We start from the raw sequence: 72,089 nt of genomic DNA, 5'->3' as shown, positions 1-72,089 counted from the left end.
GTCCTGTGCTTTCCAAAATTCCAGAAGGTGTCCGTCTTCCCTTTTTCATATGACACTAGTGAATCATATAAAATAAATGTGCATATAGAGGCAACTGCCAAAATAAAGGAAACACTTGTGTGAATGAGGGAGACAAAGTATATTGAAAGCAGGTGCTTCCACACAGGTGTTGTTCCTGAGAAATTCCTAAGCGAGTAACATTCCATGATGCTTAGGGTCATGTATAAAAATGCTGGGCAGGTCCAGTTGCCCATTATTTTGGCCACACTGTCTATACCCCCATAGGATGACAATACCCCCATCCACTGGGCACGAGTGGTCACGGAATAGTTTGATGAGCATAGAAACAATGTAAACCATAAGCCATGGCGGTCTCGGTCACGACATCTCAACCCAATTGAACACTTATAGGACATTCTGGAGCAGTGCCTGATACGTTTTCCACGCCATCAACAAAATTATTACATTTCTCGTGGAAGAATTTTGGAAGGATGCAACACCAGAGTTCCAGATACTAATGTGAAGGTACATTGAAGCTTTTCTGGCTCATGATGGCAGAATGCCCTATTAAGACTGTGGGGCGGCAGGTAGCCTAGTGGTTAGAGCGTTGGGCCAGTAACTGAAACGTTTCTAGATCGAATCCCCGAGCTGACAAGGTAAAAATCTGTTGTTCTGCCCCTGAACAAGGTAGTTAACCCACTGTTCCAAGGCTGTCATTGTAAATAAGAATTTGTTCTTAACTGACTTGCCTAGTTAAATAATACAAATATTGGTGTAGGTTTATTTTGAGAGTTACCTGTATGTGGAAAGTGTTTATGGATGGAGATTATTAGGAATTGTTTTGTTTATTATATATACAGTACCATTCAACATTTTGGACACCTACTTATTCAAGTTTTCTTTATTTGTACTATTTTCTACATTGTAGCATAATAGTGAAGATATCAAAACTATGAAATAACACATATGGAATCATGTAGTCACCAAAAAAGTGTTAAACATATCAAAATATGTTTTTTTCTTTTAGATTTTTCAAAGTAGCCACCCTTTGCCTTGATTACATCTTTGCACACACTTGACATTCTCTCAACCAGCTTCACCTGGAATGGCTTTCCAACAGTCTTGAAGGAGTACACACATGCTGAGCACTTGTTGGCTGCTTTTCCTTCACTCTGTGGTCCAACTCATCCCAAACCATCTCAATTGGATTGAGGTCGGGTGATTACAGAGGCCAAGTCATCTGATGCAGCACTCAAAAACTCTCCTTCTTGGTGAAATAGCCCTTACACCGCCTGGTGGGGTGTTGGGTCATTGTCCTGTTGAAAAACAAATGATAGTCCCACTAAGCGCAAACCAGATGGGATGGCGTATTGCTGTGGTAGCCATGCTGGTTAAGTGTGCTTTGAATTCTAAATACATCACAGAAAGTGTCACCAGCAAAGCACCCCCACACCTCCTCCTCCATGCTTCACGGTGGGAACTACACATGCGGAGATCATCTGTTCACCTACTTTGCGTCTCACAAAGACACAGCGGTTGGAACAATCTCAAATTTGGACTCATCAGACCAAAGGACAGATTTCCACCGGTCTAATGTCCTTTGCACGTGTTTCTTGGCCCAAGCAAGTCTCTTCTTCTCATTGGTGTCCTTTAGTAGTGGTTTCTTTGCAGCAATTCAACCATGGAGGTCTGATTCAAGCAGTCTCCTCTGAACAATTGATGTTGAGATGTGTCTGTTACTTGAACTCTGTGAAGCATTTATCTTGGCTGCAATTTCTGAGGCTCGTTACTCTAATGAACTTATCCTTTGCAGCAGAGGTAACTCTGGGTCTTCCTTTCCTGTGGTGGTCCTCATGAGAGCCAGTTTCATTATAGCGCTTGATGGTTTTTGCGACTGCACTTGAAGAAACTTTAAAAGTTCTTGAAATGTTCTGCATTGACTGACCTTCATGTCTTAAAGTAATGATGGACTGTTGTTTCTCTTTGCTTATTTGAGCTGTTCTTGCCATAATATTGACTTTTACCAAAGGCTATCTTCTGTATACTAACCCTACCTTGTCCCAAAACATCTGATTGGCTCAAACTCAATAAGAAGGAAAGAAATTCCACAAATGAACTTTTAAGAAGGCACACCTGTTAATTGAAATGCATTCCAGGTGACTACCTCATGAAGCTGGTTGAGAGACTGCCAAGAGTTTGCAAAGCTGTCATCACGTCAAAGGGTAGCTACTTTGAAGAATCTCAAACATAAAATATATTTTGATTTAACACTTTTTTTGGTTACTAATTCCATATGTGTTATTTCATAGTTTTGATGTCTTTACTATAATTCTACTATGTAGAAAATAGTCAAAGTAAAGAAAAACCCTTGAATGAGTAGGTGTGTCCAAACTTTTGACTGGTAGGATATGTCATCCCAGAGTGCAGTGTATTCAGTAGCTTGGAAGACCATGAGAAGGTTATCGGCCATATTTTTAGGTTGACCTTTACTTCACCTATGTGACTTAACTACTGCAAGGGTTCAAATGTGGGGTGCTGGAGAGCTACTCTAGGCCTATGTGTTGTCATTTCAACTCATCTCCATTCAGTGATTCAGTGACCATACAGTTGAAGTCGGAAGTTTACATACAGTTAGGTTGGAGTCATTAAGAATCGTTTTTCATCCATTCCACAAATTTCTTGTTAACAAACTATAGTTTTGGCAAGTCAGTTAGGACATCTACTTTGTGCATGACACAAGTAATTTTCCCAACAATTGTTTACAGACAGATTATTTCACTTATAATTCACTGTATCACAAATTCCAGTGGGTCAGAAGTTTACATACACTAAGTTGACTGCCTTTAAACAGCTTGGAAAATTCCAGAAAATTATGTCATGGCTTTAGAAGCTTCTGATAGGCTAATTGACATAATTGGGAGTCAATTGGAGGTGTACCTGTGGATGTATTTCAAGGCCTACCTTCAAACTCAGTGCCTCTTTGCTTGACATCATGGGGAAATCAAAAGAAATCGGACAAGACCTCAGAAAGAAAATTGTAGACCTCCACAAGTCTGGTTCATCCTTGGAAGCAATTTCCAAACGCCTGAAGGTACCACGTTCATCTGTACAAACAATAGTACGCAAGTATAAACACCATGGGACCACACAGCCGTCATACCACTCAGGAAGTAGACGCGTTCTGTCGCCTAGAGATGAACGTACTTTGGTGCGAAAAGTGCAAATCAATCCCAGAACAACAGCAAAGCACCTTGTGAAGATGCTGGAGGAAACAGGTACAAAAGTATATATATCCACAGTAAAACGAGTCCTATATCGACATAACCTGAAAGGCCGCTCAACAAGGAAGAAGCCACTGCTCCAAAACCGCCATAAAAAAGCCACACTACGGTTTGCAACTGCACATGGAGACAAAGATCGTACTTATTTGAGAAATGTCCTCTGGTTTGATTAAACAAAAATAGAACTGTTTGGTCATAATGACCATTGTTTTGTGTGGAGGAAAAAGGGGGAGGCTTGCAAGCCGAAGACACCATCCCAACCGTGAAGCACGGGGTAGCAGCATCATGTTGTGGGGGTGCTTTGCTACAGGAGGGACTGGTGCACTTCACAAACTAGATGGCATCATGAGGGAGGAAAATGATGTGCATCTCAAGACATCATTAAAGCTTGATCACAAATTGGTCTTCCAAATGGACAATGACCCCAAGCATACTTCCAAAGTTGTGGCAAAATGGCTTAAGGACAACAAAGTCAAGGTATTGGAGTGGCCATCACAAAGCCCTGACCTCAATCCTATAGAAAACTTGTGGGCAGAACTGAAAGCGTGTGCGAGCAAGGAGGCCTACAAACCTGACTCGGTTACACCAGCTCTGTCAGGAGGAATGGGCCAAAATTCACCCAACTTATTGTGGGAAGCTTGTGGAAGGCTACCCAAAACGTTTGACCCAAGTTAAACAATTTAAAGGCAATGCTACCAAATACTAATTGAGTGTATGTAAACTTCTGACCCACTGGGAATGTGACGAAATAAATAAAATCTGAAATAAATACATCTTTCTACTAATTATTCTGACATTTCTCATTCTTAAAATAAAGTGGTGATCCTAACTGACCTAAGACAGGGGATTTTTTTACTAGGATGAAATGTCAGGATTTGTGAAAAGCTGAGTTTAAATGTATTTGGCAAAGGAGTATGTAAACTTCCCGACTTCAACTGTATCTGCAGAGACATTGATTTGTATTGATCCTGCAGCCATTTACGTTTTGTTACTCATCAATTTGTCAGCTGTAACACTCCACATTCTCCAAAGTTCAGTCTAGTCAAGACATGTTGAAAGCCCAAATAACAGCCCTAAAAATGTAATGTATTGGGAACCGGAAAGGACGGTGCCAATTTTAGTTGGCATATGGGTTTATCGAACTTATATGACATGAATGATGATATCTTGACAGAGTGGTGCTGGAGCAAAGACCAGCATTTGACTCTAAAGGAATGGAGTTGGAAGGCTTTGGTGTACAAGATACGTGCCTTAGGGTGTCAAACTCAATCGCTACACTATCCCCCGAATCCCCCGAATTCGCAAAACTACATCTGCCGAGTGTAATCAAGAGGGACTTGGTATAGAAAAATGTGGGGAGGAAGGGGGTAATGTAGTGACAGTTGACAAATTTATGTCAGATGTAGTTTTGTGAGCTGGAAGTCTATGCAGATATGCAGAGCAATTGACTACTCTGACTGAATTAAATTAGCTTTTTGGTGACTTTGGGTTGACATCCAAACTGTGCACGCAGATACTGCAGATGCCAAACAGCTGGCAAATCTGACTCCCCTTTTCAAAGGCACACTGGCGGTACCTTTGCCATTGGCCATGCTCTGGGCTGTGCACTCACAGATCTCCTCACTATTCAGACATCATGAGAGTGGGGCAGAGAGTCTTGTAAAATGTCAACCACCAGTGGAAACAAATGTCTTTCTCTCTCACCCACTTGTTTCCCCTCTGCAGGTCTCTTTATGATTGGTCACAAGAAGTTCACATTAATCAACTGTGAGCCTCATTAACTGTGGTATTTATTATTTAGTTCATTTGATTCAGACTGCAGTAAATTATCCCAGAGAATGCTCAACTCATACAGCATATGGGCAAGGATATTCAGGTAATAATACTGTAACGACCCTGGGTTTATAAGAGCAGAAATCGATTCTGCCGCATGAGCATGCGGACCTCGGGCTCGAAGCCCGGACCTCGGGCTCGAAGGTCGAGAGTTCGAGACCTGCTCCCTGCCGTTTCATTACAATATATTGCGCTGACTATAAGCCTACAAGTATTGTCAAATTAGGTATATGAAAAGTCAACACATCCTAGAGGATGACTGTTGGATGTGTCAATGTTGAGAAAGGATATGATCAAAAATCATATAGGCCCATGCAATGTTGTTTCTGAAAACATTCCTCAATGGTGTGCCTAGTCTACACTGTACATATGCAAGATGTACACTAGCAACGTGCACCACATAGTCACATGCCCCAAGTCTCAAAGCATCATATTTGAGAAGAGACCCCTTGACTCTAAACAAGTAGCCTAGTACAACAGAATTCGAGTCTTACCTTGGCAGGGTGCCAATTTAAAGGTAGAGCGATATGACGTAGATGCAGAAATTAAACAGCATAGTCGGTCAAATCCCGCAACAACTAAGAGCGTTGAAGCGCGAGGCTCAACTTCTCCGCTGTTTAATGTCCCATGGCTACCACGCTGCGATAGCGTAAGTGCACAAGCACAGACACTCCGTGTGAGAGCGGACTGAGTCATCGACAGAGTCATCGACTGACAGATTGCTATAACGTATGATGTGGTAAGCTGATATGAACATTTTTATTTATTTATTTTATTTCACCTTTATTTAACCAGGTAGGCCCGTTGAGAACAAGTTCTCATTTACAACTGTGACCTGGTCAAGCTAAAGCAAAGCAGTGCAACAAAAAACAACAACACAGAGTTACACATGGGATAAACACAAGTACAGTCAATAACACAATTGAATAGAAAAATATATATACAGTGTGTGCAAATGGAGTAAGGAAGTAAGGCAATAAATAGGCCATAGTAGCGAAGTAATTACAATTTAGCAAATTAACGCTGGAGTGATCGATGTGCAGATGATGATGTGCAAGTAGAAATACTGGTGTGCAAACGAGCAAAAAAGTAAATTAAAAAAATATGTGGATGAGGTAGGTAGATTGGATGAGCTATTTACAGATGGGCTATGTACAGCTGCAGCGATCAGTAAGCTGCTCAGATAGCTGATGCTTAAAGTTAGTGAGGGAGATATGTCTCCAACTTCAGCGATTTTTGCAATTCGTTCCAGTCATTGGCAGCAGAGAACTGGAAGGAAAGGCGGCCAAAGGAGATGTTGGCTTTGGGGATGACCAGTGAGATATACCTGCTGGAGCGCGTGCTACGGGTGGGTGTTGTTATGGTGACCAGTGAGCTGAGATAAGGCTGAGCTTTACCTAGCAAAGACTTATAGATGACCTGGAGTCAGTGGGTCTGGCACAAATATGTAGCGAGGGCCAGTTGACGAGAGCACACAGGTCGCAGTGGTGGGTGGTATATGGGGTTTTGGTGACAAAACGGATGGCACTGTGACAGACTGCATCCAGTTTGCTGAGTAGAGTGTTGGAGGCTATTTTGTAAATGACATCGCCGAAGTCAAGGATCGGTAGGATAGTCAGTTTTACTAGGGTATGCTTAGCAGCATGGCTGAAGGATGCTTTGTTGTGAAATAGGAAGACGATTTTGGATTGGAGATGCTTAATATGAGTCTGGAAGGAGTTTACAGTCTAGCCAGACACCTAGGTATTTGTAGTTGTCCACATATTCTAAGTCAGAACCGTCTTCAAAGCACCACAAATGCCAGACTTTGATGACAAAGTTTGATGACAAAATTCTTCCATGAAGAACCGCCGCGCCACCTTCCTGTTCAAGTGAGCACAGCACAACAAGGTGAGTCCAAAAAGGTATTGTATGCTGCTGCATAAATTATGCAATATTCCAGGGAGATATGTATACTGTAGCCAATAAAGTAATACTAAGTGTATGTTGTGTAGTAAGCTGTTAGTAGCCCATGTGCTACACCCTAATAATTTGGTCCCTTTTCCCCTCATAATTCAGCTTACTGTTCTGACTTGGTGGTGCACATGTAGCCTTTAGCATGTTTTTGAGAAATGTAATCATTGGATATTGTAAGAGCTTCCTTTGTCTGCTTATATGTTCCCTTTATTTATTATACGGTTCTGACTTGGTGTACAGGGAGGATACTGTAAGAATGGCCCATGTTCTGAATTATGTCGCTGTACATTTCAAAAGTGCTGAACAAATTGTTATATTGACCACGTCATTTGATGTAATTTTTATAAAAGTAGCGTTGTCCGAGAGAGATTTACATGGTTATCAAAATGTTATGCCAGGGCAAGCCTACACGAAACACAGCCCTTATTTTAAGCGTTTATAATATTCCCAATGGGAAAAATGAATGGTGGGAAAACAATTGGAACCATTTCCCTGTTTGAATGCTAGGTTTTATGGGTATTATGACACCTCCACCTCTATTGTGTTACACCCTCTAGAAATGTATTGCAAGATCAATAATAAATTGGCTTTTAGTCCATGTGTATAAAAAATTGACAAATTAGTTAATCAATCCATCCAAACCCATCATTTTAATTGATTAGTATATGAACGAAATATAAAATTAGACTGAAAATGATTTAAAACATGATTTTGCCAAGATGCACCCACCGTCCAAATTAATGGTGTAGGTTTTTAGTTCTGTACTTCCTTGTCGATTGATAAGCGACAACGACCTTGACATTCTGACAGGGCGTGCGGGCGCGGAGGCGTGTCCAAGGACTCAATGGGAAGATAAAATGCGAGCGCACCTTTGCTCGTCCACGCTTCCCCTTGCAAACAAGTGGACAGACAGAGGCTATACAAGAACGGTACTTTAACATTTTGTTTGTTATGCCTTCAAAACGAATTTTAATTCAGTTTCATGTATGTGATCTACGCACTACTCATTGTAGGCATACGCTTATCTGGCGTTTTTAATTGTTTTCTTTTATGACTTTTCGGATTGTGTTTTTAAATGTTTTCTTTGGCATGCATATTTAGTCGCTTCATTTTTCTTTCAACGTTTTCCAAGACTGTTCAACTGTGTACATTAATAAATGACTCATTGCCACAGACTAGATTCTCATGGCTATTTTAACATTTTCTTTCTATGACTTGATTGACGAACATCGTCTCTCAAACTCAGTCCTGGGGACCCCAATTAGTGGGCTTTTTTAGTTGCTTTCACGACACAGCTAATCCAAATAGCCTAATCAACTCCAGTTGATTAGGCTATTTGATCATTTGAATCAGCTGTCTACTGCTAGGGTGAAAGACAAAACTAGTTTAAGTAACACTGACATTCAAATGTTGCATTATGCTCATTACTTGTGATACAAAGTTAACTACTTTTTACTTTCAGAGGACTAGACCATATCAGGCGAAATGGTGAAGATTGGGATCAATGGGTAAGTTGCTTTTGCTTAAATACTCTTGAATATTTTAACACTGTTTAACACAATTTTGACTTTTGTATTAAAGCTAGAGAATACGTTTTTAAAAGGTTTTAAAAAACCTTGGCTTGCATTGCATAAATCCCATGATACAGTTTGTGTACTTAGGAACGAAGGTGGTGGACAGCCATACTGTAGCTACTAGTTCATAGGCCAAGTCTGGACACTTCCCCTGTCCATTCTCTACTTATTTATAGTTTTGGGTGTCACACTGCCTCTGCAACACTCACGTAGAAATCCTCTCAGCTGTCATGTCTTTATTCTATCTAATAATACCCTGTTAAAGTTCAGAGCTCAGATTGTCTAAGAGCTCCTCCAAACAGTTCTATCCTTTTAACCTTTATTTGGCCAATATATGGCTGTAAGTTGATAGTTTTAAATGTAACTTTTTATTTAACTAGGCAAGTCAGTTGAGAACAAATGATTTAGAATGACGGCCAAACCCGGGCCAATTGAGCGCCGCCCTATGGGACTCCCGATCACGTCCGGATGTGATACAGCCTGGATTTGAACCCGGGACTGAAGTGACGCCTCTTGCACAGAGTGCCTTAAATGGCTGCGCCACTTGGGAGTCCAATGACTGAATAATTGAGCAGCACAAAGATGAAAGCTGGATATGATAGGCCCTTTCTCAAATAAACATGAAGTCCAAGACAACCTGTAACATTGCCCATTTTAAACCGGAAACAATGACATGTCATTGTTCTGATTGACCTTTATACAGTGTGGAAGCTAAATGTTGTTCACTGAGTGCAATAAATCCTTCTGACTGTTCAGTTCCCTCAACCGATGTCATGGACGTGTTGAGTGACAACTTAATTGACTAGAACAGGACTTGTTAATGGGATTGGATAACAAGGGTTTTGCTTCAGAACACCAACTGTTTACCTCCTAATGTTACCAAATGGGCTACTTGTTCTTCACTTTGTTTATACTCTGTTCTGATGCACTGAGTCCTTTTCTTGGTCAATACATTGACCCTTGTGAACAGGACACCCTTGTAGTTGGGGGTGTGTCGGCTTGCGTCACTGGACAAAGTTCAAATGAGTTTAAACATAACCATAATCACAATTCATGACAGTGAATCCTCAGTTGTAGTATCTACTCTGAACTTGATTGTGATAGATATACACTCCAAGACAGCTCTGCACTAATTGACTGCTGACAGTATCTACAAGGACGTTAATACTTCAGCTGCCCAGAACTGACTTTTTAAATTCAGACTGAAAACAAGTCTAGACTACAATCCAGTGTACTTTCAGTGTCATCTAGATTCATATGCCTTATTATTGACAAACATTTCTCAACTACTGAAACTGAAGTCTCCTGCATTCAGCATTTGACTGTGGTCCTGTCAGTAATCTGCTTGAGTTACAGTAACCATCAGACTGAATTTATTTCACCTATGTGGATTGCGCTAAACACTTCACTGACATTATGCTTAAACTAGACCTACCCAACTGATGGCAATGTGGCTTAATCTAGTTTAAACACTACGAAAAAATGTATTTGCTTTTGGTGGGTAATGTCACTAACTGCACAGGCCAACCAAGCTTACATATCTGTCTTCTCTAACCTGATTATCCAATTTGTCCTAACCTTCACTTTCTCGTCACTTCTGGTCACGCTACACCAACCCAACCATATTAGGCATGAGCAAAGGCTCTGGGCTGCAAATGTCAAGTATTGTTATCAGTCAAGGTTGGCAGGCCTTGTAGGGCTGCTGCCACCTGCTGGTATGGTCATATGGATACATGGGGATTAATCGTAAAATGATCTGATTTCGCTTCTCAGATTTGGGCGTATTGGGCGCCTGGTGACCCGTGCTGCCGCCAAGAGTGGAAAAGTTGAGGTTGTCGCCATAAATGACCCCTTCATCGACCTAGACTACATGGTGAGAACTTTATACTACATTAAGTGCAGTACACTTAAAAAATGTAAACTAAACCTTCTCAGGTTTTTACTGTACCCTGACTGTACTTGCCCCTGTTTCCATAGGTCTACATGTTCAAGTATGACTCCACCCACGGTGTTTGGAAGCACAGTGAAGTGAAGCAGGAGGGTGGAAAGCTGATCATTGGGAACCTCCACATCACAGTTTTCCATGAGTGGGTTTTCCTTATTCTTTAAGTATATTGGTTCAAATTACACATTTGGATACTTTCCTCCACCCATATTAAGCTTAAAAGTTGACTAAAAAGCACTTTCAATGGTAATTTCTCCCTGGTTCTGCAAAACTGCCCCATTGACTCTTGGGCGTGCCAAGGCTGACGCTTGGGAGTGCTTGATCAGTCTAGACCACTTATGTTAGGGTGCCTATGGGTTTCACACCATTTGGAACCATTCAATATCTGTAATTGAATGCTAGGTTTGTGGCTCTTAATCCCAACTTGTATCTTCAGGAGGGACCCCACTGCCATCAAATGGGGTGAGGCTGGCGCTGACTATGTTGTGGAGTCCACCGGTGTGTTCACCACCATCGACAAAGCTTCTGTAAGTACGTCCGTTCACTAGCCGTAGGAAGGCTATCGTCACATTTTTATGTAGTTTGGGATATTGGCGAGCAGTCAGTATAATTTTAGTAGGCATGTGCCGTGGCCCCGCTTTACAGTAACTTTTTTTACTTCTAAACTACTGCTTTTTAACATAGTTGGGGGTTTTTAAACTCTGTGCGTAAATGTTGTCTGGCTTGGTTAATCCACTGGCTTTGCTATTCCACAATGTCATTTTCCCTCTAACCCCAACTGCCACAACAGGCTCACCTGCAGGGAGGTGCCAAGAGGGTCATCATCTCCGCCCCCAGTGCAGATGCCCCCATGTTTGTGATGGGCGTCAACCACGAGAAGTACGACAACTCCCTGAAGGTCGTCAGGTAAGTTCCCCCCCCCTCCTTCGTTGCATCTTAAAAAGAGCAGTGTTAATTCCCTGTGGCCAAAAGATAATGTGTACGTAGTTTCAGCCATTCTATCTCTGTGCTCTATTTAGACTTCTACCCCTCAGTCCTGAGGTAATACTATTTAAATAAATAGGCCATTTAAGCTGAGTCTGCAATGCATTTGTTGAACAATGTTTATTTATTTAACATTTGCGCTGGTATGATAGTAATTATGTAATGTCCTCACAGCAATGCCTCCTGCACAACTAACTGCCTGGCTCCCATCGCCAAGGTTATCAACGACAACTTTGGCATTGTGGAGGGTCTCATGGTAAGAACAGACTTTCCTTCAGTGTTTGACTTTGTTGAAGTGCAGTACTTACTGGAATGTAAACTCAGCAAAAAAAGAAACATCTTCTCACTAACTGCGTTTACTTTCAGGAAACTTAACATGTGTAAATATTTGTATGAACATAACAAGATTTAACAACTGACATAAACTGAACAAGTTCCAGACATGTGACTAAAAGAAATTGAATGTGTCCCTGAACAAAGGGAGGGTCAAAAGTAATTCAGTATCTGGTGTGGCCACCAGCTGCATTAAGTGCTGCATGTCATGGACTGCACCAGATTTGCCAGTTTGTGCAGTGAGATGTTACCCCACTCTTCCTCCAAGGCACCTCTAAGTTCCCGGACATTTCTGCAGGGGAATAGCCCTAGCCCTCACCCTCCGACCCAACAGGTCGCAGGCGTGTTCAATGGGATTGAGATCCAGGCTCTTCGCTGGCCATGGCAGAACATTGACATTTCTGTCTTGCTGGAAATCACGCACAGAATGTGCAGTAGGGCTGGTGGCATTGTCATGCTGGAGGGTCATGTCAGGATGAGCCTGCAGGAAGGGTACCACATGAGGGAGGAGGATGTCGTCCTTGTAATGCACAGCGTTGAGATTGCTTGCAATGACGGCAAGCTCAGTCTGATGCTGTGACACACCGCCCCAGACCATGACGGACCCTCCAACAAATCGATCCCGCTCCAGAGTACAGGCCTCGGTGTAATGCTCATTCCTTCGATGATAAACTCAAATCCGACCATCACCCCACGTGAGACAAGATTGGGACTTGTCAGTGAAGAGCACTTTTTGCCAGTCCTGTCTGGTCCAGCGACGGTGGGTTTGTGCCCATAGGTGTCGTTGTTGCTGGTAATGTGTGGTGAGGACCTGCCTTACAACAGGTCTACAAGCCCTCAGTCCAGCCTCTCAGCCTATTGTGGACAGTCTGAGCACTGATGGAGGGATTGTGCATTCCTGGTGTAACTCATGCAGTTGTTGCCATCCTATACCTGTCCCGCAGGTGTGCTGTTCAGCTGTACTGATCCTGTGCAGGTGTTACACGTGGTCTGCCACTTGCGAGGACGATCAGCTGTTTGTCCTGGCTCCCTGTAGTGCGTCTTAGGCATCTCACAGTACGGACGTTGCAATTTATTGCCCTGGCCACATCTGCAGTCCTCATACTGCCTTGCAGCATGCCTAAGGCACGTTTGCACAGATGAGCAGGGACCCTGGGCATCTTGAGCTTTTTTTGTCAATAGAAAGTTATCTTTAGTGTCCTGAGTTTTCATAACTGAACTTAATTGCCTACCGTCTGTAAGCTGTTGTCTTAATGACCGTTCCAAAGGTGCATGTTTAATTGTTCATGGTTCATTGAACAAGCATGGGAAACAGTGTTTAAGCCCGTTACAATGAAGAGCTGAAGTTGGATTTTTACAAATTATCTTTGAAAGACAGGGTCCTGAAAAGGGGATTTTTTTTTGGGGAGTTCAGTAGTAAAGTGTGTGCTTAGCATTTACATTATCAGTGTTAACATAAGGTCATTACAGCCCAAAATCAAATTGTCCAATTAGTGTAGCAATCTATCCAAACCCTCCTGGTTCATTTATTAGTATATCAATGAATTATACATTTTTCTGAAATGTTTGTTATATCAGTCTGCGATGACTCATGGGCGTAACTCAAAAGTAGTCCATTGAGATGAACTTTTCCAAAACATAGATTCTGGAATGTCATATCCATTTCATTTTGGTGCCCTCCATAAACCATGCCTAGACTAACATCCCTACCACTGGTTCCCCCAGAGCACAGTTCATGCCGTCACAGCTACACAGAAGACTGTTGACGGGCCCTCCGGTAAGCTGTGGAGAGATGGACGTGGTGCCAGCCAGAACATTATCCCTGCCTCCACCGGTGCCGCCAAAGCCGTGGGAAAGGTTATCCCCGAGCTGAACGGGTATGAACTAATCAGGATCACTTTAATGAAGGTTTTGACACGTGATAAAGGCTGGGATTTATATGGCCCTAGTGCTTTTACTAGTGACAAGTTGTTTTTTTATACTTGAATTGTGCAATGGTGTGGCTCCTGAACCTTGTTGCTCTTTCTAACCCACAGCAAGCTGACGGGCATGGCCTTCCGTGTCCCCACTCCCAACGTGTCCGTGGTTGACCTTACTGTCCGTCTTGAGAAGGCTGTAAGTATCATTACCACTTAATACTTTTGCTTGTCTACTAGGGTTAAACTGGGTGTTTGGGATACGTTACCGGCATTACAGCAACAGGCACTTCATGTATGTATGGTCTACCTCTTTTTAACATGTTCGTCTGCTTTAGGCACCTTATGATGAGATCAAGAAGGTCATCAAGGCTGCTGCTGAAGGACCCATGAAGGGAATTCTGGGATACACAGAGGACCAGGTAAATTTCCTCAGTAACTCAGTCCCAGTCTTTTTTTTTTTCTTAGTGTCCACTTGTATACTATTACTTATGATTAAAACAATTAGCTTAGTCTAGATCCGTCTACCAAACTGACCTGATGCCCCCCCCCCCCCCCATGCATGTTTTGGTTTTTGCTTTGCACTACACAGCTGACTCCAATAACTAACTTATCAAGTATCTGAGTCGGCTGTCTAGTCCTCTGGCAAAAAACAAAACTTGCAGTTTGGAGAAACCCTTGTCTAAATCAGTTTTCTTGAACTTCAGTCCCAAGCCATTCTTTATTTGATGTATTCCAGAACTAGCACATCTGATTTGAATGAGGGATTATTAGTTGACAATTTGACTACTGTGCTAGTTCTGGAATGCATCGACTATGTGGCTGTAGTGCACACCAAGAACAGGCACCATTTGCTTACTCTAATGCCCGGGGCCTAAAGTCGGGCTGAGATGTCTAAGCTCCAAGTGCTTCCCCCCTGCAGGTGGTGTCCACAGACTTCAACAGTGACTGCCGCTCCTCAATCTTTGACGCCGGTGCAGGAATTGCACTCAATGACCACTTTGTCAAGCTGGTCTCGTGGTATGTATGCAGGAACCTACACACCCTTGCAATCTCTCACCAGGTGTCCACCGACTAAATGTTTGATAGAGATGTACAGCGGTGTATTATTTGCATTGCAGTGAATGTGCTGTTATAACCTTGCCAAGGTCAGTGTGTGTGTGTGCTTGAGCAGATCGCAACTTCCCTTTAATTTGATTTTCTATCAACAAGTTGATACCTTGTCAGGATCTAAAGCAGGCCAAAAGTATTAAACACAATAGCTTATTAAATAGTGTCCTGTTATTGTGGGATGGTGAAATGCAGTGTGTGTGTTGGATCACATTGTTGAATGCAGTTCATTGGTGTCACTCACCCAGATACAATTGTGAATTACAACAGTCATTGAATTAGTATAGTCTTTTCTGTAATTTGTATGGGTTTTGTGTTTCTTTAACTTCTCTTTTCCACAGGTACGACAACGAGTTTGGCTACAGCAACCGTGTCGTTGACCTGTGTCTGCACATGGCCTCCAAGGAGTGAACACAACTCCAAACCCCCACATCCTTCTGAATGGACATCCCACCAGAGAGAAAAAGCCTGTAGGGAACTCCAAGGCAATATTTTCATTCAACGTCACCTCTAGTGTGGACTGAATATGATTTTTGCTTGAAGAGTATCTTTTTACTGCACTATGGCTTAATTTGCACTCCGACAATAAAGGTCCCGTTTGTGAAAACTGTCCACGTTCTTCCAGAGCACATTTTCGTTATGGCGCTCAACAGCATTCTGATTATCTTTATTTTTTGCAACAGAAAATCTGTTTTATTCCAGTTGGTGCCTAATAAACCACCCTGCATGGAATAACGTCCCTAGCCCACAGTGCACGTCGCCATAGAACAGATGGGCACTCCAGTAAGCTGGAGGCGCACCAGATAGCACATCACTCGTGTCACTAAGGCTGTCCAATCCAGGACCACTGTGTCCCTAATAGGTTATCACCTGTGATGGATAGGATTGGTGTACTGCTTTTCACTTGGCTGAAATCTCAATTCTAAAGCAGTCATAGGGAGAGGCATCTCTATGCAGCTGGTCTAAAGTAGTTGACGTACCCAACTGCTGTGACTTGTAAAAAAGGGTTTAACTTAAAATGAACTACAGTATTGAATGGATTCTTTGTTTAAATTTAGGACTTGTTAGTGTGGTTCTAAATTAAACTTTGCCCTGTAAGCCGGCCAGCATGGCCTTGCGTGTACCCCCTTGTCTGTGACCTGACAACCCATCATGTAAGTCTAGCCTGACTGATCCAGAACAGAGTAGCAGAATGAAATCGGACAGGTCAAGGAGGTACTTGGATCCAGACTCATGGTAGGAAATGTATTGTCTGTGGGCGTGGCAGTGTTTTGCACAAGGAGTCTGGGTGCCAAGCAAGTCTCAGTATTTCCTACATGTTTAGTGTAAATGAGGGTCAGGGTTGGTTCAATTCACTAAATCAACTGAAATTCCACATTCAATACTTCTCTAAAGCTATGTTTCTGTCAAATTGGCTACAGATTCCGCATTAATAAAACTGGCGTTGTCCCACCAGTTGTCTTTGCCCATCTTGTTGTGGCTTAAAAGCGGTGCTTGACGACTGTGCACAAAGTTAAACCACTTCCTGGTAATTTCGGGAAAGAAATCACTGACCTGGATTGGTGTGCAAGCTTTCCTTTGCTTTCATCATGTTGGAGTCGAGAGGGAGGGAAGAACGCCTTTTTAGGAGTATTAAAAAGGGCCCAAGCTTTCCTTACTCATGACCTGTGCCTCGGTCATAAATGGTCAAATCTAAGATCGAACACAGGAGCAGTTTTTTTTTCTTTTCCACACCATCCCTCAGGTGGTGTCCAGACTTCAGTGTCTGCTGCTCAATCCACGACGCCATCACACTCAAACTATGTCAATGGGCTCTCGGTGTGTATGCAGGAACTTACTCATCCTTGCAAAACCACAATTGGCACCAGACATGAGCTTCACAGCACAACTGCAAGAAAATTGCCAGGAACAAAAGCGACCTTAAGCCTTTGACTCTGGCTGATTCTGTCAAATTGGCTTCCCTGACAAATTCGCCAGAATACTGCGACTGATGCATTACATGTCAGCTTCAGTGCTCAGTAATATTGAACAGCTGGGAGGACACTGTAAAAGAGGTCGACGTGGAGGAAAACTGTCCACGAGGTAGTAGCCCGGTACGAAGAAGCTCTCCGCCATGCTGCAGAAGACAAGCGGCAGCTTCGAAAGAAGGCCCAACCACCATCGAAACCCACCATTCGCCCATGCCCACACTGCACATAGGCGCCAGAAAGTTGAGGGGTGTGAATACTTTCTGAAGGCACTGTATGCTCATAACCTGTTTGAATGTTTTAATTTCATGTAAGATTAAGCGAACAGGGTCAAATGTGCTCGTAACTAGTCTTCAAGTGTTTAAGTCACAATCGCCAAACCAACTTAAAACATTCCATTTATCACTATTTACACTTGCGTAAGAGCTCCATAGGCTATAATCCATTTTGGATTCACCACTGCTCTTGAATCGTTTAAGCTACAAACGCCAAACCAACGTTGAAATGTGAAGTTAAATTGCTCGTCAAAAGCTTTTTGATACCATTTACAATTGGGAACTATAACCACTTTAAATAACATAAAAGCTACATAGATACTGTAATGTCTTCTCTAGACAGAACAGAATTGCGGTACTTTTCACTTAAGTATTCCCTGAACTCAAAGCTAACTCTGTTGGTTAAACTGAATTTAAAAATGTAGCTATCCCTATGAACTGAGCATCCCTTTCCCTCCAACAAACCACCTTCCTATTGGTTATAACTTGTAGTCCATGAAGGGGGCAGACCATGACCCTATTGGTTATAACTTGTAGTCCATGAAGAGGGCTGAGAATGGCCATTTTGGCTTTAACTTGTAGTCCATGAAGCGGGCAGACCATGGCCCTATTGGTTATAACTTGTAGTTTGGCTCTGTACTCAGCACTTTGGATTTCAAATGATATAACAACTATGAGGTTAAAGTGCAAACTGTCCATATCGGGTGAACCATTTAGAAATTACAACCCTTTTTGTCGCTACATTTTTGGGGACCACAAGTATTGGGACAAATTCACTTATACAGTATATGTATTAAAGTAGTCAAATGTTTAATGTTTGGTCCCATATTCCTAGCACGCAATGATTACATCAAGCTTGTGACTACAACCCTGTTGGATGCATTTGCTGTTTGCTTTGGTTGTGTTTCAGATTATTCTGTGCCCAATAGAAATGAATGGTAAATAATGTATTGTGTCATTTTGGAGACACTATTATCGTACATAAAAATAGAATATGTTTCTAAACACTTCTACATTCATGTGGATGCTACCATGAATACAGATATTCCTGAATTATTCATGAGTAATGATGAGTGAGAAAGTTAAGAGACGCACAAATATCATACCCCCAAGACATGATAACCTCTCACCATTCCAATAACAGGGGAGGTTAGTATTTTGGGGGGGGGGGGGGGGGTATGATATTTGTGCGCCTGTAACTTTCTCACTCATCATTATTCACGATTCATTCAGGGTTATCCATAGAGGTAGCAGTCTGCACTTTAACCTCATTGTCATTGTATTATTTCAAATCCAAAATGCTGGAGTACAGAGCCAAAACAGCAAGAAATATGTCACTGTCCCAATACTTTTGAAGCTCACTGTAGGGTGCAAGTTGAACAAGCTACAGTCTAATCACTCATCTCCATTCAGTGAGTGATAATATCCGCAGGGACACTGATTATGCAGCAAATGTCGTATTGTTACGCATCAATTTATCCAATTTAATAACCCCAAACTCTTCCAAGTTCAGTCTAGTCGAGACATGTTGATGTTGAAAGCTTAAATAACATCCTAAAAGTGGTGTATCGTTAAACGGAAACGTGGGTTTTATCGAACGAATCAAGCCTTTTGAAGAAGGGTCTACATGCAATGACTAAGCTATGTGGTTGCAAGTCGCTCTGCAGAAGAGCATCTGCTAAATAACTCAATTGTCAAATGCGTCATGAGTGATGGTATGAAGAGGGGTGCTGGAGCAATTGCCAACATCTGACCCTGAAGGAATGGAGTTGAAAGGCTTTTACTGTAAAAGATGCCAGAGGTATTTCAGCCAAATAGCCCCTATCCAAATCACTATGTAAACATTTGCCTTTGGCTTTAATTGAGACATATTATGACTTGGACGGAAACCTTAGAAGATTCCTACTGTGGAGTCTTGTCCGGCACCAGCAGTGGTTGCCAAAGCCCTCCCCGAATCTAAGCTTGGCCCTGGTCCAACCTCCAGCAGCAATTCTGGATCCACCGTAGATTCCTCTGCTGGGTGATAACCCTGCGATAAGAAATCATCCTCCTGACTGGATTGTATGCATGAATGTAACGAACACAACAGGAAGAATAAGCATAAAATGGAAGTGCAGATGAAATTGAATAATAAACTATCGATAGCACGATAGAGAAACAGCCACTTTAAGGTAACAAAGGACTGTATAAAGGTAGCAATACAAACTCGACCCAATGAATAAGAATAGGGACAACAATGCCAGACGTACAGTTGTATGTGCACTCAACTTTATTAGAGCCACTCAGAAGATCGGGGGCCAGGTGTTGAGACTTTGCACTGCTGCCGGGAAACCGTAGCTAGTGGGAGAGGTGAGGAGATTTTCTGGGCAGGCTGTAATGGGACTGATGGGATGCCTGATCATTCAGGTCACGGACAGTTACAGAGAGATACAGGTGGCTGTGATGCTTCGTCACTCCAAAGACAAACTGCTTCACCTCCCTTCCCGATCTCATATTTCTGTTTTTGTATGCTACAGTATGTTTGAATTTGCTATTTGCTTCGATTTTTAAACACTTTGAGAAACTTTGTGTGCCAGGGTATTATTATTATTAATAATATATTATTGTTATATCTAGAAACCTAGACGTCTGGGCACAGTGGGAAGCTCACCATCCCCCTGTTTTATGTCTCTGCAATCTTCTGCAGTAAGGCTGAGTTTCGGGGAGCTTGAGAAAGAGCTGAAGTGGGTGTCAGAGCTTACCAGTACAGCTCAAAACAGTTATTTTTGTTTTTTTATGATTATTTTATTTTACCCCCTTTTCCTAACCAATTTCGGGATATCCAATTGCAATCAAATTACGATCTTGTCTCATTGCTGCAACTACCCAACGAGCTCGGGAGAGGCGAAAGGTCCTGTTCTTCAGCTTGCAAGCCTCCCCCTTTTTCCTCCAAACATAACAATGGTCATTATGGCCAAACAGTTCTATTTTTTGGTACATCAGACCAGAGGACATTGCTCCAAAAAGTACGATCTTTGTCCCCATGTGCATTAGCAAACCGTAGTATGATTTTTTATGGCGGAGCAGTGGCTTTTTCCTTGCTTAGCGGCCGTACTGGTTATGTCGATATAGGACTCATTTTTACTGTGGATATAGATACTTTTGTACCCGTTTCCTCCAGCATCTTCACAAGGTCCTTTGCTGTTGTTCAGGGATTGATTTGCACTTTTCGCACCAAAGTATGTTAGTCTCTAGGAGACAGAACGCGTCTCCTTCCTAAGTGGTATGACGGCTACGTGGTCCCATGGTGTTTATACTTGCGTACTATTGTTTGTACCGATGAGTGTGGTACCTTCAGGCATTTGGAAATTGCTCCCAAGGATGAACCAGACTTGTGGAGGTCTACAAAAATGCTTTGAGGTCTTGTCTGATTTCTTTTGATTTTCCCATGATGTCAAGCAAAGAGGTACTGAGTTTGAAGGTAGACCTTGAAATACATCCACAGGTACACCTCCAATTGACTCAAATTATGTCATTTGGCCTATCAGAAGCTTCTAAAGCCATGACTTAATTTTCTGGATTTTTCCAAGCTGTTTAAAGGCACAGCCAACTTAGTGTAAACCTCTGACCCACTGGAATTGTGATACAGTGAATTATAAGTGACATAATCTGTCTGTAAACAATTGTTGGAAAAATTACTTGTGTAATGCACAAAGTAGATGTCCTAACCGACTTACCAAAACTATAGTTTGTTAACAAGACATTTGTGGAGTGGTTGTAAAACGAGTTTCAATGACTCCAACCTAAGTGTATGTAATTGTAACTTGCGTTCCATACTTAAGTAGGCTATAAATTAAGCTTGAATGCTGCATTTATGGTAGCCTATTGTAGTGTTTCTGGGCATGGGTAGTTCAGGTTATACACTAACAGATCCCCTCACTATGCAGACCTCTCTGGGGTGGGGGGGGGGGGTGTCTTGTAAGTGTCAACTACCAGTGACTCTTGTTTTTTTTTGTTTTTTTACATGGCCTCACACTCCCTGACCTCTCTCTCGCTCTCTCTCTATCTCTAGGTTTCCTTTGGTCCTGAGACAATGACATGGGGGAGGGGGATGATGGGGGTTTAGAGGGTCTTGTAAATGTCAACCACCAGTGACTCCTCTTTTTTTTCCTACATGGACTCACACACTTCCTGCTTTCTCGCTCTCTATATGTCTCTCTTTCTATCTCTCTCTCTCCAGATTTATTTTGGTCCCGAGAACATTGATGCCTAGGTTCATAAGTAATATAGAACCCCCAACACTTTAGTTCCCTTTACATCCAAATTCTCAGAATGTAGGATAGCGTTAATTTATCTTGCTGCATTAGGCATCCTAAACCTCGTGCAGGATATCACATAGAAAATGGCACCAGATCATCACATGACCCTTAATTTCTCAAAGTCAGTGCTTGAGTTGGTGCTGGTACTGTTTATATTTAGGTGCAGGAGCTCCACAATACTTTTGAGCTAATATTCTATAAGAAAAACCGGAGCTCAAGCAGTAGAACGTTTGGCGCCCTTATGTGTCGGGGGGGCTAGGGTCAGTTTGTTATATCTGGAGTACTTCTCCTGTCCTATCCGGTGTCCTGTGTGAATTTAAGTATGCTCTCTCTAATTCTGTCTTTCTCTCTTTCTTTCTCTCTCTTGGAGGACCTGAGCCCTAGGACCATGCCTCAGGACTACCGGACATGAGTCCCCAGTCCACCTGGCCGTGCTGCTGCTCCAGTTTCAACTGTTCTGCCTGTGATTATTATTATTTGACCATGCTGGTCATTTATGAACATTTGAACATCTTGGCCATGTTCTGTTATAATTTCCACCCGGCACAGCCAGAAGAGGACTGGCCACCCCACATAGCCTGGTTCCTCTCTAGGTTTCTTCCTAGGTTTTGGCCTTTCTAGGGAGTTTTTCCTAGCCACCGTGCTTCTACACCTGCATTGCTTGCTGTTTGGGGTTTTAGGCTGGGTTTCTGTACAGCACTTTGATATATCAGCTGATGTGCGAAGGGCTATATAAATACATTTGATTTGATTTGATGTACCAGTACTCAGCTCCAGTGAGCTCCTGCCCAAGTCAAGCACTGCTCAAAGTGTCATGCTCTGAATTTGAGATTGAGCGCCCTTGACTGTAAACTAGTCCTAGTGTACTGGTGGTCTTACCTTTGCAAAAGTCCAACTGATGGACATACTGTTATCATTGGGCTTTATCCCATGTTCTTTCAACTGCCTTTCATTGCAACATACTATATTGCAGCCAAGCACACCCAGTACCCTGGAAAAAATATAATTAAAAGTTTTTTCCCCAAAGATTATAAATGTTTTTTTCCCCAAAGATTATAGCCTTTAAATAAAGTTAAAGTTAAACAATTGGTTAATCCAATTATTATCCAACTATCAAATCAATCTAAATACAAATTTCCCATATTCCTATTTTTTGCAAAGATGCATCGAGTTCATTACATACGCAATGTTGCCATGATGATCACATCAGTAGTGGGGCGGTGTCATCCAAATGATTGTCCTGTTCTGTAATTCAAATTAAAGTCGATTGGGACAATGACCAATTGGCTCTGCTGTCCATCTGGGACTCGACATTCTGAAGGGGCGTGCGCACTTGAGTTTGTCTTCACGCGGGGGCGTGTCCATGTATCCCATAGGAACATAAATTGCGAACACACCTTGCCAACATTGTGGACAGAGCAACGCACAATTGTAAAAAAAATAAAAATAATGTTTTTACAATTGTTATTTTTTTCTTTAGCTCTTTATGCCTTCGTAGCCAACTTGACATTTAATTATACAATTGTTGTGCAAATTAACCTTTAAAATGCTATATTTTCAAAAGAACAGAAGGACAGACTTGACAGGATCGAGTGACAAGATAATACCCTGGGTTGCATTGCACTTCTGTGCTGTACGTTCCATAGGTGCTTGCTATCAAGTTCATAAGCCTGACCAAACTGCTGGGCCGTACATTGACCCTTGTGTGTAGGACGTTTTAAGTTGGAGGTGTGTCTGCTTCTGTCAAGGGGCAATTTTTGTATAAGGCATATTTAAAATTGCACATCTTAAAGAGAACATAAGGAATGGCTATTGACAGGATCGGATCACAGGACAGATCCTGGGTTGCATTGCACTTCTGTACTGTACATACCATAGGTGCTTGCTCTTAAGTTCACAAGCCTGGGTTGTACAGTTTTCACTAGAAACAGGACGAAATGAGAAGGGATTACCTGAACTTGTCCAATAAGATGCTGCTTTTAATTTTCCATTGCAATTTTTTTTTGTCACCTTGTGCCCTAATGAATAAGACCCTGGTCTGGCCAATACCATTCTCTACTTCTTTCCAAACACCTCTCTGCAACACTCTTGTATCTCTCCTCAGCTGTCACATTCCTTTATTCTATCCATCTAATAATATCCTGCTAAGCTTCTCTGCTAAAGTTCAGAGGTCACACTGAGACTTGTTTGGAGGAGCTGTTAGACCAATCATACCCCTCTAACCTTTATTTGACCAATCTGCAGCTGTCACTGCAGAGCCACACGAAGATTCAAGTTTGCATTGATAGGCCCTTTCCCCAAATCAACCCGAACGTTTAACTGTACCTACTTGAAAGACCAAACGCTGTGCCTTGCAGTTTGATATTTCACTCCTGCGATCAACCTCGGCATGACAACTAAATTATGTGTCTCGTAATGACTGACTAATTGATCATGCTGACTGTTCACAGTTCCGGCAAAGCCAATCTTGTTGACCCATTGAAAAATGGTTTGTGGAGTATAGTTATGACTTAACTTTATTGACCTGGGCCAGGTTTCCCAAAAGCATCTTAAGGCTAAGTTAATCATAGAACCATAGGATCCTATGGTTCTAACAATGAACTTAGCATCTTAAAGCTTTTGGGAAAGTGGGCGCAGAACAAAATGACTTTGACCAAACTGTTACCAAACACTTGTTTTTCGCCCTGTGTTGTTTCTGACCACAGGAGGTTGGTGGCACCTTAATTGTGGAGAGCGGACTCGTGGTAATGGCTGGGACGGAAGAGATGGAATTGTATCAGATACCTGGTTTCACAGTTTTATTCCATTCGTCTCCGTTCCAGCCATTATGAGCCGTCCTCCCCTCGGCAGCCTCCACTGTTTCTGACATACTGTACACGGACTCCTTTCTGACATACTTTGACTATTTTGCTGGGCCATACATTGACCCTTGTGTGCAGGACTCATTTTAGGTGGGGGTTTGTCTGCTTGGTGTCACTGGGCAACGCTCCAATATGTTCTGTTCGAACAACGATCTTCACACCGACTCCTCAATCACAAAGATTTGATCTTCCACTGTCGGCGGACTTGATTGGTCTATCTAGCTCTCTCTATATCGTTTCACTAGCTGTCTACAAGAGCCTGCAGTATGGCGAATAGTCTAGACGTGTCTCAACCGTTTGTGAGTGGTGACAACTTAAGTCTCCAGCGTTGACAGTATTTGACTAATGTGGGATATCAGTAGTCTGCTCGAGTTAAACAGTAAAGGGAACAGTGCATACCGTACATACAGTATGTATTCCGCTGAACTTTACCCCCCCAAGTTATGCTGCAACTGAGCATTTAAAGGGGAATTACACTCCATGTTCCTGAACTATTTTCATACATTAAGTGGTCTTCTGTTGAAGTCCCTGTTACCCAAGATGCGCACCATGTCATTTACGGTACTCCTCTTTTCCATTCTTTTGGGGTTGAGGGAGCTAGATATGCACAACTAATAGTGTGGAGCGTGGATTAATCTTGACATCAGACTACTGGATTGGTAAACGACAAATGTTACACTGACCAGCCTTGTCCCTTCCCTGCTTCTACAATTTGTGTCCTCAACCCGCACTTGTCTGTTCTATGGGTCAGCGCGCTGCACAAACCCAACTAAATTAGGCATAAACAAAGGCTCTGGGCTGCAAATGTCAAGTAATTGTTATCAGTCAAGGTTGGCAGGCCTTGTAGAGTTGTCAGTATAGGGCTGCTGCCACCTGCTGGTATGGTCATATGGATACATGGGGATTAATCGTAAAACTATCTGATTTCGCTTCACAGATTTGGGCATATTGGACGCCTGGTGACCTGTGCCACCGTCAAGTGCGGAGAGGTCAATATCGTTGCCATCTAAGACCCCTTCATCGACTTGGACAAAATGGTGAGAACTTTATATAGGCTACTGCTTTATATACTGACAAATATAAAGCAGTATATAAAAGGTATGGAAATTGAAATAAATTGAGAAATATTAACCTGTTTTACTGAAGTCAGACCTTGAGTGGGTCAGGTCTGTTTCGGTTTAACAAGAAATATCTCAGGTGCACAAGTTTACTGTACACATATTCAACACCTCCCTAAAGATTGTATGTAATATCACTGACCAGCTCTCTACTACTGTTCCATAGGTCGACATGTTCAAATATCACTCCACCCACGGTGTTTGGAAACACAGTGAAGTGAGGCAAGATAATGACACGCTGATCATTGGCAACCTCCACATCCCAGTTTTCCATGAGTAAGTGTTGTTCCTTTTCCCTTTTCTCTGTAATTCTAACACTAGTTTTATGGTATAATCCTAACGTCTACCTCTTTGCCATCTTCAGGAGGGACCCTTCCCAGATCAAGTGGGGCGAGGCTGGAGCTGACTATGTTGTGGAATCTACCGGTGTGTTCACCACCATCGACAAGGCCTCTGTAAGTACCTCTTCACTAGCAGTAGGTCATATTGACAATGGTCTATACTTGAATTTGGTGGATATATATTTATATATATATAAGACTTCATGGCTATAAGGTTGTGGGTGAGCAGCAAGTGAGCATTGTGTTTTTATGCTGTGAGCATGTATTTTTATGCTGTAAATTGTTTACATTGATTCCTTCATTTTTTCCCTACAGACTGACGATTTTGCATCAGCTGCATGCGACTGAACCAAGCAAGGCAGCCTTGATGCTGTGTATTTGTTGTTACACAAACATACCCGTTGACCTCTCACCCCACCCATCACCCCCACAGGCTCACCTGCAAGGAGGTACCAAGAGAGTCATCATCTCCGCCCCCAGCGCCGATGTTCGTGATGGGCGTCAACCACCATCATTACGATAACTCCCTGAAGGTTGTCAGGTAAGCCCCTCCCCCTACACCCATGACATTATTTTAAAGGAGCAGTGTGACATGTACAAACATTCCTGCCACAGGGTGACATGTCACATGTACAAACAATTGCTGAAACAGACAGACGCGCACACTCAGTTCCAGCAGGACAAAAATCATCCCTCAGTCTTACAGAGAATGCGAGTATGAAACATGCCCTAAACACATCCTACAATTGCTCACACACTTCAATTAAACTTTGGGACAATATCAATAAACAAGGTCCTGTGTTTGACAGATTTTGGAAAATAACTGTTTTCAACAATGGTTTTGTAAAGAAAAATGTACTCTCATTCTAAGCATTGTTTACTTTCCATAAGCCTTATCTTCAAATTCTATGGAAGTTGCATAACTCCTTGAGGTAAGAAAACAATTCAGATTAGGTAACATGGGAAACTATTTTACTTCGGAAAGGCAGGATTTAATGTGGGTCAAAGGTGGGTGGAGGAGTGACCTGGTGCTGCTGGTGCTGCGACTCCTTGTGGCGGGCCGGGTGCCTGCAAGCTGACTTCCAGATGGCCAGATGGATGGAGTTTCCTCCGACACATTGATGTGTCTGGCTTCCGGGTTAAGCGAGCAGTGTGTCAAGAAACAGTGCGGCTTGGCAGGGTCGTGTTTCGGAGGACGAATGGCTCTTGACCTCCGCCTCTCCCGAGTCTGTAGGGGAGTTGCAGACTGTAACTACTAATTTGATATCACGAAAAAGGGGTAAAAAAAACAGGAATTCAGAGTAGCTCTACTTAGTTCCCCTTGACCACCCTCCCAACCCAACTACAAGCTATCCTTGTTTTTGAACCTTTCCTTTAGTTACTGCAAATGTAACACACAACAGGGACTTAATACATAGTAATTTGTTTCCATTTAGGTACATTCTTGTTCTACATGAATAATGTTTTCTCCTGTCTGCCTCAGGCCCCTTATGAAGAGATCAAGAGAGTCATCAAGGAGGCCTCCACATGACCCATGAAAGGAATTCTGGGATACACAGAGGACCAGGTAAATATTTTCCCATTCCAAGACCCTGCTTGAATACTATCAAATGCATAATTCCTTCCATACTTATAGAAATCACTGTTCGAACATGATTTGATAGGTGTGAGCAAGGGTCTGTGTTGCAGTCCCTAATCATGTCAGTGAGTACCACAATGAAGGAAATAAGGAAGGATGCATTTTAAGACTACTTGAACAGGGCTTTCCCTGCTCTCATGAACTGAACCTAAAGGTCATATGAACTAAAACATTTCTGTTTTTCACGTAATGAGCCTGTTGCTCTCCCCTCAGGTGGTTTCCACTGACTTCAATGGTGACAAACGTTCCACAATCTTCGACGCCGGCGTAGGCATTGCACTCAATGACCACTTTGTCAAGCTGGTCTCATGGTATGTATCCAGACCTACACACACACACACAATATATATACAATATACATCCCATATACACAATATACATCCCATGACATCTTCCTTCTCCTGAACGGACATCCCACCAATCCACCGCCAGAGAAAGAACCGGTAGCACAGTACATAGCAGCAGGTTTAAAATAAGTGACATTTCTGAGGATGGAGTCTTGTTTTTGCCTGCAAAATATTTCTGTCCACCTGTGCCTTAATTCACTCGGCCACACAATAAAAGTATTCTGTTTGGGAAGTGTTTGTCGTCTTCTGTTGTTGAAGTGTTCTCATGGTACATTCTAGCAGGCTTGTTATAGTACATTTCATTAAAGCTGCACAGAGGCTGTGAAACAAAGCATTTGGACCATGAATGGCATGCCAAAATCTGCCAGTCATTTGCTCAAGTCTGACAACAGGAACCTTCTTCCACCTATAGTCAACTCATTTATTTATCATGACAAGATAATGGTTCAACTATTTATTTTCAACAGCTAGCAGTGAAGGCTCAGAGGAGGAAGGGGGGGTGGACCATCCTCAGTGAATTTCCCCAAAATTAAAATGGTAAAACATTTAAAGTTTACCTTTTTAGATCAAACTATACTAAATATAGTCACGTGTTGTCACACTCGTCGTAATGAGTAGACCAAGGCGCAGCGTGCGTAGAGTTCCACATCATTTTAATAAACCGAAACTCACTTAAAAAAACAACCAACCAACCAACCGAAACGTGAAGCTACTGTTGTGCACTCAGGCAACTAAATGTACACAAGATCCCACAAACACAAATGAGGAAATGGCTACCTAAATATGATCCCCAGTCAGAGACAACGCTAAACAGCTGTCTCTGATTGGGAACCATATCAGGCCAACATAGACAACCAAAAAACCTAGATGACTCACCCTAGTCTCTATCACGCCCCAACCACCACAGAGAATAAACAGCTTACTATGGTCAGGGCGTGACAGTTCCCCCCCCAAAGGTGCGGACTCCGACCGCAAAACCTGACTCAATAGGGGAGGGTCCGGGTGGGCATCTACCGTCGGGGGCGGTTCCGGTGCGGGACGAACTACCCACTCCGCTCGCAGATCCGACGTCTTCCTCCATGGTGGCTCTGGTGCGGAGATCATCGCAGGAGGAACCGGACCATGGATTGTCGCCGGAGGAACCGGACCATGGATCGTCGCAGGAGGCTCTGGACTGAGAACCCCTTCTGTTGGCTCTAGACTGAGAATTTCTGCTGTTGGCTCCGGACTGCAGACCGTTGCTGGAGGTTCCGGACCGCAGACCGTCGCTGATGGTTCCGGACCGCAGACCATCTCATGAGGTTCCGGACCACAGACCGTCTCAGGAGGTTCCGGACCATAGACCGTCGTTGGAGGTTCCGGACTGTGGACCGTCGTTGGAGGCTCCGGACTGTGGACCGTCGTTGGAGGCTCCGGACTGTGGACCGTCGTTGGAGGTTCCGGACTGTGGACCGTCGTTGGAGGTTCCGGACTGTGGACCGTCGTTGGAGGCTCTGGGCTGGGAACTGTCGCCGGAAGCTCTGGGCTGGGAACTGTCGCCGGAAGCTCTGGACTGGGAACTGTCGCCGGAAGCTCTGGACTGGGAAAACTGTCGCCGGAAGCTCTGGACCAGGAACTGTGGCCGGAAGCTCTGGACTGTGGAGGCGCACTGGAGGCCTGATGCGTGGTGCCGGCATTGGTGGTACCGGGCTGGTGACACACATCTCAGGGCGAGTCCGGGGAGCAGGCACAGGACGTATTGGACTGTGGAGGCACATTGGAGGTCTGGAGCGTAGAGCTTGCACAACGCGTCCTGGCTGGATGCTCACTTTAGCCCGACAGGTGCGGGGCGCTGGCACAGGACGCACAGGGCTGTGAAGGCGTACTGGCGATACAGTGCATAGAGCCGGCGCAGGATATCCTGGACCGAGGAGACGTACTGGAGACCAGCAGCGCTGAGCCGGCACAACCCGTCCTGGCTGGATGCTCCCTTTAACTACTACTTAAAGGGATAGCTTTCTGGGTTTTTACTGCAATCCTAATTGGTTTGTGTTCTAAGTTATTTAAAATAAAGACGATTTGTTTAAAATACAGGCTCTACAGAAAGCCCTAATGAAGTAAACTATTTATGGCTTGGGAGTAAAGACATATACAAAAAATATTTGGGAAACGTTATGTTCCATAAACGTAGATGAACACAGATCTTCTGGAGTGATATTGTGGCAATAGAAGTCTGATTTAAGTATCGACAAGGCATTTTGGGATGTTTTTAGAGAAGCGTGGCAAACACATTCTATGCATTGTTTACTTCACAGGGCTTTCTGTAGAAAACAATCTCTTTAAGTTGATTGTTTCTGTCCTTTCACTCGCTCAGGACAGGACCATGGTAACATAGCAACTATTGAGAAGAGACCAACTACATCTTTGATTTATGCCCTTCCCTATGCTACCACTGAGATGATACCAACATCCATAAATTCAAGTCTGTTTAGCCCTGACAATTCTACTACAATGAAGACCACCAGAACTTTTGAGATAACACCATTCTCCTCAATTACAAGTCAGTATACACCCGACCGACCATTCTACCAGTACTGTGAAAACCCCCATTGAGAAAAGAGCAACATCCTCCATTGCCACTGTGAATGCCACTTCCAGTTGCACCACGACACATCAGTCTGATTTTAATGGGTAGATAGATTCCTGTGGGGTACACACGGTACATGTTCAAAATGCTATTGGAAGAGGATCTTGTGATGTTAGTAAATATGTAATTCCCTCCGACATTTCAGTGAACGGCAGGCCAGAGATTGACATAGATCAGGTGCTGAGGGGGGGGGGGTCTACACAAGATGTGTCATGACCAACAGCAACATCTATCCACACTAAGAGGGCGTGGCCTGTCAGCAAGTCACACTCTTCTCTCCACTGATCCAATGGACAACATTCAACTTTTATTTTTAGTATGTTCTCTATTGTTTTTATGTATGTGTCAAATAAAATGAAATGTATTTTACCATATTTCAGCCCTCCTCGATCAAACAACAGGAAATTGTGTAATGGAGCATGTGTAGCATACATTTCAACTAGGTGTAGGCCTACTTTTGCACAAAGCACAGTCCAAAAGTTTCAGTAAGCCAGTAGCCCATAGCTTTTAGACAATATGAGCAGAGAACCTTACAGGCAACGTTATTATGGGCTCTCTCTGACGTCCCCAAGGGATGCTGAGGGTGCCGTAAAACTCCTAAACCGTGAGCCATCTTTGATTGAAATAATGGTGACATTGTTAGACTTACAGACAATAATGCCATTGATATTACTCACGTGTAGGGTAAAATAAACACACAATGTGACATTAATGAAACGTGTCGAGAATTTACTCAAGCCAAGCAGTAGGTGATTGCGCGTTTACACTAGTCATGGCGGTAGTTAAAACCCGCAGTAGCTTGTTTATTTCTGCCTGGCCACGGTCTTGACTGTACTGTTACTTCGGCAGACATCCCTACGCCAAAGTTAGTAGTTGCTCTGCGGCCAGCCAGGTAGCCTTCATCGCTTGATTGCTGCGGCTTTTTCAGTCACTGACGGGTGTAATTTTAAGACGTGGAATATTCTACTTGTTCAATAGCACCTTTTTACCTATAGCCTATAAATTATTTTACTTTGTTCAGTTATCTTATTCTGTCCTGGTAGGACGCATATGCTAACTCTTCACAGGGCAAGGCTATTAGGGATAGAGCAAGTAAGGCCATCATTTGCATCAGGAGTTAGCTTTCAAGCTAAATTGAGAAGTCTGTTTTCATGCCGGATTTCGAACATTTCAGATTTTCATACGCAAGCATGAATCCGTTATTGGGGGAGAACTCGTACCTGGTTCAGCAACAGCAGCATAACCAGATGGGCAGCAATTCGGATTCTTCCATGACAGGCTTAGACTCATACGGTGCACCTGACTCAGGCTTCATCTTGGGTGAGCACACTGGCTTTGGACAAGATGGGCTATCTGGCCTGGAATTTAGTGCGCTGCCACCTTCGGGACTCGGGTATCTGCACCTGAACAACATGCACCGTGCGCCGCCGCCCCCCGCAGCGATGGCCCTGCGTAATGACTTGGGCTCCAACATCAGTGTTCTCAAGACCCTGAATTTGCGCTTCCGCTGCTTTTTGGCTAAAGTTCATGAGCTGGAGCGTCGGAATAAAGCTTTGGAGAAACAGCTTCAGCAGGCTTTGGAAAATAATGAGGACAATTCAGGAGAAGGACACAGGAAAAAGCCATTGACTAAGGAAATGGGAGTCCAGACTGGTTTCGTAGGGTCCATCGCAGTTAGACCCGGACATATCCCCCTCCAGAACGTCAATAATTCTGCATACCTGCCCGGAGGCCTTCTCTCTCTATCACTCAACAGGCCTACAACTCCCGTCTTTGAGTCCAACAGCAAATCAGTATTTAGGAACTCGACTCTGACTGACTCGAATTGCAACCTCAATTCCAACCAACTCACTCCACATATTTCTATCAGTCCTTTATTAACCCCTACCGATCCTTGCGAGACGATATCCAACATTAACGATAAATATTTCCGTTTTGGGACTGGTATGTCTACTAACCCGCCTCCCCGGTTCCTTCCCGGCACCGTTTGGTCCTACAACCACGACCGCAGATTTGGCGCGGGGAGAGATTCGCGCATAACGGGCACGGGTGTGCCTTGTGCCCAAACGGACGGAGTAGGTGTACAAATCGACACCATCACCCCTGAGATACGGGCCCTGTACAACGTGCTGGGCAAGGTGAAACGAGAGAGGGATGAGTATAAACGCAGGTATGTATGAAGCGGTCTAACCATTATAGTTAAAGGCCTGGGGCTTTAAGCCTATGTTATTGTCAACAGTTACTGTAGGCCTGATGTGTCATGTCATTTATTGTCTCTATACCCCAGGATTGGCCAACCCTCCTCCTGGAGAGTGAAGGGGTTGTGCAGGCTCCTCCCCCCCCCAGCCCTGCTCTAAGTACACACCCGATTCTACTAATCAGGGATCCTTTTTATAGTTACAGATACCATAACATCTGTGCCCTTCTGCCAAAGTCTTGTCTAACAGTAGCCTGATTTGAGCCTAATCAACCATAGTGTGTTTTTGCTTTCTTCATACCAAATTACACCCCAGAACACAAGAAAATAACATTACATCATCATGCAAGGTCTACATGATTTGCATACGCATCTTGAAACATAAGGCAGCACTATATTACAGGCTTTATGGTTGTCCAGCTTATGATCATGCTGCCAAAGTACTACTATCTTAGAACTGAGTTGAAATGAAGAGGCATCATCATCATCATCCTCCATAAGTAGGCTTCTGGTTACTCTGTAAACCTTGAAGTGTTTTAGCCACTCTACTTCTTGTCTTCAAATTGCCCCTGTACTTCCCAAGTGATATGCCATTACAAGGGCTTCACTATAGGCTGGTTGGGGATCATAGTTCAAACATGGTTAATCACAGCGTTTAAAAGAACAGCACTGGCCAATCTCTTATCCAATAGGACATTATCTAGAGGGCTGAATTGGCTGGGGAGAAGTCAGCAGTACAATGTTTTTTCTCTCTCACATGGCCTCTCTCTCTCTCTCGCTCCCTCTCCCTCCTCCGCCCATCTGCGTTTCGTCTCACCACCTGCAATGCAGCACTGAACTGAAACCTGTGACCGCTAGTGGGGCCGCTAGCGGCTGTTCACATTATTCTCTCTTTTTCTTGTTCCCACTTTCTCTTCCTCCCTCACACTCTCTCTGTCACTCCCTCTCTTGCTCTCTTTTTCTCACTTGAACCCTCTCCCACTCTATTTCTCTCTTCCACACACAAACTCCCTGTTCCTCTCTCTTTCGCTCTCTCTCTCTCTCTCTCTCACCCCCTCTACCCATCGCATACGAGCACTCGTCTTCTGCAGCATCTGTGAGAAGATGCCGACATCACTAAATGACGCCAGTAACCTTCACTACAGCCTATAATCCACTGTCTGAATGTTAATGGCAACAGGGCAACGTCAACTCTCTGTTCACCAGCCTCTATGCCTTGCCAGCTGAAACACCTTCCTCTAATTCTCTTTTATTGAGAAGGTCAAATTGTTCAACATGGGAACATTTCCAATCATCTGCCGTAGATCGCATGAAAAACAACTGTCTCATAACAATACAATAACATACAATTAGTTTTTGTGTAATAAGTCTCCAGGGGGCTGTGTGAAGCTAGAATAGAATGCAACTTCATTTTACATTCAACTTATACAGTGTATACCTAAGGCAAAACCGAAAGTAGGGTTCAAGTTCAAGTTATCTTTATTGTCCCAATTGGGAAATTTGTTGTGCAGTCAGGGTTCAACAATATAAAACAACAACATTAAAAACAGTGACAACCATATACAGTTGATGTCGGAAGTTTACATACACTTAGGTTGGAGTCATTAAAACGCGTTTTTCAACCACTCCACAAATTTCTTGTGAACAAACTATAGTGCACAAGCGTATAGCACACAAGTCATTTTTCCAAAAATTGTTTACAGACAGATTATTTCGCTTATAATTCACTGTATCACAATTCCAGTAGGTCAGAAGATTACATTCACTAAGTTGACTGTGCCTTTAAACATCTTGGAAAATTACAGAAAATGATGTTTCCAAATTCCAATTTCCAAATGCCTGAAGGTACCACATTCATCTTTACAAACAATAGTACGCAAGTATAAACACCATGGGACCATGCAGCCGTCATACCGCTCAGGAAGGAGACGCGTTCTGTCTCCTAGAGATGAACGTACTTTAGTGCAAAAAGTGCAAATCAATCCCAGAACAACAGCAAAGGACCTTGTGAAGATGCTGGAGGAAACAAGTACAAAGGTATCTATATCCACAGTAAAACGATCCTATATCGACATAACCTGAAAGGCAGCTCAGCAAGGAAGAAGCCACTGCTCCAAAACCGCAATAAAAAAAGCCAGACTACGGTTTGCAACTGCACTTGGGAACAAAGATCGTACTTTTTGGAGCAATGTCCTCTGGTCTGATGAAACAAAAATAGAACTGTTTGGCCATAATGACCATCGTTATGTTTGGAGGAAAAAGGGGGAGATGCTTGCAAGACGAAGAACACCATCCCAACCATGAAGTATAGGAGTGGCAGCATCATGTTGTGGGGGTGCTTTGCTGCAGGAGGGGGTGGTGCACTTCACAAAATAGATGTTATCATGAGGTAGGAAAATGATGTGGATATATTGAAGCAACATCTCAAGACATCAGTCAGGAAGTTAAAGCTTAGTTGCAAATTGGTCTTCCAAATGGACAATGACCCCAAGCATACTTCCAAAGTTGTGGCAAAATTACTTGAGGACAACAAAGTCAAGGTATTGGAGTGACCTCAATCCTATAGACGATTAGTGGGCAGAATTTAAAAAGCGTTTGCGAGCAAGGAGGCCTACAAACCTGACTCAGTTACACCAGCTCTGCCAGGATGAATGGGCCAAAATTCACCCAACTTATTGTGGGAAGCTTGTGGAAGGCTACCCAAAATGTTTGACCCAAGTTAAACAATTTAAAGGCATTGCTTCCAAATACTAATTGAGTGTATGTAAACTTCTGACCCGCTGGGAATGTGATGAAAGAAATAAAAGCTGAAATAAATAATTCTCTCTACTATTATTTTGACATTTCACATTCTTAAAATAAAGTGGTGATCCTAACTGACAGGGAATTTTTACTAGGGTTAAATTAATTGTGTAAAAATGCAGCAATAAAAATATATTATTTCATTTTATGTGCAGATTCAGAAAGTTTATGGCCTGTGGGATAAAAGACTGGTTGGTCTGGGTGGATGGGTGGGCGTATAATGCGATCGTCTCCCCAAAGGTTAACATATCATAAGTTTTGCAAATTCGTAGCATATAGTGCGTTTTGTAATTCGTAACATATTATATGAAATGGGTGATGGACATCCACAATTTAATACATACCATACGAAACATAACATATCATACTAAATGGAGTGTCTCAGATTTACGTACGGAATAATACAAAACGCTATGAGACCAGGTTGAATTTACAGCATAGGCTACCCACGTATACTGTTAACAACAGGCTACTGTAGGGCTATACACTGCATCCCCACTTGAGCAGACTGATAACAGTGTGTATAAGCAACGTGGACTATGGCACATGCACCCTCCTGGGTTAGGCCACTTCACCTTCAGTAAGTGTTGCAGCAGGGTGCTCTATGTGCATACTACGTGGTGTCCTGTTCCGTAACACAGCTGAGTAAGGGAGATTAGGCACACAACGTGGATATACACACTCCATCAAACTTTAGAATGAACTGGGTGGTTCGAGCCCTGCATGCTGATTGGCTCACAGCTGTGGTATATCAGACCGTATACCAAGGGTATGACAAAACATTTATTTTTACTGGTCTAGTTATTTTGGTAATACAGGAGGTTGGTGGCAGCTTAATTGGGGAGAACGGGCTCGTGGTAATGACTGGAGCGGAATCAGTGGAACGGTATCAAATACACCAAACACATGGTTTCCATGGTGTTTGATGCCATTCCATTTGCGTTGTTCCAGCCCTTATTATGAGCCGTCCTTCCCTCAGTAGCCTCCATGGTTGGTAACTCGTTTATAATAGCAATAAGGCACCTCAGGGGGTTTGTGATGTATGGCCAATATACCACGGCTAATGGCTGTATCCAGGTACTCTGCGATGCATCGTGCAGAAGAACAGCCCTTAGCCGTGGTATATTGGCCATATACCACACACCCTCGGGCCTTATTGGTTAATTGAACCGCATGAGCACAACACTGTAGCCTATAGGAGATGGTATTAGGCTATCTGCCTGGTTTCTATCTGTTATTTGTAACTTTTTTACATACATTTTTATTTAACTTTTATTTAACTAGGCAAGTCAGTTAAGAACAAATTCTTATAACTGCCTTGTTCAGGGGCAGAATGACATATTTTTACCTTGTCAGCTTGGGGATTTGATCCAGTGTTACTATCATACTATTTGTGAGACATTGTTGCCTTTGACAACGTTATCTACACTCAGTCACAGATGGTCGGGAAAATTGAGGTACTAGAATAGCCTAAATAGACAATAATGGTGATTGTGGGATTGAACTGCTAAAAGTGGGTGTGTAATTGGAAGTTGTCTTCCCAGAAGAGACAGTGATGATAGTGCGATGTTGTGGTGATGACTTCCTCATCCATCTCCATTCTCATCTATATGATCACTGTGTGTGTGTGTGTGTGTGTGTGTGTGTGTGTGTGTGTGTGTGTGTGTGTGTGTGTGTGTGTTTCAACAGATGGGAGGAAGAATATACATTCAGAGTGGACCTCCAGGAGAAAGTGGCTGAGCTGGAGGAGGTAAGCCCTTAGCTGTGTCAATGATAAAGAAAGTGGCTGAGCTGGAGGAGGTAAGCCCTTAGCTGTGTCAATGATAAAGGGCAACATATGTAACAGTTTAACTTTCGTCCGTCCCCGAACCAGGGACCCTCTGCACACACCGACAACAGTCACCCACGAAGCATCGTTACCCATCAGAGCGAGTGACGTCACCGATTGAAACGCTATTAGCGCGCACCACCGCTAACTAGCTAGCCATTTCACATCGATTACACTCACCCCCCTTTTGATCTCCTCCTTTTCCACAGCAACCAGTGATCCGGGTCAACAGCATCAATGTAACAGTTTAACTTTTGTCCGTCCCCTCGCCCCGGGCTCGAACCAGGGATCCTCTGCACACCGACAACAGTCACCCACGAAGCATCGTTACCCATCGCGCCACAAAAGCCTCGGCCTCTGCAAGGGGAACCACTACTTCAAGGCCTCAGAGCGAGTGATGTCACCGTTTGAAACGCTATTAGCGCGCACCACCGCTAACTAGCTAGCCATTTCACATCGGTTACGCATACATGTTTTAATAAATTACATATAGCCATTGATTCTTGAAAAACAAAACATATGTAAATGCCTCGTGAGCTTAGTTCAACAGTCAAACCCCCTCAGAACCCAAAATAGAAGTGGGTTTTACTCCATTGTTGGTAAACAATGTCATTTTTAACAAACACTGTATAGTGTAGCTTTAAAACATGGTAAAACTATCAACTCACTTTTGAACTCATGGATGGTGAGTCCTTGTGTCCATAGCACCGTCTATGAATTTGATAGTGATTGCATTTCTCCGAACCCCCCATCCCTAAGCTGTGTACCTAAAAAGCTGGAGGGCGACTGCTTTGTTATCGTTTGAACTGCAGGTTACCCCTTTTAAAATTTCCCATCACACTAACATTATGATTCCACCTCAGATCAGCTGGGTTGATTGGAAAGCAGTAGTAGAGAGATAGTGTATTGTGTAACTTGAGCTGGAAAGAACTACAAATTAACTATGCAATACACCACCCATTCTATTTATTATGCATACTTAATCAGTTATGTTATGTCATACTTGCAATGCAAATAAGGTGTGTGTGCGTGTGCGTGTGCGTGTGTGTGTGTGTGCGTGTGCGTGCATGCACAGGATCTCCAGGAGAGTGAGGTGTGTCAGGATGAGCTGGCTCTCAGGGTGAAACAGCTGAAAGCTGAGTTGGTCCTCTTCAAAGGCCTAATGAGCAACGTAAGTCCCTCATAGCAACGTTGGAATAGCTCACTCAAGTTGTTGAGTAGTCCCATGAGAGATGGCTTAGAATAGGAATTTTGCCATACTCACTTTTAAGTTATAAAATCGTAGAACATCTCTAATTGGTAACACATTGGTGCGGTTTACTTCAAAAATGTATTTTAAAATACAAATAAGATTTGGGAACACATATTTCCTATTGCGATGGTCACTCACTCTCCTCCTTCTCTCTCTCTCTCTATCAGAACCTGTCAGATCTGGACAGTAAGATCCAGGAGAAGGCCATGAAGGTGGACATGGACATCTGTAGACGCATCGACATCACGGCTCGCCTGTGTGATGTGGCCCAGCAGAGGAACTGTGAAGACATGATCCAGATCTTCCAGGTCAGGACTGCTTATATACAACTAACTATACTATATGTTAGGTAGCCCCAAGACACTGATATGAGATCAGTTTAGCGTTTACCACCATAATGGTTAAGTGTCGGATTCTAGATCTGTTGGAGCAATCGTCGATTGGTATAATTACAGCATGACCCATTCTGTGGAAGCAAGTCCACTCATATCTTCTAGGTCAACTCATGTTAATTACACCTTTATTACACTGCTATTACACTGTTAATCCACCTTTATCTAGCAGATGGCCACACCTCCTTCCACTCTGACTCGCCGGCCCCGAAAGCAGGCGGCCCAGTCGGTTAAAGGCGGTGATGGGGATGAACCAACCAGCATCTCTGAGAGCGAGAGGGGCAATGATGAGGAGTCATGTAGCACGTCAGCCAATCAGATCAACGAGGAGATGCAGAGGATGCTGAACCAGCTGTGAGTCCTAACTATGTGGAAATGGTCAGCAATTGAGGTCTGATAAAGTCTCAATCACCACAACTGGGGAGACACTAAATTTCAGACCATGATTATTTGAATCAGGACTGTTAGAGTTGGTCTGGATTAAAAGCTTGCACACTGCTCATCACCAGGACTAGTCTGTCACTTGTAAGCAATGAGCGGACCAGAGTCGGCCAGTAAACTACACTGAACAAAAATATAAACGCAACACGCAACAATTTCAAAGATTTTACTGAGTTACAGTTCATATAAGGACATCAGTCAATTGAATTAAATTAATTAGGCCCTAATCTATGGATTTCACATGACTGGGAATACAGATATGCATCTGTTGGTCACAGATACCTTTAAAAAAATAAGTAGGGGTGTGGATCAGAAAACCAGTCAGTATCTGGTGTGACCACCATTTACCTCATGCTGCCCAACACATGTCATTCACATTAAGTTGATCAGGCTGTTGATCGTGGTCTGTGGCATGTTGTTCCACTCCTCTTCAATGGCTGTGTGAAGATGCTCGATATTGGTGAAACTGGAAGACGCTGTCGTACACGTCGATCCAGAGCATCCAAAACTTGTTCAATGGGTGACATGTCTGGTGAGTATGCAGGACATGGAAGAACTGGGACATTTTCAGCTTCCAGGAATTATGTACAGAATATGAGGTGATGGCGGCGGATGAATGGCACGACAACGGGCCTGGGGATCTCGTCACAGTATCTCTGTGCATTGAAATTGCCAGCGATAAAATACAATTGCATTCGTTGTCCTTAGCTTATGCCTGTCCATACCATAACCCCACTGCCACCATGGGGCACTCTGTTGAAAACTGTCGCATCAGCAAACCGCTCGCCCACACAGCGCCATACACGCTGTCTGCCATCTGCACAGTACAGTTGAAACCGGGATTCATCGATGAAGGGCACGCTTCTCCAGCCTGCCAGTTGACATCATAGGTGAGCATTTTCCCACTGAAGTTGGTTTTAACGCCGAACTGCAGTCAGGTTAAGGCCCTGATGAGGATGACAAGCACACAGATGAGCTTCCCTGAGGCGGTTTCTGATAGTTTGTGCAGAAATTCTTTGGTTGTGAAAACCCACAGATTCATCAGCCGTTTTGGTGGCTCATCTCAGACCATCCCACAGGTGAAGAAGCCGGATGTGGAGGGCCTTGGCTGGCGTGGTTACACGTGGTCTGCGGTTGTGAGGCCAGATGGATGTAATGCCAAGTTCTCGAAAACGATGTTGCAGGGGGCTTACGGTAGAGAAATTAACATTCAATTCTCTGGCAACAGCTCTGGTAGACATTCCTGCAGTCAACATGCCAATTGCGCAGCTCCCTCAACTTGAGACATCTGTGGCATTGTGTTGTGTGACAGAACTGCACATTTTAGACTGGCCTTTTAATGTCCCCAGCACAAGGTGCACCTGTGTAATGATCCTGCTGTTTGATCAGCTTCTTGATATGCCACACCTGTCAGGTGGATGGATTATATTGACAAAGGAGAAATTCTCACAGGCAGGAAAAATCAGAGAAATAAGCTTTTTGTACGTATGGAACATTTCTGGGATCTTTTATTTCAGCCCATGAAACATGGGACCAACACGTTACATGTATTGTTTATATTTTTGTTCAGTATGTAAATATATGTAGTAAGCCATATAACTAGTAAGCCATACTATTGCAGGAGGGAGTGTGAGTTTGAGGACGACTGTGACAGCCTGGCCTGGGAGGAGACTGAGGAGACTCTGCTGCTGTGGGAGGATTTTCCAGGATACACTCTGGGAGCAGTGGAGACCCAGGGAGAGGTAGGCCACTATACCTGCCACTAGCCACTGGCTGATTTTGAGTTTTGTATTTACCACTGTAATGGTTAATGTTAGGAGCTGGCTAGGTACGCTGATCCCAGAACTGTGTTAAAGGGCGTGTTTCACTGTACTTCCTGCTTATTAATTATTCTTATGGTTGGGCTGCCTTGTCTATGTGTCTCTGTCCTACTTTAAACATTGCATGTATGACTGTGACATTGACATGTCCTGATCCGTGGATCACAGTGTAAATTAGATAAGCTGGTAGCAAGCACACACACACACACACACACACACACACACACACACAGAGAGAGGCAGGGCAATAGAGACACTTTGGAATTGAGCTGTACTTATGCAATGGATTGGCAGTATATTACATTTCCATATACTGATTGACATTCCTTTTATCTCATGTATATTAGGCAAATAAGCACAAAACAATGTGTTTCTCTCCCTCACACACACACACACACCACGCAGCAGCAGGAGGAGTCCATAGAGAAGGTGATAAAGGACACAGAGTCCCTCTTCCAGACTAGAGAGAAGGAGTATCAGGAGACAATCGACCAGATCGAGGTGAGACACACCCAAACATACAAAAGCCCTTCTCTTAAGTACCACAGTTGTCCCCCTGCAGATTGTACAATATGAGGACTTTGCTGCAGGATAAGGCTATTTATAAGCCTGCAGAGATGTAAACAGAGCCGTAAATACATAGACGTTTCTCTGGGATTATTAAATTATGGAAATGAACAAGTCAGCCATTTCATGTGCTTACATGAATCACTGTTGAAATGAGTTCCTATGTAGATGATGAGATGCATTGAAGTAACAAATTGAAGGTAGTGTAGTCTTTCCAGAAGCTCTCCTCTTGCTTGCTCATTTGCTAGTTTCTCTGTTCCCCGTGGCAACGATAGGAAGTACAAATACAATCGACCTAAAAGAAGACAACAAACTAGAAAAAAAAGATTTATGCAAACGACTGCAGCCTTTTGGTTTTGCGCTTGCAAAGATCCTGCCCCTCATCACACCAACATGTTTGTGGTGACACTTCAAAACCAGACAGCAAACTTACAGTATGGATTGTCTCACGTTACGTCTCCACAGTTGGAGCTGGCCACTGCTAAGAGTGACATGAACCGACACCTGCACGAGTACATGGAGATGTGTTCCATGAAGCGAGGCCTGGACGTGCAGATGGAGACGTGCAGGAGACTCATCACCCAGAGTGGGGACAGGTATCAGACACCTCCGCATGGTGCTGAACGCTCACCCTAGACGCTCAAAAAGATACCCTAGGTTGGAGATACCTGTATGAGATATCCAATCGGTCAAGGAGATACACTAGAGATACCTATAGATACCCTAGGGATACCTAGGGATACCCTGGTATTAGATACCAGAAAGAGGTAAAAGATAGCAAGATGTCAAATCAAAATCAAATCAAATGTTAATTTGTCCCATGTGCCGAATACAACAGGTGTAGGCTTTACCATGAAATGTTTACTTACAAGCCCTTAACCAACAATGCAGTTTTAAGAAAATAAGAGTTAAGAAAATATTTACTAAATAAACTAAAGTAAAAAAAAGTAGCACAATAAAATAACAATAACAAAGCTATATACAGGGGGTACCGGTATCAAATCAAATCAAATTTTATTGGTCACATACACATGGTTAGCAGATGTTATTGCGAGTGCAGCGAAATGCTCGTGCTTCTAGTTCCGACAGTGCAGCAATATCTAACAAGTTATCTAACAATTCCACAACAACTACCTAATACACACAAATATAAGTAAAGGAATGGAATAAGAATATATACATATAAATATATGGATGAGCAATGACCAAGCGGCATAGGCAAGATGCAATAGACGGTATACAATACAGTATATACAGTGCCTTGCGAAAGTATTCGGCCCCCTTGAACTTTGTGACCTTTTGCCACATTTCAGGCTTCAAACATAAAGATATAAAACTGTATTTTTTTGTGAAGACTCAACAAGTGGGACACAATCATGAAGTGGAACGACATTTATAGGATATTTCAAACTTTTTTAACAAATCAAAAACTGAAAAATTGGGCGTGCAAAATTATTCAGCCCCTTTACTTTCAGTGCAGCAAACTCTCTCCAGAAGTTCTGTGAGAATCGCTGAATGATCCAATGTTGACCTAAATGACTAATGATGATAAATACAATCCACCTGTGTGTAAACAAGTCTCCGTATAAATGCACCTGCACTGTGATAGTCTCAGAGGTCCGTCAAAAGTGCAGAGAGCATCATGAAGAACAAGGAACACACCAGGCAGGTCCGAGATACTGTTGTGAAGAAGTTTAAAGCCGGATTTGGATACAAAAAGATTTCCCAAGCTTTAAACATCCCAAGGAGCACTGTGCAAGCGATAATATTGAAATGGAAGGAGTATCACACCACTGCAAATCTACCAAGACCTGGCCGTCCCTCTAAACTTTCAGCTCATACAAGGAGAAGACTGATCAGAGATGCAGCCAAGAGGCCCATGATCACTCTGGATGAACTGCAGAGATCTACAGCTGAGGTGGGAGACTGTCCATAGGACAACAATCAGTCGTATATTGCACAAATCTGGCCTTTATGGAAGAGTGGCAAGAAGAAAGCCATTTCTTTTAGATATCCATAAAAAGTGTCGTTTAAAGTTTGCCACAAGCCACCTGGGAGACACACCAAACATGTGGAAGAAGGTGCTCTGGTCAGATGAAACCAAAATTGAACTTTTTGGCAACAATGCAAAACGTTATGTTTGGCGTAAAAGCAACACAGCTCATCATCATCCCCACTGTCAAACATGGTGGTGGCAGCATCATGGTTTGGGCCTGCTTTTCTTCAGCAGGGACAGGGAAGATGGTTAAAATTGATGGGAAGATGGATGGAGCCAAATACAGGACCATTCTGGAAGAAAACCTGATGGAGTCTGCAAAAGACCTGAGACTGGGACGGAGATTTGTCTTCCAACAAGACAATGATCCAAAACATAAAGCAAAATCTACAATGGAATGGTTCAAAAATAAACATATCCAGGTGTTAGAATGGCCAAGTCAAAGTCCAGACCTGAATCCAATCGAGAATCTGTGGAAAGAACTGAAAACTGCTGTTCACAAATGCTCTCCATCCAATCTCACTGAGCTCGAGCTGATTTGCAAGGAGGAATGGGAAAACATTTCAGTCTCTCGATGTGCAAAACTGATAGAGACATACCCCAAGTGACTTACAGCTGTAATCGCAGCAAAAGGTGGCGCTACAAAGTATTAACTTAAGGGGGCTGAATAATTTTGCGCGCCCAATTTTTCAGTTTTTGATTTGTTAAAAAAGTTTGAAATATCCAATAAATGTCGTTCCACTTCATGATTGTGTCCCACTTGTTGTTGATTCTTCACAAAAAAATACTGTTTTATATCTTTATGTTTGAAGCCTGAAATGTGGCAAAAGGTCGCAAAGTTCAAGGGGGCCGAATACTTTCGCAAGGCACTGTACATATGCGATGAGTAATGCACGATATGTAAACATTATTAAAGTGGCATTATTAAAGTGACTAGTGTTCCATTTATTAAAGTGGCCAATGATTTCAAGTCTGTATGTAGGCAGCAGCTTCACTGTGTTAGTGATGGCTGTTTAACAGTCTGATGGCCTTGAGGAAAAAAAGCTATTTTTCAGTCTCTCTGCCCCAGCTTTGATGCACCTGTACTGACCTCGTCTTCTGGATGGTAGCGGGGTGAACAGGCAGTGGCTCAGGTGGTTGTTGTCCTTGATGATATTTTTGGCCTTCCTGTGACATTGGGTGCCGTAGGTGTTCAGGAGGGCAGGTAGTTTGTCCCCGGTGATACGTTATGCAGACCTCACTACCCTCTGGAGAGCCCTGTGGTTATGGGCGGTGCAGTTGCCCGGCAGGATGGGTGCCATAGGTATCCTGTAAAAGTTTGTGAGGGTTTTTAGGTAATAAGCCAAATTTCTTCAGCCTCCTGAGGTTGAAGAGATGCTGTTGTGCCTTCTTCACCACACTGTCTGTGGTCACATTGGCACGGTACCGAGTTGGGGGTACAGGTTAGTCGTAGTAATTGAGGTAATATGTACATGTAGGTAGGGGTAAAGGGACTATGCATGGATAATAAACAGGTAGGGGGGGGGGGGGGGGGGGGTCAATACAAATAGTCCGGGTAGCCATTTGATTCATTGTTCAGCAGTCTTATGGCTTGGGGGTAGAAGCTAATGAGCCTTTTTGGACCTAGATTTGGCACTCAGGTTAAATCTTTAATTCTCCCAACTGTACTGATAGATTTCATACAGTATATTAAAGAGATGTGGATGTAGGTCTGTCTATGCAATACTAGACAGACAGAAATGCTAGTGACAGAAGAACAATATTCTATTCCACGATGCCAGAGGGATAAGTACAACATATCATACAATGGCAGCGATAAACACACAAGATTGTAGACAGGTATACACAATGGAGAATACAGGTACTGTCATTAGCCACACTGTACCTCCCTGTACTATCGTTACATTGACCCGTCTGTGAGTATGGTAGCCTGGTCCCAGATCAGTTTGTGCTGTTTTGCCATCTCCTATGGTCATTATTACTCCAATGACCATAGGAGTTGGCAAGACGTCTCAACAGATTTGGGACCAGGCTATTGTCATCTTGTCTCGAGAACATTCATTGCCTGTTGTCTTGACTCCACCTCTATGTCTCCCTTTCAGGAAATCTCCCCCTCTCATTACTGCGGCAATGGAAGACTCTGATGACGGAGAGAAGGAGTGGAAAAAGGCGTCCCCACCCACAGACTCGGAAAGTGATGAACCCTACTGTGAAACACAGGTTAATTGTGGTACGGTCACTCACTTACCATGGAGGAAGTCCTAATCCTTCCTGATGATGCCCTGTAGATGTACAATAGTCTGGATAGTGCTGCTGTTTACATTTTTTGCCATCAATTATGTCAAACTAGCAGACTCTTTCCAGGGCCATATGTCGCCACTGCCCTCTTGTGGTTCAGGTTATTACAACACCTAATCTGAGGATAGGACTAAATGGCACTTAAAAACATTTCAATGAATTTCTTAACATTGTGCTATTTATATCTCTTCTTATATGATATGAACGATCAAAATATATACATTTTTGTTAAGTTTGCACATTGACCTTGCTGTTTGTAGCAAGGTCCAACCAAAAACTATTTGCACACAGTTTTTGTGGAATAAATGCCTTATGTTACATTGCAGTTACAGATTTGAAACCACAGCTGCATTTTTGATGGCAAACAAAAAAAAATAGCAAGCTATTTGCACAGTAAGTAATTATCTAGCAGTCTGTTGCAGTCAAACAAAATGAGCATTTGCTATGTGCTAAAGGGAAAGGACCTAGCTGTTGATAGTCATCTATGAAAATGTATTTTCTTTATAATGAAGGTCCTTCTCATGATCTATTTTCCCTTTTTAAAAGAATGGATACCACTTCTAGGAAACCTGTAGAAAGATTGCTTAAAAAGGCTTTACATCCTTCAACATTCGTATATACACAACATGTTATTAACAGAAGTTCACAACATTTGTATTTATGTTGAATTTATTATCATTTACTTTATTTGATTACATATTCATACATACTTGATTCATTTATTTCAGCACTTTTTCAGTCATCATTGAAATTCAGATAGCTATGTATTTTTTAAATATTAAAATAACTACAAAGAAAGTATGATAGTTGATAGATTTTTTGTATATGAAATGCAGAGGATAATATTATGTCGTTTTGCAAAGATAATTCACAAAAGCCATTGCTATAAAGTTTAGAGTTAAAAGTAAAACATTGGTACCGTTAGCTTTGCACTGTCATGCACATTGCTGGGATTCCAAGCTATAAGCAAACATAGAAGCATACTGCATTAGACCCATGGATAGTGTTGATATCACAACCCACATACATAAGTCCTACAAAAGCACACACTCAATGCTAGCGTATCAATCCCCAGCCAGCAGTGACTTTATCTTGAACTCAAAAAAGCTCTCTGATCAATCAACGGGGGAATCAGACTGCTATTTTGGTGCACTTTTAAAATGGACAGCCAAGAGGTATGAGTTTAAAGGCCGTGGAGGGAGAAGTAGGCTAGAGTAGATGTTGGTCCTGTTCAGAACAATCTAACATACTGCTAGCAGGCGAATAACTTATTTGGGAGCTCGTTCAAGGGCACTCAAACTGTGACATGTTTTATGTAGTAGCACATGAGACCTTCATTATCTGAACACGGGCAGTGTGTTTAACCATCTGCTTTATGAGATCTGTGGTTTTGTCTCTGGATGTGGCACAGTTTCATTGCACTTGAACATGCTCAGTGTTTACAGTTGGAGAAAACGTAAAACAGAAAACATATCTAGGGCTCGATTCAAATCAGTAGCGCGGAAGATCAGCGTTACAGCGCGATTGACATTTAAAAGCAATGTCTCCGCGTTCGGCTCAATCAGAAACGACCTTTACATTTCAATCACACTACAACACAGATTGTCCGCACTCCGGATTGAATCGAGCCCTCCTTTGTTTATTGATGTCTGAAAGCCTATTGTAAATACTCCCCCCCCCCCCTCCCTATATTGTACAGTTTGTAAATCTCCATATCTATATTCAACAGTAATGATAAACACTGTATAAAAACTGCAAACATATATAACACCTGTACTAGCTGTTACTGAATGTAAATAACATGTCAATGTACACTGAGAAGACAAATCCATGTAAGAGAAGCCAGGAATGCATGGAAGAGATTTCAGAAAGCGATTTCGGACCGTATGAGTGAAAAGGTGGCCATTGTATAGGGAGTGTCTTTGCGTGTTCTGAGACTAGCTTCGTTGGTGTGCATGTACCTCTGTCTAGTGCTGTCTGTCTTGTATTGCAAGAATGTTTCAGAGTTTACTTGTGCGCCTCTCTGGGGAATCAAAACATATCTTTCATATTATAAAACTTGAATGTCTGCCTAGTAAATTCTCTCATCTTTACCGCAAAAGAGTAAACACGGAAGAAAACAACAACAGCAAAAGCCGTCTTAAAACTTGCATCGCCATAGCCATCAATAGACTGCCATACCTCGTCATGCAACTGTGTACAGAAGCTCAGCAAGTAAACTTTTGAAAACATCAATGTTGAAATATGAATATTAGCAACAGCTGTGTGAGAATTACGATTATATGTGGTGAAAGAGTTGAACATTACATTTCCAGTCTCAAATTATATACACTGAGTAAACCAAACATTAGGAACAACTTCCTGATATTGAAACAGCCCCAATTCATCGGGGAATGGACTCTACAAGGTGTCACAAGCATTCCACAGGGATTCTGGCCCATGTTGACTCCAATGCTTCCGACAGTTGTGTCAGGTTGGCTGGATGTCCTTTGGGTGGTGGACCATTCTTGACGGGAAACGGTTGAACGTGAAAAACCCAGCAGCGTTGCCGTTCTTGACACCAACCGGTGTGCCTGGCACCGACTACCATACCCCGCACTTCAATCTTTTGTCTTGCCAATTCACCCTCTGAATGGCACACATACACAATCCTTGTCTCAATTGTCTCAAGGCTTAAAAATCATTCCTTAACTTGTCACCTCCCCTTCATCTACACTGATTTGAAGTGGATTTAACAAGTGACATCAATAAGGGATCATAGCTTTCACGCAGGGGTGGGCAACTCCAGTCCTCGGGGGCCTGATATGTGTCACACTTTTTCTCCATCCCTAGCAAACACATCTGATTAATCAAATTGTATTCTAAACTGAAGATCATGATTAGGTGATTATGGGAGTCAGGTGTTTTAGACGGGGCAGGGGCAAAACTGTGACACCAATCAGGCCCTCGAGGACTGGAATTGCCCACCCCTGACTGGTCAGCCTATGTAATGGGAAGAGCAGGTGTTCTTCATGTTTTGTACACTCAGTGTATATCGGTCAACATGATTGAAATGCAGGTGACTTACAAATATGAATTTGTCAAACAGCAGCATTGTATGGAGACGTTATAATGATTAAGTGGTTGCGAAAAGAAGACTTGTACTCCGTTGAGACCAATATGATTGATCGGGGACTGTGTATACAATGTATCTGTGTAACATCACAACCTCCAGGTTTCTGGAAACAAAAGGAAAACAATCAATGTATTAATGGAAGTGCTGTACAAAATAAAATATCTTGAAGGAGACGGTGGTCCCTGGAGTTGTATTTGTTTCCATTCATTTCCATGGCTGTAGTTTGTTTTCCTTGGGCATACCCCCTAATGATTTTATCATTCGCTTTCCATTTGGACTTTCCTAAAAGAATGAAATTATGTAAAAAAGGAGGAAGCACCAAAGCAAATCAACGAGTGAGCACTAAAACAACCCTAAAAACAGAGAACAAGCCCATTGCAAAAACATTCATTTACCAGTTCAGCGCATTTAAACACTGTACCAGTAATCCTTTGTGCCCTCTGGCTGAAAGGAAAACTGTTGCATTGTGAACTTTGAAGTCTTTGTGGACTCCGAGGAGACATTGCTCGAAAGCACGTCTGCTACGTGGCCTCTGCAGCAGCTGCGCTCAACTTCATCACAATCTGATGCCTACACTGTATTTCTTGCTTCTGCGTTGAGCTTGAAGCGGCCAGTAGACACACGGACACAGACACCCACAAACACTTTATGTTGAGCTCCATTTCTGTTTAGCAGTGGATTTACTTAGACACTGACATGGCGTACTTTCAAGCGTTGTTGATCTGAGAAAAACAAAACAAAGCAGTAGGCTATCCCTAGAGGTTCACAAAGGCAAGTCAGAGCAACTGTCGTTTTTTTTAATGGAATTATCATTTCTGAGAGAGACGGCACGTTTCTTCTGGCGACAAGCAAGTGATCACTTCCATTTCCGTTCACTATATTTTTGCAATAGTCGACAATATAGACTCAACTTTGACTTTTAAAAAATATATACAAATATATGGTTGTAAAATAGATACATTAGTCATGTAGTAATCAATAAAGTGTTAAACAAATCAAAATATATTTTATATTTGAGATTCTTCAAATAGATACCCTTTGCCTTGATGACAGCTTTGCACACTCTTGGCATTTTCTCAACCAGCTTCATGAGGTAGTCACCTGGAATGCATTTCAGTTAACAGGTGTGCCTTCTTAAAAAGTTCATTTGTGGAATTTCTTTCCTTCTTAATGCGTTTGAGCCAATCAGTTGTGTTGTGACAAGGTAGGGTTGGTATACAGAAGATAAAATTTGATAAAAGACCAAGTCCATAATATGGCAAGGACAGCTCAAATAAGCAAAGAGAAATGACAGTCCATCATTACTTTAAGACATGAAGGTCAGTCAATACGGAAAGTTTCAAGAACTTTTAAAGTTTCTTCAAGTGCAGTCGCAAAAACCATCAAGCGCTGTGATGAAACTGTCTCTCATGAGGACCGCCACAGGAAAGGAAGACCCAGAGTTACCTCTGCTGCAGAGGATAAGTTCATTAGCGTTACCATCCTCAGAAATCGGCAATTAACTGTACCTCCCAAATAAATGCTTCACAGAGTTCAAGTAACAGACACATCTCAACATCAACTGTTCAGAGGAGACTGCTTGAATCTGACCTTCATGGTCGAATTGCTGCAAAGAAACCACTACTAAAGGACACCAATAATAGGAAGACTTGCTTGGGCCAAGAAACACGAGCAATGGACATTAGACCAGTGGAAATCTGTCCTTTTGTCTGACGAGTCCAAATTTGAGATTTTTCGTTCCAACTGCCGTGTCTTTGTGAGACACAGAGTAGGTGAACGGATGATCTCTGCATGTGTGGTTCCTACCGTGAAGCATGAAGGAGGAGGTAGGATGGTGTGGGGGTGCTTTGATGGTGACCCAAAACACACCTGCAGGCTGTGTAAGGGCTATTTGACCAAGAAGGGGAGTGTTAGAGTGCTGCATCAGCTGACCTGGCCTCCACAATCACCCAACCTCAACCCAATTGAGATGGTTTGGGATGAGTTGGACATGAGAATGAAGGAAAAGAAGCCAACAAGTGCTCAGCATATGTGGGAACTCCTTCAAGTCTGTTGGTAAAGCATTCCACTACCTCATGAAGCTGGTTGAGAGAATTTCAAGAGTGTGCAAAGCTGTCACCAAGGCAAATGATGGCAACTTTGAAGAATCTAAAATATATTTTGTTTAACGCTTTTTTGGTTACTACATGATTCCATATGTGTTATTTCATTCTTGTGATGTGGTCACTATTATTCTACAATGTAGAAAATAGTCAAAATAAAGAAAAACCCTTGAATGAGTAGGTGTGTCCAAACGTTTGACTGGTACTGCATATGGTTGTAAAAAAATAATATATATAAAAATATACAGAATATTTTTTTACAACCATCGATTGGGCCGGTTATATCTACCGCTGTGTACAGACTGCGAGTTGTGGGTCAAAGACGCGTCGACATTTTCCACAGGCGTCGGCTCGCAGAGAGTTTGTAAGAAATTGGACAAAAGTGACAGAAACCGGCTGGAATTCTTCGGAATATTGAAACAATCGTTCCCTTGCCTGTGGATAGTACTACTTTCTCAAATATACTGTAGCTATAGTGTATCTCTCTCTGTCTTTTTTGTGCCCCCACTCCCTACTCCCCCTTGACCGCGGATTATTATAAAGCAGCTACCATCGACATGTGAGTAAATGTGTTTTTTAGTTCAGCTAAATGTATATGATATGTGTCCGATAGAGAGATAGACTACAGCGTTTTGAATACTTATTTAAGGATGTTAGAGTAAATGTATTGTTGTGTCAACTAATTGCAATTATGGATTGTTTTCCTGCTAAGACTAAACATCTGTTGAAATAGTTAATTGCTATTATATATTCATTTTAGGATTCGAATAGTTTACCCAAACGTAAAAATATACCACAGAAAGTAGGCCTATTGCAAATTAATATTAGGCTACATGTCTCTCAGTCTCACAATATCAATAGTAGAATGACTCCTTCACAATGACTCAGTCATCCATCTACTTTATGAAGCTAGCTGTTGTAATATCTAAAAAAAAAAATATATATATATATATGATTTTTAGTTGTTTTTGTTGTAATTAGTATAATAATTAGTGTACAGCACCTTGCCTGATTTGTTAATCTGGAGCAAAATGCATCCATCTTTGAAAAGAGCAGCCTTCACGGCTTTTTTCCCTCTAATCTCTCTCCATTTTGCTAGTGGAAATCAAGCCTGTCTAATACAGACTCTGTACCAAATCAAATCAGAGTGGTTGTTTGCTCAGGATGTGGCTCAGACATGATGCGAGAACAGGCCTCTATGATTGGCTTTTCTAGTTTAAACATCACATGTATCATTTTCTACCATAGCCGATATATTTCGCATTCATTCAGTCTTTGTGCTTATTTGTCCTTAGTGTTTGAAGAGGGCTATTTCAGCAGTTAAGTTATTCTTCACTTAGACACCATTGCTAGTATTGCCTACTTACTATGCTATATGGCTTAGCAAGATCAAATCAAAATCAAATCAAAGTCTATACGGGTGCAGGGAAATGCTTATGTTACTAGCTCCTGACAATGCAATAACATTTCAAACAGGTACACAAATAATACATAATACTTACTTTTATCATTCATTTTCCTTACCAGTTTTGGTGCGGTTTTGGCAGTTGTTGTTGTTGTTAGTAAGTTAATGCCTCTCTCTACACAGGTCGACCACAGACGCAGGAACCCCGGGGGCCCCTGAGGGAGAAGGGGGTCCCCCAGCCCCAGCCCCCAACCTCACCAGTAACCGACGACTGCAGCAGACGCAGGCACAGGTGGACGAGGTAAGACTCAAAGAAGAGTACCATTTTTGAAGTGTTGATCTTTTGATATGTCAGTGCGATTACTCATTTAGGCAGTCCTGTAAACAACCTTTATTGGTCAAAAATGTACAGAATACTTATATGTGAAGTGAACAATTATAAAGACCGTGTGGAAGGTGGGATGAAACGATAATGATGGGGATGAATAGAGGGGAGGATGAAAGGATAAAGCCAGGGGAATAGAAGAGATGAAGGATACTGCGTTTTCTTTATTGTTGTGTGACGAAAGATGAAAATTGTTCCTGAGAGAATCAATTCAAGAACGATGGGAGGACGGGGTCCTAAGTGGAGGAGATGGGCAAGGGGATGGGAGGCAGTGGTCCGTAAAAGGCAGAATGATCGAAGAAAAGAGGGATGAGTCAGTGAGAGTTTACAAGGGCATAAACCTTGATCACAGAATATTCTCTGGTCATCTGTATGAGGTGTACGCATCCTTTCCAATCACTCATAATGAGGATGAAGAGGGCCCATAGAGGTAAACACTTTGCAGGTATTCTTATTTTTCCTATGGCATTGTTTGTACGCCACACCGGTTTGTTGGATGTTGGTGCACTAGTTTGGAAATAACTCACTTCTTGACCGTTCATTCAGAAATGCTGACAATTCTCACCACCTGTGGCATCAACAATTGTAGTGGAGGCTCACATCATTTCTTCTCGGTCAATTGATTCCTTGACCATTGGGTAACTAATGCTGACTGTCCCCAACTCTCAGTGACATTGATATTTACATTCTGATAGGACGTGATTGATTACCTTCTCATTGAGCAATGCCGACTCTGTCCCTTCCTCGCTGTCTACTGTACATTAGTGACACTGGCAGTTAAAAGTTCACATTAGTTCTATTCAGTAAGAATTGATTTCTCGACTGTTAGGTGCAATGCTATCATCGACTGCAGATGATCTATAGGTAACTGCCAAAATAATGGAAACACTTGAGTAAGTGAAGGATACAAAGTATTTTGAAAGCACGTGCTTACACACAGGTGTGGTTCCTGAGTTAATTAAGAAATTAAAATCCCATCATGCTTAGGGTCATGCAGAAAATTATAAAATTGCTGGGCAGGCTAATATTTTGGTTATCTTGACTACGCCCCCACAGGATGGCAATGCCCCCATCCACGGGGTATGAGTGGTCATTGAATGGTTGGATGAGCATGAAAATGAGGTAAACCATATGCCACGGCCGTCTCAGTTATCAGTTCTCAACCCAATTGAACACTTAAGGGAGATTCTGGAGCGGCACCTGAGACAGTGTTTTCCATCAACAAAACACCAAATGATGGAATTCCTCGTGGGAAAATGGTGTCTTATCCTTCAAATAGAGTTCCAGATACTTGTAGAATCTATTCCAAGGTGCATTGAAGCCGTTCTGTCTCATGGTGGCCCAACGCCCTATTAAGACACTTTATGTTGGTCCTTCCTTTATTTTGGCAATTACCTGTAGGTTTCTTCATGAACAAGAATACAATGTTGACTGTCCTCTCCATTCCACTCTTGTCCCCTACAGGTAGTGGACATAATGCGTGTGAACGTGGACAAGGTGTTGGAGAGGGATCAGAGACTGTCGGAGCTGGACGACAGGGCCGATGCTTTGCAGGCCGGGGCCTCACAGTTTGAGAGCAGCGCTGCCAAGCTTAAGAACAAGTACTGGTGGAAAAACCTCAAGGTTTGCGTGTGTGTCTGTCTGTGTGTATATGTAACCGACTGGGTTCAAATCCGGTTCTGCTACACACCACATGTCTGCGTTAACTCCCTTAGTAAAAGCCTAGGCTTTAGCTCACGGGGCTAACACAAGTCTTCAGGTCTCAGGCAACTCTTCACACAAGCAGGAATAATTTGTAATACAACCTTCACACGTGAGTTTGCTGTTTTATGCTTAGGCTTCCATAGTGCAGGCCGCCACACCATGGCAGTCACACACTAGCTGTATATTATGACAAGGCGTTGGGGTATTTCCACAGTGCTCAGACAATTTATACCAATGATGTCCCTGTACATGGAGGAATAAATCTTCGTACTTTCAACTACCATTTTAGCCCTTTGTTGGCTCTGTTCTTCTGTGACCTCACTTAAGGCTCTATTCAATCTGAATCGCTGAAGCGTTACAGATTGCGCAATAGAAATGTGAAGGTCATTTCCGATTGAGCCGACAATTGCAACGTTATTCATCGCGAATGCAGCCGCTAACGCAGGAACATTTCCTTTACATTTCAATCACGCTGAACTTCCGCGGTATGGATTGAATAGAGCCATTGCTATATAAAAAAAATGTAGATCCTTCAATCCATCTTTCTCACAGCATGAATTTAGAAACCCTTAACCAACCCCCAAACCCCCCTCTCCCCCTCCCGCCTCTGCTTTTGAGCACAGATGGCTGTCCCGTTGCCAGTCCAATCATGTGTGTCCGTTGAGGAGGGGGAGGGGTTAGAAATCCCAATCTGGATTACAGTGTGATGCAAGATTAAACCCAAAAACCCAGCTGTGGCTCAACTCGTGATGTAACCCCTTCAGCTCATCCCTCTCTTCCTCTCACTCTAATACTTCCTCTATTCCTCCCTCACTCCCTCCATATCTCTCTCTCGCTCCACTTGTTTCTCTCCTAATCTCAGTCATCTGATCTGCAGCCCCGTAGTTGATTTGTATTTATTTCCTCTCTTATGCTCTACAGAGCCGGCTCTAATATAATATTCATCACGGCTAACCTCACTCTCTGAAATCGAACCATTCTTTGCCATACAGGCATAAACTACATCACCCAGGTGTGTCTGTTTAGGTCATTGGCTTGCAGTAGTGTCATAGTAATGCTTACACCCTCTTGGCACGTAATCCATGTGACATACTGCAGCAGTATCACATTAGTGCTATTTGTTTATACTATGGCTGGGATTTCAAAAGGGAGTTATAGATCAGTATTTTTAAGGTAATTTTCTCTTGAACCGACATGTGCATCCGTTTACAGGGTGCGAATATTGGGGAAATTGCCTTTAAAAAAAGGTGCATTGTTGGCTTTCCTGTCACGTTGGTATGAATGATTCGGGAGACAGGCGCAGGAATGCGTAATAGTTTTTTTTTTTTCTTTACCCAAATTATAGCATGCCATATAAAGGCATGGGGATGAGGACAAAACATACAAGTATACAACACACATGGTCGAAACCCAAAGAAAAGAGCGCGAAATACCTCGAATAAATAACACAAGCGCACAATGATTCACAAACGGGACCTGTAATCATCTGTGCAATCTACAAGGGCACGAAAGTCAAAAAGCACAGCACAGGTACTCACACGACCAACGGACATGGTAACAATAATGGACAGCTCCATGGTGAACAACGGGCACATATATACAAATACAATCAGTGGGAATAGGGGCCAGGTGTGCGCAATGAAAGTTCCAGAGGGATCCTTGACATTTCCAGTGCGCTGTTTTATAACACGCGCCTTGGCTTGAATCTCAGCCTATGTGACGAACGACAGTTTAATCTGTTAATGATCGGTATCTATCAATCAATCAATGAAATGTATTTATAAAGCCCTTTTTGCTTCTACTGTACATTGTAAATAACGATGGGAGAGAAACAACTGAAAGCAATATACACTGAACAAAAATATAAACTCAACATGCAACAATCTCAGAGATTTTACTGAGTTACAGTTCATATAAGGAAATCAGTCACTCAGCTCCAGGCGTGGGACATTTCAACTGATATCCATCAACGGCTATTACCGAGACCAGCGCTGGGTGATGGTTGCTGATTGAAGAGGACTGGCCACCCCTCATAGCCTGGTTCCTCTCTAGGTTTCTTCCTAGGTTTTGGCCCTTCTAGGGAGTTTTTCCTAGCCACCGTGCTTCTACACCTGCATTGCTTGCTGTTTTGGGGTTTTAGGCTGGGTTTCTGTACAGCACTTTGAGATATCAGCTGATGTACGAAGGGCTATATACATACATTTGATTTGATAATGGGCCTCTGTTCGCCTATATAGATATTCCATAAAAAAAATCAGCCGTTTCCAGCAACAATAGTAATTTACAACAATAACAATGTTTAAACTGTATTTCGGATCAATTTTATGTTATTTTAAAGGACAAAAAATGTGCTTTTCTTTCAAAAACAAGGAGATTTCTAAGTGACCCCAAACTTTTGAACGGTAGTGTATATGTAAAGAGCAAGGTTACAGCTATCATGATGAGAGAGTAATGTTGAATGGATTTTAGATTCAGCTCTCTCCAGATTAAAAACAATAAGAGATTAAGAATTTGCTATTAAATGTGTTTAATATTGAAATGTGTTAGAGAGAATATGGAAGTGGTTTTATATATTTGAAGGCTTTATATTGTTTTTTTCAGATGATGATTATAATGGCAATCATAGGAGTCATATGTGTTGGAGTTGTGTTCTGTAAGTACCATATATATCTACATTTTCACTTACAGACGAAGTCTGCTTCACTCGATTCTCACACAAAACACATGGAAAAATGTTTAGGCAGTTTTGTGAAACACATGCGCATGTCATTTTGTGTTGCTGTAGCCTAGTAGTCTGATGTCCAAAGTAGGAAACAACTGTTTACTCTGTGATATTTACATGGTCTCTTTCTCATCTTCTCCCCTGCAGTGTATTTCTATTATTGAGCTGGTCTCTTCAGGGACGGACAACAAGCGCAAGACGAGATACCAGAATGAAGCCAAATCCACCCTCAATTCCCTCTACTCCTCTCCTTCATCCCTCTCTTCTTAACCGATGCCTTCCATCCAAAACCACCATGCTCTTGTAGACGTTGGTGCAGTGCCTCTCCCTCTTCTTTCTTCACAGTCGCTCTCTGCCGTTGTGCCCTTGAGCAAGGTACTTAACCCCTACAAATGCTCTGGCGGCGCTGCTCTGTGGCTGACGCTGTGCTGCTTCGGACATTGTGGGTGTGTGTTGGTGTGTCAGGTTTGGTATTGTGACAGTAAATCGATAAACGTTGTGTAAAATGGACAATAAAGTATCTATTCTATTCTGTTGTTGCCGCTTTCTCCAACTCTCTTTTTTGTCTCTCTTCATCCCCCATTTGTAAGTGTGTTTTCCCTTCAAAGTCCAATGTATGTGCTATCCCAGAGGGCTTATCACATTTATGGACTGTATGGACGTCTCTAATACACTACCGGTCAAAAGTTTTAGAACACCTAATCATTCAAGCGTTTTTCTATTTTCTACATTGTAGATTAATAGTGAAGACGTCAAAACTATGAAATAACACATTAAATCATGTAGTAACCAAAAAAAGTGTTAAACAAATCAAAATATGTTTGAGATTCTTCAAATAGCCACCCTTTGCCTTGATGACAGCTTTGCACACTCTTGGCATTCTCTCAACCAGCTTCACCTGGAATCCTTTTCCAATAGTCTTGAAGGAGTTTCCACATATGCTGAGCACTTGTTGGCTGCTTTTCTTTCACTCTGGGGTCCACTCAACCCAAACCAACCATTTGGTTGAGTTTGAGGGATTGTGGAGGCCAGGTCACTCTCCTTATTGGTAAAATAGCCCTTACACAGCCTGGAGGTGTGTTGGGTCATAGTCCCACTAAGCCCAAACCGGATGGGATGCCATATCGCTGCAGAATGCTGTGTGGTAGCCATGCTGGTTAAGTGTGTCTTAAATTCTAAATAAATCACTGAGTGTGTCATCAGCAAAGCACCCCCACACCATTACACCTCCTCCTCCATGCTTTACGGTGGGAAATACACATACAGAGATAATCCGTTCACCCACACCGCGTCTCACAAAGCCATGGCGGTTGGAACCAAAAATCGCAAAACTTCCACCTTTGCACTTGTTTCTTGGCCCAAGCGAGTCTCTTCTTGTTATTGGTGTCCTTTAGTAGTGGTTTCTTTGCAGCAATTCGACCATGAAGGTCAGATTAAAGCAGTCTCCTCTGAACAGTTGATGTTGAGATGTGTCTGTTACTTGAGCTCTGTGAAGTATTTTATTTGGGCTGCAATTTCTGAGGTGCTGAGTTAACTCTAATGAACTTATTCTCTGCAGTAGAGGTAACTCTGGGTCGTCCATTCCTGTGGCGGTCCTCATGAGAGCCAGTTTCATCATAGCGCTTGATGGTTTTTGCGACTGCACTTGAAGAAACTTTCAAAGTTCCTGAAATTTTCCGTATTGACTGACCTTCATGTCTTAAAGTAATGATGGACTGTTGTTTCTCTTTGCTTATTTGAACTGTTCTTGCCATAATATGGATTTGGTTTTTTTACCAAATAGGGCTATCTTCTGTATACCCCCATATTTTGATTTGTTTAACCCTTTGTTGGTTACGACACTACATGGATTCCAAATGTGTTATTTCATAGTTTTGATGTCTTCACTTTTATTCTACAATGTAGAAAATAGTAAAAATAAAGAAAAACTCTTGAAAAAAAGTATTCACCGGTAGTGTATATTGAGGGGGGAAGGGGGGGGGCTAAGGAGAAACAAATAGGCAAAGGGCGCTACCACATGGAGAAAGGAATAGAGCTGGAACAAAGGGGGAAATGAATATTGTTACCAATGAGAACCCCTAGATTGGCCCATGTTGAATGAAACACACGGTAATGGGGGGGGGGGGGGGGGGGGGGGGGGGCAGGAAAAGTTTACCTACGGGTAGCGTATGCCCATGGGCGACTTGTCTTGGTTCCCCACCAGCAAACAAACAAACACCATAACCAAAAACAATACCCACAAGTGAGGACACATTTATATGGAGGTGCTCAAACAAAAGATAGCTCACTACATAAAGAGCGATAGAGAGACATAGTAGGAGAGGGTGAAACACAGCGCAATCTACAGACAGATGGCATTGACAGAGAGATTGCGCTCTAGAGCAAACAACTGACAGGGTTTTTAAACCAAGGGAAAGGAACGGTGATTGGGTAGGAAACAGGAGGAGGTGTGTCTTCTGATTGATTACTGATTGGGGAGTGATGATTTTCACCTGTAAGGGGAGACGGAGAGAAAAGAAATACACACACACAGGATACTTGTATCCGTAACAGCTGTAATAAGATATTGTGTAAAACAATGAATGTGAAGAATGTATCTGCTCTTTATTATGTGTTAGCCAGCCAGTTAGTTTAGGCTATTATAGAGAACAAAGGCACAACTCCAGAGAGTGGCGCAGCAGTGTCACATTTGGTAGCCTGCCTAAATCAATTGCAAAGCTTTTTAATCGCCTAGCCAACTTTGCTTGATAGGCACTCACCATTACGCCACTAGGTGGCACCAAAGGATCTCTCCCAGGACTGATCTATTTGAATGGCGGGCGCAGGCTGGGAGAACGCCACACTGACTAACTACATCATGTCCATGCATCATGCTTACAGTTTGGGAAATTGATTTTGGTGTCTAAACAATTCCTAGTCAGAATCGGACGAAAAAGGTTGCAGAATCATAAACGGACTATATTCTACCAACAGCCACGCTGTAATCGTTTGCAACATTTTTTCTGCTAGCAAGCCAGGCATCACTTACTTTAACTTTTTATATAGGGTTCTAAAGTGATGCGACTACAAGAGTGTTCCCGCATCGTTGGCGACCCGTCGTTCAAGGCAGGTGGGGGTTTTGAGCCCCACATTTTTAGCACATTTCCTGAGCCCCACATTTCCTGTTTTGCATGTTATTTTGGCATTAATATGTGTCACATATCAGTTTGCAAACAATGTAAAATATATATATATATATATATATATATATATATCATTGAGTTAATTAAGCTGCATACAAACATGGTCTCTTTTTTGTTTTCTTGAGTAAGGCAGCTCCAAAATGCAGGTGTTTCAGTCTAGCTCAGTGCTTTCTGTGGTGGTGTGGCAAGCCAGTTGAAAATATGGAGTGTTGCGCCGTGATTGGCTCAGTGTTCTGTCACTCATGGGGACACGATGTCACCGCCAAGGGTAGAGCTAGAAAATTCCAAGCCCCTTGGGTGCTGCCATAGAGTTACATTAGAAGTGTCCATCCAAGAAGGCTCAAGGTCATTGGCCGCAGATAAAATGACATCAAATTACATATCTACAGTAGCTTTGATTGGACTGATCATGTTAACATCAGACTTTCAAAATCTTAGCTAGCAGTCATTATCATGAAGTCAAGTCGACAATCTACTGGCAAATCATTTTTAATCCTTGTCATATGAAGAGAAATAATGAAAATAAATTATAGATAAAACGTATCGGTGCTCATCGGCCATTGGACATAAACATCACACAACAAGTTGGAAATCTCAAATTCAACAATGAGGTTTGGAAGGAATCAGTGGCTAACAGCAAGCATTGCAAAGCAATTAGCCTGCTATTCAGTGGAGTGGCTGTGTGGTCCCAAATCTAAGATTAAGGGTCTCTTTTCTTAGTTAAAAATTATAAACATTGGCTATGCTGTCAATGAAGCATTATTTCTACTGCGTGCAAAACAACTTAACTCAGAACTGCAAAATCTGACTTTAGTGAGTTCAAGACAACTGGGAACTCAGGATAAACGAGCTACAACTAGGAAAATACGTTTTGAACGTTCATCCAACTCGGAATTGTAAATTCAGAACTCGGGCCTTTTTCTTGAGCTACGACCTGAAGATCACTGACATCATCATGATTCAGCCTTAATTTTTCTCTCGAGTTTCCAGTTGTCTTGAAAGCGCCATAAGTCCAGAGAACGCCAGATTTTGTTGACAAAATTTGCCCATGAAGGACCACCGCGCCACCTTCCTATTCAAGTGAGTACAGCACGAGGTGAATCCAAAAATGTCTGCTGCTGTATCAATTATGTAATATGCCAGGGAGATATGTATACTGTAGCTAAGAAAGTAATACTAAGTGAATGTTGTGTAGTAAGCTGTTAGTAACCCATGTGCCTCAACATAATAATTTGGTCTAGTTTCACCTCTTAATTTCACCTACTGTTCTGACTTGGTGGTGCACATGTAGCCTATAACCTGTTTTTGAGAAAGGTAATCATCAAATTTTGTAAGAGCTTTCATCGTCAGCTTATATGCCCCCTTTATTTATATTATGGTTCTGACTTGGTGTACAGGGAGAACACTAAGAACGGCCCATGTTCTGAATTCGGTTGCTGTGCATTTCAAACGTGCTGAACAAATAGTTATATTGACTACGTCCGTCCTAGCTTGCTCATTAATGTCTTAATCAAAATGATGGATTGCCGCTTACCTGCTTGTTGTCCCCTTATGCCAGTTAGTACATCTCAATTGTCAGCATAAACCACATTTGTTTAAACAAGTCAACCATATCAGCTACGTATTTTTTAAAGGCAGTAAATGAGGCAGAATGAACTGTTTCGCTGCAAGACAAGGCTCCGCTGATAGCCAGGTGTAGCAGTGGTAAGGTGTTGTGACAGCTTTATGTAGGCCCTAACAGTTTGTGGGTACCGTTTGTCACCGCTATAGTGCAATTAATGTATTGTTTAGTGTTGTGGCTTTGCTGGCATTCATCCCACTTTTTTTTGGTCCCACCAAGATTGACATGCTAAAATCACCACTGCATCGACTAGTTGATACTTGTAAAAAAAAAAAAAAAAAAGTCCATTCTTTTTTTACAAATATCAACTAGTCGATGCAGTGGTGATTTTAGCATGTCAATCTTAGTGTGACAAAATAAAGTGGGATGAATGCCAGCAAAGCCACAACACATTAATTTCTTAATGCTTACCTCATACCAATGTTTGTCCTGTGTAATGGCAAGCTTTATATTGTGTGCTGAAATCCGTCGTTTTGATAAAACTTCAACGGCATCATGAACTCACCCAGTAAGAGTTCATTTTAGCCTCTACCAGGATGCTGAAACTTGGCCACAAGTGGCTCTTCCAGCAAGACAATAACCCCAAGCACACATCAAAATCCACAAATAAGCAGATCAGCTTTAATATTGCAGATAGAACCCACAATCTATCCATAGAAATCATATTATATTACCAGCGAACTGTCATAATCCATCAAAGTTCCACAATGGGGCCAAAATGGAAGTAATCTTGGTCAGGGAGAAATCCAAAACCAGTCTAAATAGAATGAATGGCGGTAGAGCAGGGTTTCCCCAAACTCGGTCCTCTGGACCCTAAGGGGTGCAGGTTTTGGTTTTTGCCCTAGCACAACACAGCTGATTCAAATAGTCAACTAATCATCCAGCTTTGATCATTTGAATCAGCTGTGAAGTGTTAAGGCAAAAACAAAAATGTGCCCCCCTTAGGGTCCAGAGGACCGAGTTTAGGAACCGCTGCAGTAGAGGCATAGGTGATGCATTTCCTGCTTTTACTTATGCAGGAAAATAAAAGGCATGTCATGTATAAGACGTGTATTTAACGGAATTAAGGTCAACCTAAAATATTGTCATGATTATAAATACAGTTTATACAGCTTTTATACACATTTTCTGTATAAATAGCCAACAAAAATATGAAAACAGACCATAGATGTCTCAGATTCTGTTTTCTTGGGAAGCTGATCATTTTCTTGGAAAGCTATAATACAATATTAGTACTTGTTAAAGTACAACTTGTCTAAGTACTATCATCAATTGATTTCAGCCAGTGTATGGCTGTGGATTGACTGAATAGTTTGAATATAATTTTGGCATATTGGCAGTTAAATAAATGAATAGAATCATTCCTCTAAAACTGTCTGGCTAACACATAATACAGAGCAGATCAATTCTTCACATACATTGTTTTACACAATATATTATCACAGCACTGGCAAACCGTGGTTGACCAACTCCCTGACCAACATGGCTGACCTTTGGACCACCATAAGATTCATTCCATTCTAATTCCATCAATTTAATTGACTGCATAATTTCTAATCACCTTTGCCCCCCCAATGTGTTCTCCAACTCATAAAACATTTTAGAAAAATGTTCAGTGTCGTTATCCTCACAAGGTGAGGCATTGAAAAGGAATTGAAAACAGGGGCGTTAATCATTTTGACCACTACCTGAGAAAAAAAAAGATGACTTGTTATACAAAATGTCTTTACCCGAGCAATTGTATTAGTATAAAATATAATTTTGCAACAAGAAAATGTGCACGCTATAGCTCAGTATTTAAATTATTTATTTTAAACAGTCGTTATTGCTCATCTTTATCAAAAGGCGTCAATTTCAGACCCCACTGTAGTTTTAATTTCTCCTGAGCCTCGATTATACTAGCTGTTCGCCCTACGCTTACAGGATATAGGCTATGCTTATAAGCCATTTAATCATATTCCCCACCTCCCAATAACAAGAAGAATAATCCTTTATTACATTTTTATTTAGGTACCCAAAAAATAAATGCAGGCCCAGTACGGTCACAGACAGGAAACCCTTTCAACACCTGGCACAGAGTGATTTATCTTGGAATAAGAACAATAATGCTACCTTCAACAAAGACAAGACATTAATGTTATAAAAACATCAAGCTAATGCTCATCGAGGCCAGTGTTGGAGGTAACGCGTTACAGTAATATATTACTTTTGTGAGTAACGGAGTAATATAACGAGTTATCTTCAAATATTGTAATAGTTGATTTTTCAAGTAACGAGTCCTTTACTTTCATCATCATTATATCTCTCAGCGTGTTATACATTGAGTGTACAAAACATGTTCTTCCCATGAAATAGGCTGACCAGGTGAATGCTATGATCCCTTATTGATGTCACCTGTTAAATCCACTTCAAATCAGTGTAGATGAAGGGGAGGAGACAGGTTAAAAAATGATTTTAAAGCCTCGAGACAACTGAGGCATGGATTGTGTATGTGTACCATTCAGAGGGTGAATGGGCAAGACAAAAGATTGAAGTGCCTTTGAAAGCCATTTTGCATGGTCATCTCAAGTCTCCGGACTTGAAAACCTGCGGTATGGCAGTAGGTGCCAGGTTTGGCAATGCCACCAGCAATACTGCTCGTTCTGTGCATGATTTCCTGCAAGACAGGAATGCCAGTGTTCTGCCATGGCCAGCGAAGAGCCTGGATCTCAATCCCATTGAGCACGTCTGGGACCTGTATGATTGGAGGGTGAGGGCTAGGGCCATTCCCCCCCGGAAATGTCCGGGAACTTGCAGGTGCTTTGGTGGAAGAGTGGGGTAACATCTCACAGCAAGAACTCGCAAATCTGGTGCAGTCCATGAGGAGATGCACTGCAGTACTTAATGCAGCTGGTGGCCACACCAGATAGTGACTGTTACTTTTGATTTGGACCCCCTTTGTTCAGGGACACATTATTCAATTTCTGTTAGTCACATGTCTGTGGAACTTATTCCGTTTATGTCTCAGTTTTTTAATCTTATGTTCATACAAATATTTACACATGTTAATGCCTAAACAATATTTCCAAGTAAACAATCAAAATGTCTGATAAATCCAATGTTTGATCACAACAAACATTCTATTTTAATATACAAAGGAATAGGCCTATTGGCCATAAACATTTAGGCAGCTTTATGAAACTAAATGTACATTAAAGCCACTAAATACAGGCTGTCAAGTGACAACAAGGATGACTTCAAATAACCGGCACATTAACCTGCTGAACGTGAATGCAAACCGTGTCATATGAACCCTACACAAAATGCACGGTAATAAAGTCATACCTCCTCTGTCCTCGACTTTTCCTGAATAAGTCTATTTAAACACACTGACTGACATTAGAATTTTCGATATAACAATCAAGAGTGTGTTCTAAGCACTTTTAGGAGGACATGTATTTCTTTTTTCCCACGCTGCCTTTCCGTCACCCGACAGTTGACTAACGGCCAATCGAAACTACATTTAAAATTATTTCACACATATAATAAATAATAATAATAATAACAACAACAATAGATGCAGTCTAAAGATCAGATTAAATTCACAAGTCCGATGGGTGACAATATCAGGCTATCAATTGTAATTGTGAATGAAGGATTCAGCACCTAGGATAGCGCCTTAGGGGTGGCTTTGCTCATGATACAGGTAGGCCTATAGTGGAGCTCCATGGTGCTGAATGACCAGCGGAGAAGAAAAACAACAACAATTGCAACAAGTGATATGTAATATATTACTTTCCATGCAACCATATTGTAACTTGACAAGATTCATTTTGTTAAACCTAACAATAGATTACTTTTCTAAGTAATGAATCCCAACACTGATCACGCCATACAAATCCCCAACATTACAATGACGTGTAATGTAGGGGAGTGTAATGTAGGGGACTTGTGTGGCTATATAAACACGACTTGTTTTTTTGGTGTACCCTCAAAAGTGCTTTACGATTGAAAGCCATGCCACATGCTTGACATTTGAACGGCTTCTCTCCAGTATGTATGAGCATATGTCGTTTTCTATCTTTGCTGACATAAAAGCGCTTATCGCACACTGTGCACGGATACGGCCGCTCCCCTGTGTGCCTCCGCAGATGCTCCTGCAGCTCACTCTTCTGCCTACAACCTTTGCCACATTCTGGACACTTGAATGGCCGTTCTCCAGTGTGTGTCCGGGTGTGAATCCTCAATTCAGCCGTAGATTTGAAACCCTTTCCACAGAGGTCACAGAGGAACGGTCTCTCGCCAGTGTGCATTAACATATGCCTTCTTAACCATACCAACTGAAAAAACTTCTTCCCACAGTCTGGGCAGATGAAAGCAGCATCTGTGTGATGCAACATGTGTTGTTTCAATAGCTCTTTTCTCTGGAACCTTTTCCCACAGGTGGAGCAAGCGTGGGGTTTTCCCTCGACATGACTCTTAGAGTGTGATTGCAGTAGTTTTTCACTCCGGAAACCCTTTCCACACTCAGCGCAGAGGAATGGTTTCTCCCCTGTGTGAATTCGCTCGTGAATAGTCAGGGTATACTGTGTTCGGAATAATCGCTGGCACACTGAGCACTGGTAAGGAGTGGACTCATTTCTCTGATGTAAGCGCAGCTCAGTTAACGAAACAAAAGTCTTCTGACAAGAAGGGCAGGGGAACGGTCCCGTAAATTGATGAGTACGACTGTAGTGGCTCTTCAGGTCCATGCCCTGAGAAAAGATCTCGTCACAAAATGTGCACTTCAAGATGTCAGGGCACTTGTTGAGACTTTCCTTTTGGTGTGAAGCAATGTGCCTTACCATTGTAGCTTCAAATTTAAAAGTCTTCTGGCATAGAGGACATGCTTTAGGAATCGTCTTTTTATTAGAGGACTGTGCTGTAGTGGTGGGGGCTTGAGAGATTGGTGGTTCCTGGGTTGCTGTACTGGAAGGCTGAGGAATGTCATTTTTATTTTCCCTTGGAGCCAGTGACCATGCTGGCTTAGTCGCATGTTTGTAAACTCTCTCTAACCGACAACCTCTTTTGCTCTGCTGGTGTCTCTTCCTTTGACTGTGGGATACAAAAGCCATCGAAGCACTGGGACACTTAAAGCGGCTTTTGTCTGGGGCGTGATGGTGAAGAAAGTGGCTTTTCAAACTAGACGTTTGTGAAAACGTTGCATGGCATACAGGGCACGTTTTGGAATAATTTGCGTTTGAAGAAAGTTCTGGAATGATGCGAGCAGGAGGGCTTTTTGATCTCAGCTCCTTCCTTTTTTTGACGGAGTCACTTGTAGGACAACCTCTTTTGTTACTCTGGTGTTTCTTCAAATCACGGAGGAAGGCAAAACCCTTCAGACAAAGAGGACACTTAAAAAGCCTTTTGCCTTTGTGAAATATAATAAGATGGCTTCTCAACATGTATTGAAATTCAAAAGTCTCATGGCATAGGTGGCACGTTTTGGGATCACTACTTGCATTACTGGACTGTCCCGATATCCTGTCATTCTTTCCATGCTGGTGCTCATTGACCTCCTGTCGTTTCGTCATCTCCTCACACTCATTCTGCTGATGTTTTTGGAAGTCGTCCTGGTGGTCAAAGCCTTCCCCACACTGGGTGCACTGGTGAGGGCTCTGCTCGGTGTGAGTTCGCATGTGTGTTGTCAAATCCTTCGCTTCAACAAAACTCTTCCCACATAAGGAGCAAATTTTGGCACGCTTGCTTCTTTTAGGAGACTGCTCAGTGGTATGGGAGTCAGGACCTGGAGCACCGGCTGGTGTTGGAAGAGAGAAGTACCATTGTTAGAAGGTTACAGATGTCACTCTCACCTCTAACTTGAGCCTTGGATATATATATATTTTTTTTATTATGTTTTACTCACCTGTCATGAGACTGTTGTCATCAAGTTGGGTCAGCAGCACTACGGGCTGAAGTTCTAAATCAGGCACGTCTTCAACCACCTGTTGTTTCCTTCCAATATTCATTCTGCCGTCACTTTCATCCCCATTTCTCTCTTCGGTTTGCTCTCCGGGGAGTGCCTTGACTTTCACTTTTCTAGAAGCCCCTTTCTCATGTAGATGCTCCAACTCCACAGAAGGCCCTTCATCCTGATCCGAAGATAGGACTTCGCCATCTGAAACCTTGCCAGTTCCCTTGGAATCAGGCATATCAGGCATGTTGGCGAGAAATGTGTGCAGTTCAGAAAAGAACGGACAGGTCGTTCGGCCACTACTGCTTGGGTTCCTCAGTGCTTGTCTGTAGCTGTGCTTCATGTGCTTCATCTTTGATTGGCACTGCTTCCACGTCCTTTTGATGCCAATGACCTTTAGCCGCTCGGAAACTTCACTGTACGCATGTTTTTTCCGGTAACTTTGCTCCATCATCTGAAGAACCTGTTTGTTTGACCACACGGAGATCAGTGCTTTCGTCCCCTCCAGGGTCCAGGTCCGTGTGTCATTGTCTGCCGAGGTTGTCGAAGACATGTCTTCAATCATCTGTTTGCGACAATGTTTTTTGGGGGGGCTTTTCATCTTGCTGTCACTTTGAGGGATGCAAAATGTTTCATCCTCTTTTTTCTCGTTGGCTTGCTCTCCGGGGAGTGTCTTGCATTTCACTTTTCTGGAAACCATTTTCTCACGTTGAGGCGCCAACTCGACAGCCACAGATGGCCCTTTATCCCGATCCAAAGACATGACTCCTCCATCTGAAACCTTGCCAGTTTCCTTGGACTCCGGCATATCAGGCACCGCGGCAAGAAAATTGTGCAGTTTAGAAAAGAACGGACACGGTCGGCTACTTGGGTTCCTCAGTGTTTCTCTGTAGCGCCACTTCAAGGCTTTTATCTTATTGTGGCACTGCTTGGTTGTCTTTTTGATACCAAGCTCCTTTAGACACTCCGAAATTTCACTGTAAACATGTTTTTTTCTATAGCTTTGCTCCATCTTATGAAGAATCTGTTCGTCCGACCATATAGAGATGAGTGACTTTGTCTCCTCAGGTGTCCAGCAGGTCCATCCAACGTCGTCTGCTGTCATCGATGATGTTGAGGACATGTCTTCTCCGTCTACAATCTCTACCTTTAAAACATCATAAGCCAAGTCATGTCGCAGTCTCTCCTCATAGTCGTTCTCTCCCCATTCCTCTGTTCTTCCATCCACCATTTCCACTGCCTTCTTAACCGTGTCCAAGCTCATCCCTAGCTCATTCTCTACATTATCGTGCTCTATCAAAGTGTCCCTTTCCTTTCTGGATGCACACGTGGATAAAGACTGGCTCTGCGAGCGTGCTTCATCAATGTCCATTTCTATCCTCTCTGAGAGCGAGTGAGACAGTGAAGAGAGGATACAATCATCGGCACCAGATGACGGAGCTGAAACATTGGAAAAAAGATAAATATTTAGTCTGCCTGTGATTGCTACATACATTTTTGGATTTGAATGATATATGCTATGATGATATATGATTCTTGAAGAATAGAACTTAGAAATGCCCCATGAGCTTAGTTCAACTGTCGTAGCCCATCAAAATGAAAATATAGGTTTGTTTTACTCAATTTTATAGCCTCACTTTATAGCCTCAAATCATGGTTAAAACTATCATTTTGGTATGGACGGTCAGTTCTTGTATCCATAGCTTTGTCTATGAGTATGAGAGTGGTTAAATTTTTCCAACTCCATCCCTCAGATGTTTACAAAAATCAATATCTTGAAAATAGAAACAAAGCATAAATTCCCCCCAGAATCCTCGCTGCTTACGCCCACGATTCCTTTCAAAACAAATGGGAGCGTCTCTACAACGGTTACACGTCCAGTGTTGCAGCCCGTTAGCCTCGTTACATTTAAAAACGTCATGAAAAACTTATTTGCCACTGTATGAAAACAGAGGTGGGAAAAAGCCTACCATTAGTGAACAAATGGCCATGGCATCTGTTGTGCTGGAGAAGAGTCTTCAAAGGCTGAGGTTGAGTCACAGAATGTGCACACTCCTTCATCACAGAGGGGGCAGGTCTGAGCCATGATACAGTCTGTGAAGGGGAGGTGGTTTAAAATGAGCAACAAATTAAAATTGACCAAATGACAAAAGTAAGGTATGGTAGACTCCGCAATATAACAACTCAAAAATCGGCCAAGGTTGCCACTATTGGCTCTTCCCAAATTGCATCTACCTGTTGAAAGGTTGGCGTTGGAAGCAACTTCTCCAGCCTGATGAGGAACTCCCACATCAGAGTCTGCAGTGCTGCGTCATACCTGGACCCGAATTCTTCTGGAAAAACATCCTAGAAGAAACATTAAAGTGCATCTGAGTGGTGTGTAACAGATTAAACTAATACCTTAATTGAGTGTGAGGCATCCTATTGACATCATTAATGGCTATACAAGTCTACTCAATATTAGCTAATGCAGGTTGGGGTTCAGCATTACTGAGTAAGCCAGTAACGAGAACTTCGATGGAATAAGACATGGAACAGATTGTGCACACACTGCTGTACAGTTTACCTCTGATTTAAATGTATGTTTAGCAGAAACATTGCTCTCACACCAACCTGGAAGAAGTGTTCCCTCTCAATTGGGTCATCTAGAAGAGTTTGGACGAGTTCCAAGAAGTTTGATTCCGATGCCTCCACCTCTGTATCTATCTACAGCAAGTATACACAACACAGTTAGTAAATTAACCTAGCCAACAGAGCTACAAGGCTTGATCACTTGAGTGGCACTCACCTCCTTTTCTCTATGAGTGATGATGCAGGTCCTCATCCTGCTCAGGTGTGGCTGGATGGTCTCCGGGTCGGCTGAACAATCAGAGCGACACAACTCCAGAACCAGCTGTCAACAACAAACAGGTAACACTGAGGCATTTTAGATGCAAACCAATCCGGCAGTGAGTATGGTAGAAGAATGTTACAGTAAGTGTTAGACAGTATGTAAATGCACTTACAAATGCATATAATATTGAACCTTTACGTATCATCATGCAACCTTATTTTCAATGGTTGCATAGGTAAAGTTATTTTCTCACTTTTGAGTGTGATTGCATTGTTTCTCTATCCCAGGAACAGAAGAGGTTGGTTTTCATAATGTGTCTTGACCCACCTTTGAAACCCTGATGCCCTGGTCAAATTTACATCCAGGACATGACTGAATCATCATTCCTAACACATTACCCATATGGTTTGTTTTCAGACCAATAGCCCCACATTTGAAACCTTGATGATTAATTGGTACACTTATTGATTCCAGGGATGAACGCCTCTGTTGATCTCAAGCCATATTATCGGTGTGGTTTGCTGGTTTCGGAGAAATTCCCAAGACTTTGTGAGATGTGCACATCTGTGAAACGTGTTTGAAATAAAGACGACCTGGAACGTGCCCAGAATTGCGTGTTGACACAGACATAGGGCAGGTTGGCTATCTCCCCGATTTCAGAGCACTCTCGTCTGTGTGCCAGAGGGCAGAATAACTGATGAATTTAACAAACGCTCGACACCCATTGAATATGGCCGGTGTCAGTAAACATCGGGGGGAAAAGCTTGATTAAATTGTTGCCAGCAGCACAGTTACCAATGCTCTGGATAACATGAAAACAGCTTAACCAGCTCTGCTAGCGCAAGTAAAATGGCCAGTGAGGTGTTCTCTCATTTATGTCTGGAAGTAGCTAGCAAGCTAGCTAATGTTAGCCAGTTAGCTTGACTGCCTTTGTGAGGTCACAACTCTTGGATCAACCCTACTCCTAGGCCAGAGCGACCAGTGTGTGTTCGAAACGCTCCGAGAGCAAAACGCTCCAAATTTATAAAACGGACAATTTACAAACGCCCAGAGAGCACTCTGAGCTCTCCCTGGCACTCCAGAGTGAATTT

General features: G+C 42.6%; 4 protein-coding genes and 1 pseudogene across 4 annotated transcripts in view; 4 read left to right on the top strand and 1 right to left on the bottom strand.

Moving 5' to 3' along the window:
• Positions 1-7,880: 7,880 nt before the first annotated feature.
• LOC139391702 (glyceraldehyde-3-phosphate dehydrogenase-like) lies at positions 7,881-15,544 on the top strand. Its single transcript, XM_071139175.1, has 12 exons — positions 7,881-7,999; positions 8,533-8,578; positions 10,418-10,517; positions 10,622-10,731; positions 11,026-11,116; positions 11,380-11,495; positions 11,748-11,829; positions 13,632-13,783; positions 13,943-14,021; positions 14,161-14,244; positions 14,745-14,842; positions 15,274-15,544. The coding sequence occupies exons 2-12, from the start codon at positions 8,556-8,558 to the stop codon at positions 15,341-15,343; spliced, it is 1,005 nt and encodes a 334-aa protein (XP_070995276.1). The 5' UTR covers positions 7,881-7,999; positions 8,533-8,555; the 3' UTR covers positions 15,344-15,544.
• Positions 15,545-25,262: 9,718 nt separating this feature from the next.
• On the top strand, positions 25,263-27,323 carry LOC139391957 (glyceraldehyde-3-phosphate dehydrogenase-like; annotated as a pseudogene).
• Positions 27,324-31,237: 3,914 nt separating this feature from the next.
• On the top strand, positions 31,238-46,372 carry LOC139392000 (non-homologous end joining factor IFFO1-like). Its single transcript, XM_071139629.1, has 9 exons — positions 31,238-32,574; positions 37,093-37,153; positions 38,307-38,402; positions 38,651-38,791; positions 39,048-39,229; positions 40,938-41,058; positions 41,542-41,637; positions 42,169-42,299; positions 45,802-46,372. Exons 1-9 carry the CDS (start codon positions 31,556-31,558, stop codon positions 45,962-45,964), a joined length of 2,010 nt encoding a protein of 669 aa, XP_070995730.1. The 5' UTR covers positions 31,238-31,555; the 3' UTR covers positions 45,965-46,372.
• A 5,152-nt stretch (positions 46,373-51,524) lies between these two features.
• LOC139392090 (vesicle-associated membrane protein 2-like) lies at positions 51,525-58,326 on the top strand. Its single transcript, XM_071139809.1, has 5 exons — positions 51,525-51,773; positions 52,803-52,920; positions 54,469-54,627; positions 57,310-57,361; positions 57,578-58,326. Coding segments are annotated over exons 1-5 (348 nt in total). The 5' UTR covers positions 51,525-51,771; the 3' UTR covers positions 57,595-58,326.
• Positions 58,327-65,317: 6,991 nt separating this feature from the next.
• LOC139392101 (uncharacterized) overlaps positions 65,318-72,089 on the bottom strand; it is an 11,480-nt gene continuing 4,708 nt past the window's right edge. The window contains exons 3-8 of the mRNA XM_071139820.1: positions 70,954-71,058; positions 70,779-70,871; positions 70,401-70,511; positions 70,136-70,259; positions 68,118-69,605; positions 65,318-68,009 (exon numbers count right to left, since the gene is read on the bottom strand). Coding sequence (XP_070995921.1) covers positions 66,121-68,009; positions 68,118-69,605; positions 70,136-70,259; positions 70,401-70,511; positions 70,779-70,871; positions 70,954-71,058 — 3,810 coding nt within the window. The 3' untranslated portion in view covers positions 65,318-66,120. The remainder of the gene's footprint in view (positions 68,010-68,117; positions 69,606-70,135; positions 70,260-70,400; positions 70,512-70,778; positions 70,872-70,953; positions 71,059-72,089) is intronic.

Source organism: Oncorhynchus clarkii, chromosome 32 (genome assembly GCF_045791955.1).
Source record: "Oncorhynchus clarkii lewisi isolate Uvic-CL-2024 chromosome 32, UVic_Ocla_1.0, whole genome shotgun sequence".
NCBI lineage: Eukaryota > Metazoa > Chordata > Actinopteri > Salmoniformes > Salmonidae > Oncorhynchus > Oncorhynchus clarkii.
Note: the sequence above shows the minus strand (reverse complement) of the source record. Positions and strands in the feature narration are given on the sequence as shown.

Bases quoted from the DNA above. Each gene is read 5' to 3' on its own strand.
- LOC139392000 (XM_071139629.1), top strand. From the start codon at position 31,556: ATGCCGGATTTCGAACATTTCAGATTTTCATACGCAAGCATGAATCCG. The intron at 32,575-37,092 runs GTATGTATGAAG...GTGTTTCAACAG, and splicing joins AGGGATGAGTATAAACGCAG to ATGGGAGGAAGAATATACAT. The intron at 41,059-41,541 runs GTAGGCCACTAT...CACACCACGCAG, and splicing joins CAGTGGAGACCCAGGGAGAG to CAGCAGGAGGAGTCCATAGA.
- LOC139391702 (XM_071139175.1), top strand. From the start codon at position 8,556: ATGGTGAAGATTGGGATCAATGG. The intron at 11,496-11,747 runs GTAAGTTCCCCC...ATGTCCTCACAG, and splicing joins AACTCCCTGAAGGTCGTCAG to CAATGCCTCCTGCACAACTA. The intron at 13,784-13,942 runs GTATGAACTAAT...TCTAACCCACAG, and splicing joins GTTATCCCCGAGCTGAACGG to CAAGCTGACGGGCATGGCCT.
- LOC139392090 (XM_071139809.1), top strand. The intron at 52,921-54,468 runs GTAAGACTCAAA...TGTCCCCTACAG, and splicing joins CGCAGGCACAGGTGGACGAG to GTAGTGGACATAATGCGTGT. The intron at 54,628-57,309 runs GTTTGCGTGTGT...TGTTTTTTTCAG, and splicing joins ACTGGTGGAAAAACCTCAAG to ATGATGATTATAATGGCAAT.